The sequence below is a fragment of the Balearica regulorum genome, chromosome 31 (genome assembly GCF_011004875.1).
Source record: "Balearica regulorum gibbericeps isolate bBalReg1 chromosome 31, bBalReg1.pri, whole genome shotgun sequence".
Classification (NCBI taxonomy): Eukaryota; Metazoa; Chordata; class Aves; order Gruiformes; family Gruidae; genus Balearica; species Balearica regulorum.
In genome coordinates this window covers 792,363-863,768 of record NC_046214.1, presented here as the reverse complement: position 1 = coordinate 863,768, position 71,406 = coordinate 792,363, and the positions used below count along the sequence as shown (strand labels likewise).

The 71,406-nt window shown below is 52.5% G+C and overlaps 1 protein-coding gene and 1 pseudogene across 1 annotated transcript; both read right to left on the bottom strand.

Moving 5' to 3' along the window:
* Positions 1-14,482: 14,482 nt before the first annotated feature.
* LOC142598832 (scavenger receptor cysteine-rich type 1 protein M130-like) lies at positions 14,483-45,566 on the bottom strand (annotated as a pseudogene).
* A 13,994-nt stretch (positions 45,567-59,560) lies between these two features.
* On the bottom strand, positions 59,561-60,496 carry LOC104631843 (olfactory receptor 14A16-like). The gene has a single exon (XM_010312438.2). The coding sequence runs from the start codon at positions 60,494-60,496 to the stop codon at positions 59,561-59,563; it is 936 nt and encodes a 311-aa protein (XP_010310740.2).
* Between the last annotated feature and the right edge of the window lie 10,910 nt (positions 60,497-71,406).

Here is a 71,406-nt window from a genome sequence, read left to right as displayed (position 1 = left end):
AGCGTCGCAGGTTTTGTCGCAGCAGGTCCCGGAAGATGCACGAGGAGAAGAGGAAGAAGGAGAAAAGCCCCACCGCTTACCGGAGCACGTGCGCTCCTTTATATAGGGTCCCACACTCATGTGCAGATCATGGCTGTGTACGTGCTGTTCGTGCGGCACGTGTGGTATGTGTTGCCTCCTCAGGAAGCCTTTTCGCGCCCTGCCTCTTGCACATGCGCATGGCAGCACCCGTCGTGCGGTACATGCTACCTCCTCAGGAAGCCTTTTCATGTCCTGGCTCTCGCGCACACGCATGGTGGCACTCGTCCGCAGACCGCGACATGGCGGGGGTGGCAGTACCCTCCGAGGCAGGACGTCAGTGCAGGGAAATGGTAGTGCAACGGCAATGTCGAGACAAACTACATACAGTAGCGGTCCGCTACAAGGGAGGAGAGAGATCCAGGCCCATTGACCCATCCAAATAGTTGGAGTTCTTGTCCTCAAAAAAAGAGGATTCTAAATGCCAGATTTATACTTTTGGTGAGATGGGACTAAATCAAGTATTGTGTGCCGATGGGCCCTTGACAAGGCTTGTTGCACAGTTGATCGGGGCTGGGGAGGGAGTAGCGGAGAACAAAGTCGTTCAGTACAGAGGAGCGGTGGTCTGTTTAGCTTTACTGAAATAACATCAGGCTGTGAAGGCTCCCCCTCACCCCAGGGGTCACTCCGTTGGGTGACGAGTAGACCATCAGGCGCTGCATCTGTTAAGATGAACAAATTGCTTGTCTCCTGCCCCTGTTTGGGTCCAGTGCTTATCAGTACAACATAAGCAAATTGTTCAAACTGTGCTCTCGCCAAATTTGGACCCCCCTGGGCCCTTTCTGCGGGCTCTTAATGACCCTGTATTCGGCACCAACAAGCCTGGACAAGTCCGCCATCCCACAACGATGAACCCGGACCATCACGAGAGCAGGGGAAGAGGCAGAAACAGAGGTAATCACCTGATCCCTGTCCCTGAGGGAGCTGTGAGATATGTGAAAAGATTTCAGCCATCATCCAGGTGAGCACATCATTACCTGGCTGCTCTGATGCTGGGATAATGGGGCCAGTAGCCTGGAATTAGAAGATAGGGAGGCCAAGCAGCTGGGATCCCTGTCTAGGGAAGGGGGCATCAAGAAGGTGATTGGGAAAAAGACACAATCCCTCAGCCTCTGGAGGTGACTTCTTTCAAGCATGAGGGAAAGGTATCCCTTCAGTGAAGATGTTACATGTCACCCAGGCAAGTGGACCACCATGGAGAGACGTATCCAGTACTTGAGGGAATTAGCTGTGCAGGAGATGGTTTATTATGACCCAGTCATTGTGCAGTTACCCACAGATCCTGATGACATCCAATGTACATAACAAATGTGGCAGAAGTTTGTACGGAGTGCACCATCATCATATGCCAACTCATTGTCAGTAATGGACTGGAAAGGTGAAGAGGCACCAACAGCGGATGAAGTGGCTGGCTGACTCCGGCAATATGAAGAAAGTCTCTCTTCCTCCCTTGTCTTGGCTGTGGAGAAACTGTCCCGGGAGTTCCAGCAATTCAGAGAGGATATGTCCTAGTCCCCACCTGTACAGACCAGTATCTCAGCTACTAGGAGTAAACGTTCCTCTGCTCCAGAGAGAGGATATAGAGGGTACACACCATGAGGGACCCTGTGGTTTTACCTGCGTGACCACAGAAGGGACATGAGGAAGTGGGATGGAAAACCTCGCTCGATCGTACAGGCACAAGTATAAGAGCTGCAAGGCTCATAAAAGGGGATAAAAGGAAAAATGCTGCTCCAGTTTCCAGCGGGCAGTCTCCCAGACCGAGTGGAAGGCTTGCCCGTACATACGATCCTCTTGAAGGGACCTCTAAGTCCTTTTTGCAAGAAGTGAGTAGCAAATACAATGAACAGGATTAGAGGGGCCGTGGATCCGATGGCCTGGCATGTAAGAACCACAACAGTAGAAGGTTCTAGTGGACACCAGTGCACAGTGTACTTTAATGCCATCGAACCATGAAGGAGCAGAACCAGGGATCCAAACAGTTGACTGCACTGGAGGCTGAAGGGAGTCTTACTGGGAATGACTGAGAAATGCACACCATTGTGATTGGCCCAGAGGCTCCATGCATCCTCGGCATAGGCTAACTCCAGAGATGGTATTTCAAGGACCCAAAAGGGTACAGATGGGCTTTTGGCATAGCTGCCTTGGAGACAGAGGAAATTGAACAGCTGTCTACTCTGCCCGGTCTCTGAGAGCACACTTCTGTTGTGGGTTTGCTCAGGGTCGAACAAGAAAAGGTGCCGATCACTACCACAATGGTGCACCGGTGGCAATGTTGCACCAACCGAGACTCCCTGATTCCCATCCATAAGCTGATTTGTCAACTGGAGAGTCAGGGAGTGATCAGCAGGACCCACTCACCCTGTAACAGTCCCATATGGCCAGTGTGGAAGTCCAATGGAGAGTGGAGGCTGACGGTAGACTATCGTGGCCTGAATGAAGTCACACCGCCGATGAGTGCTGCTGTGCCAGATATGCTGGAACTTCAATCTGAACTGGAGTCAAAGGCAGCCAAGTGGTTCACCAAAACTGATATTGCTAATGCATTTTTCTTGATCCCTTTCGCGGCAGAGTGCAGGGCACAGTTTGCCTTCACTTGGAGGGGTGTCCAGGACAAATGGAACAGACCACCGTGGGGATAGACACACATCCTCACCATTTGCCATGGACTGGTCCAGGCTGCACTGGAACATGGCTAAGTCCCGGAGCACCTGCAAGACATTGATGACATCATTGTATGGGGCAACTCAGCAGAAGAAGTTTCCGAGAAAGGGAAGGAAACATTCCAACTCTTGCTGAAAACTGGTTTTGCCATAAAATGAAGTGAGGTCAAAGGACCTACACAGGAGATACAGTTTTTAGGAATAAAATGGCAAGATGGGCGTCATCAGATTCCAATGGATGTGATGAACAAAATAGCAGCCATGTCTCCACCAACCAACAAAAAGGAAACACAAGCTTTCTTTGGCATTGTGAGTTTCTGGCAAATGCATATTCCAAATTAGATTCTAATTGTCAGCCCTCTTTGTCAAGTGAACAGGAAGAAGAACGATTTCAAATGGGGCCCTGAGCAATGGCAAGCGTTTGAACAAATTAAACAGGAAGTTGTCCATGCAGTAGCCATTGGCATAGTACAGGCACGACCAGATGTCAGAAATGTGCTCTATACCACATCCGGGGCGAATGGCCCCATCTGGAGTGTTTGGGAGAAAGCACCAGGGGAGACTCGAGGTCTGGAGTCAGGGATACAGAGGATCCCAGGCCCGCTACACTCCAACTGAAAAGGAGATATTGGCAGCCTACGAAGGGGTCCGAGCTGCTTCAGAAGTGGTTGGTAGTGAAGCACAGCTCCTCCTGGCACCCTGACTGCTGGTGCTGGGCTGGATGTTCAAAGAGAGGGTCCCCTCTACACATCATGCAACTACTGCTGCGTGGAGTAAGTGGGTCACACTGATCACACAGCGGGCTTGAAGAGGAAACCCCAATCACCCAGGAATTCTGGAAGTGGTCACAGACTGGACAGAAGGATAAGATTTCAGAATGTCACCAGAGGAGGAAGTGACACATGCTGAAGAGGCCCCACAGTGTAATAAACTAACAGAAAATGAGAGGCCATATGCCCTGTTCACTGATGGGTCCTCTCGCATTGTGGGAAAACATTGGAGGTTGTGGGCTGGTGTGAGGTGTTTTACATGATGAGTTGTAGAAGCCTTTGAAGGAGATGTTACATTGAGTCAGTTTGTATACAAACAGCCCAACCCTCATTTCTCCTTTCTCCGCTGACCCTGGTTTGGCTTGCTTTGTACCCTCCTTTGGTGTTTTGCAGACTCTCTTCATGGCAATTCCTACCTGGGTCTCTAGAGATCTGCAACTCCTCATGCTGTTCTCTTGTGAGACTACACCACCATCAGGTTGAGCCATCCGCACACAAACATTAACCACTGACCAAATGGAGCTTCAGTCCAGAGGGACCTGGAGAAACTCCAGGATTTGGAGAAACTCCAGGATTTGGCCACAAGAGACCTTGTGACGTTGACAAGGAGAATTGGCCAGTCTGGCCTCAGGGAGAAGAACCAACGTGTACATCAGGGCCAGCTGGGACCAGCTGTGCTAAGGAGTGACTCTGAGGAGAAGGGCCTGGCAACTGCGAGGGACACCGTAGGAGCCAGGGGTTTCTGCTCCCTGTGAAGAAGGCCAGTTGCATACGGGGCTGCGTTAGGATGAGCATGGTCACCCAGAGCAGGGGAGTTCTTATGGCCCTTGACACCGCACTGGTAGGGACCCCCACACATGGCTTTGTCCCAGTTCTCGGCTCCCTCTTTTGCTGGAGCTGGGAGGAGCTGGAGAGTGGCCAGAGGAGATGTGGCCAGGTGGAGTTTGGGGCCTGAAGCAGATGGGCTGTGTGGAGGGGCTGAGAGACCTGGGCTTCTTTGGCCCCTTTGCCCAGTGGTGGAGAGGCTGAGGGCAGTCTAGGAGTAGCCTGAGACTGCTTGAAAGGTGGTTTCCGAGATGGTGGAGCTTTTCTGAAAACCGGGAAACATCATGAGAAAGAAAAGATGGCACCAAGTGCAGGTTGGGAGGTTGAGATGGGACACGAGGAGAAAGAAATGTCCCTGCAAGGGCAGTTCTGTGGTACAAGAGGCCACCCAGCAAGAGTCTGGATTAGTCAGAGCTTTGCATTTCACTGAACAGTCTGTGAGGATGGAGAGATGTCAGTAGGGGTAGGAAGATGCTCAGGTGAGACCCAAGTTGGTAAGCAGGCTGGGTGTCAAGAGCCTGCAGGGAAAGAGGTGGAGGTGTGGGACACCATAGGACATCCTGTGGTGGAGGCATCTGGGGGCAGTGGCAAGGCTGAAAGCCCCCAACACAGCCAAGGTCGTGGTCTGCTGGGCTGTGGCTGTTCTCTCTGCAGGTGATGCCTGTGAGGAGACATCTTACCATTAGAGCACCAGGACTTCATCACCCCCTTGTCACAACCTGTGAGCCTGAGAAAGATTGTGTGGTAGTCCTGCTCTAGGCATTGCACATCCCCACATCCCACTGGCCCAGGAAGAGCCCTGAGTCACGTGTGAGGGACAGGGTCTCCCGTCCCAGGGCTTGGGGGTCAGGGCTTGGCACTTTGACTTGATAAAACACATCCAGGTCTCCTCAGCATCAGAGCCACCTTGCCATTGCCTTTGCCTCCCTGTCATCACTGCCTCCACTTGCCTGCTCTAACCAGCCCCAGAGTTGCTTTGTCAGTCATGGCCCTCAGGGGGACCCAGTAATGCTCCAAGAAACTGTGGAGGTTGCATCGGACTTTCACTTCTTGAGAGGCTTCATCAGCTTCCCCTCAGGTCTGAGCTTCATGGACTCATCCCCAAACCCACCAGAGGGGTCATTAACATGCCGCCTTGGGCTCGTCCTCTGCTGCTGAGCTGCTCCAGGTTCCTGGGGTGGAGGGAGCTCATGGCAAGTGGGCTGTGCTGCAGAGAGATATGTCTGCCCAGGAGCAGCTCCTCTGCAGAGCCCAGCAGGGCTGAGGGCTCTGCCTGCAGGCACCGAGGGGAGAACAGCGAGGCAGAGAGAGCTGAAAGGCAGTTGGAAATGGGAGGATTGCTGAGAGCTCATGGAAGGAGAAGTCTTCAGAGCCCTTGACACGGTGAGTCTCTGGGTGCAGGGCAGTGCCGATGGGGTTCCTGGAGGCACCTCCTCAAGCTGGCAGAGCCCACAGCTGATGGGATCTGCCGGGTGGACTCCCTGTGCAGAGGCAAGTTTGACTGGCTGTGAATGCAGGTATGCAGCCAGGGGTGCCCAGTTGTGTCCTTCAGAGCAGGGTCCCTGCAGCCCAGGGGCTGTGTGCCGGGGCAGGGACTCTGCCGCCTGCCAGGGTCAGCACTCAGCCTGCCCGGGGAGCTCCCCAGGGCACTGCAGGGAGAAGTTGTGCCTGGATGGAGCAACACCCTGGAAGGGCAGGGTCCTTCTGCTGTTGAGAGGGTGCTGTGTGGGTCAGGGCTGTTCACAGCTCCAGATCACCCCTGGGACATTTCCCAGGGCACATTTCAAGAAGCACATCAAGACAGGGGCTACCTGGGAATAAAGGTGCTTCCCAGGGTTGGTGCTTTCCATTCCCTGCTGTGATGGTAGGTGGAAATGGTAATGGAGCTGTCAGGTTTGCACAGGAGACAGACATTCTGACAGCATTAGAGTGATGAATAATTTTTTAAGACACCTGATAAAGTCACTTCACCCTTTCCTCTGCCTACAGAAAGCATTCACATCACCTTTGTGGTCTCTTCAGGGTTGATCTGCTCTTCTCCTTAAGACCTGCCAACACAGAGGTGCCCCTGCGCAGTGCCCTGCTGCCAGGAGGGGTCTGCAGGGCAGAGCTGAGCACACAGAGGGTGGCATGGGCTCTGTGAGCAGGGACAGGGAGGAGAGGTGTGGACAGAGCAACAGCTCCAGGCAGGGACAGCTCCAGGCAGCAGGGACATGGGCAGGGAGTGGGAGGAAACTGCAGACAAGCCCTGGGCTAGGCTGCCTTCAGCCTGCTCTCTTTTGGTCCCTCACTCTAGATGTCTGCTGGGCATTGTCTGCTGAGCAATGAGCTGACTCTGCCTTTAGGACATCCCATCTTCAGGACATCAGAGCATCTGCTTTGCCTGTGCTGCTGGGCTTGGGAGCTGCCCCAGAAGAGCATGGCTGTGCTGTAGGATCCCAGGGAATGCTGAGCTTTGCCTTGGAGGTCAGTTCTCTCCTCTCAGTGGCCTTTGCTTCTCTCTGAGAGGGGCTGTGTCCTTCTCTCTCAATCACAACTCCACCTCTGGGCTGGGAAAGTGAACAGTTTGCAGATCTGCCCTTTGAAACAGGACTCCTCTGCTCTCAGAAGAGTTCAGTTTGGGGGCTTTTTTAATGGGTAATTTATATCTGAAGTCATCTTCAAGGCAGCACAAACAAAAGTGCAGGGCAGCTGGGTGACAGTCTAATGAACACTGCATCTCTCCTGACTCTGCACTGAGCTACAAAGACCTGAGCCCTTTTGTCTGTTCTGTCGCAAGACTCTTCCCATTTTCCATCCTAAAATGAGTATTTCTACTCCTGAGAGGAAAAGTCCTTAGATGCAATGTAGGAAAATATAAACCACAGGCATAATTCTTCTAAATGTGCTAAGCATGTCTTTTGTAGTTGCACTCTTCTGAGTCATGAGAGCAGAGAATGAACTCGTCCATTAAAGGCGTATTACATCTGACATCAGTTGTGAATATTGGAGCTGTCACAAACCAGCTCCATGTACCCACTGCAGCTGAGCACAGCTGACTCCTTGGCTCCTCACAACACACTCAGCCAGCACAAACAAGAGAAAGGAAATGCCTTTCGATGGGGGGGTGTGTATTCTATGAAAAGTGCAGTGGCTTTGCTCAAAGGATTCTCTTGTAATTTTTCCCTGTCCTTTCCTTTTTTCAGCCCGCCTCAGTGCCAAGAAACAGCAAATGTCCAACAGCAGGTCCATCACCGAGTTCCTCCTCCTGGCATTCACAAACACACAGGAGATGAAGCACTTGCACTTCTGGCTCTTCCTGGGCATCTACCTGGCTGCTCTCCTGGGCAACGGCCTCATCATCACTGCCATCGCCTGTGACCACCACCTCCACACCCCCATGTACTTCTTCCTCCTCAACCTCTCCCTCCTCAACCTGGGCTCCATCTCCACCACTGTGCCCAAATCCATGGCCAATTTCCTCTTGGGAACCAGGGCCATCTTCTACCAAGGCTGTGCTTCTCAGGTCTTTTACTTTTTATTTCTAATGTCAGCAGAGTTTTCCCTTCTCACTGCCATGTCCTATGACTGCTACGTTGCCATCTGCCAGCCCTTGCACTATGGGACCCTGCTGGGCAGCAGAGCTTGTGTCCACATGGCAGCAGCTGCCTGGGGCAGTGGCTTTCTCCATGCTGTGCTGCACACAGCCAATACATTTTCTATACCACTCTGCCATGGCAATGACCTGGAGCAGTTCTTCTATGAACTTCCCCAGATCCTCAAGCTCTCCTGCTCAGATGCCTACCTCAGGCAAGTTGGCCTTCTTATATTAAGTTGTTTTTTAGTTTTTGGCTGTTTTGTTTTCATTGTGCTGTCCTATATGCAGATCTTCAGGGCCGTGCTGAGGATCCCCTCTGAGCAGGGACAGCACAAAGCCTTTTCCACGTGCCTCCCTCACCTGGCCGTGGTCTCCCTGTTTATCAGCACGGGCATATTTGCTCACCTAAAGCCCCCCTCCATCTCCTCCCCATCCCTGGACCTGGTGGTGGCAGTTCTGTACTCGGTGGTGCCTCCAGCAGTGAACCCCCTCATCTACAGCATCAGGAACCAGGAAATCAAAGATGCCCTGTGGAAACTACTTGACCACGATCTACTTCAGATGAATAAGGTGCCCATTATCCCACTAGGGCTCCCTCTGTATCTCAGGAAAAGCCAAGAATAACTTTTCTTCATATGGTCTGTATTTTTCCTTTTTTTTTTTTTTGGTGGGTTTTTTTGGTGGGGTTTTTTTGGTGGATTTTTTTTTCTTTATACCCCTGATAGTAGTATACTTAGCCTCCTACCTTTTTTTTACTTGACCCAAATACGTCATTGTAAATATCCATCCAGGCTCCCTCTTTACATAAACTCCATAGAGAAACCAGTGGGAAGTTAATTCTCTCAGCTCCCATCTGTGCACATCTCCTCTGGAGCTGGGGGAGCAGCCCCAGCATGCAGGAGGGCTCAGGAGCCAAATGCCCAGCTGCCCCATGGAGTAGCAGCCTGGGTTGCCCTTGGGGCTGCCCCTCGCTGCCTCAGTGGGCACTCCCTCTCTGCTGCCTTCACGTCGGGGCTGCTGCTGCCCTGGAGCCATGGCCAAGGCCAGCAGCAGGACACGGCCTGTACAGGGCCGCTCTCTCCTCACTTCCACACTGTCCTGATGTGTCCTGGCATTGCTGTTACCCCAAAGGTCTCGTGTAACTTGTGACAGTCCTGCTGTCTCTACAGTGGCATCCCTGTGGCTGAAGGCAGGAGCAGGCCATGTGGAGCAGCGTGCCAGAGCTGGCCTCTCTGCTAGCACCACCATAACCAGAAGGGCTCCTCAGGGCAGGGCCAGAAGGCTGGACACCCCTTCCAAAGCTGCTGTCAGGAATACACCCAAGAAGCTGCTCCCTCAAAAAGACTTTTGCCTTTGGGGGTTCTTGATGGCTTCAGGGGCACAAGCTCAGAGTCTCAGGGGGATCTGTTAGAGAGCAAGGGCTGGATGAAGACCTTCCTTCTTGGTTGCACATGTCCACTCAGACAGTAACTGGTCTTTGGCTTATCTACCTGGCGCTGCCCCACTTGTGGTGGGGCTGATGGCAGATGTCAGTCCGGAGAGGAATGGAGACCTGCTAGGAGAAGTGAGGGGATCTCCAGGGACAGTGTGTGGCAGAGGTGGCACCTCTGGCCACTCTGAGGTGGCAGAGAGTGGCACCTCATAAAATGAGTGACAATCCAAGGAAGAGTGTCCCAGAGGAGAAGGCAAACCTGAGAAGACCATAGGCTAATGAGGGCTCTGCAATGGCAGGAGAGGCTGTGAGGAGCCAGAAGGCAAAGGGACATAAGTCTAGACAGTGGTTCATCACACCATCATGGAAACCCTGTGGGCTGGACCTAGTGCAGCCCTCCTCTGCCCTTTGTGCCACTGGAGACACACCATGGTCCTACCAAGCACTGTCATTGTGCTTAGAGGGCTCAAGGAGAAGGAGAGCAGGTATTGAGAGGAACCTCATGAAACCCCCCAAGGACAAGCGCCAGGTTCTGCCCCTGCAGGGGACTCACGCTGGCAATGGCACAGGCTGGGGGCTGCCTGGCTGGGGAGCAGCTCTGTGGGAAAGGTCTTGGTGGGCAGGGAGCTGGACAGGAGGCAGCCGTGTGCCCTGGCAGCAAGGGAGGACAGCAGTGCCCTGGGCTGTAGGACCAGCAGCATCGCCAGGACATGGAAGGTAGGGACTTCCCCTCTCTCTGTGGAACGTTCTAGTCCACATCCAGAGCACTGTGTCCACTTTTGGGAACCCCAAGAACAGAAAGGTGTTGCCCAGCTGGAGTGGGTTTAGTGAAGGGCCTTGAGGTGGTCGGGGGCTGGATCACTCTCTCTGTGAGGATAGGCTGATGAAGTTGGGCTCCTTCAGCCTGGAGAAGGGATGGCTGACGGACACCTCACAGCAAGGGGAGCCTCACCTTTTCCACCATGAGGCTAGCCAAGCATTGGAACAAGCATTGGTCACCCTGAGAGATTGTGAAGTCCTTCATCCTTGCAGGTTTTCTAGACCCAGATGGACCAAGTCCTGAGAAACCAGGTCTGACCATATACCTAATCCTGCTTTGGTTAGAGGGTTTTTCTATAGACCTCTCAACGTTTACTCTGAAGCTCAATGAATTTATCATCCTCAAATCTCTTGTCCAATATCTTATCAGCAGATGAGAGAACAGATGTTTTTAGGGTACTGCGGAGTAATTACTGGAGGTGGCTTATTGAGACCAAAGCAGTGCTGAGGAGACTTCCAGGGTGAATATGCAAAGAATCCGTTCCATAAGCAACATGGCCTGCAACCTTAGATTCTGGCAAGCACCAGGGGAGCTTGGTGTGCTGCCAACTCTCACAAAAACAGCACGGAGGGTGGAGGGGTGTGGAGATACCGTGGCCAGGCTCTGTGATAACACCGCAGGGATGGGAACTGATAAACTGCATAGTTGTTACCCTGAGCCAGCCCCGAACCAGCAGTATTCCATTTTCTGTCAAAATTCACAGAATCATAGAATGTTTTGGGTTGGAAGGGACCTTAAAGATCATCTAGTTCCAACACCCCTGCTGCGGGCAGGGACACCCTCCACTAGACCATGGTGCCCAAAGCCTCATCCAACCTGGCCTTAAACACTTCCAGGGATGGGGCATCCACAACCTCTCTGGGCAACCTGTTCCAGTGCCTCACCACTCTAACAGTAAAGAATTTCTTTCTAACATCTAATCTAAATCGACCCTCCTTCAGCTTAAACACATTACCCCTTGTCCTGGCACTACACTCCCTGATAAACACTCCCTCACCATCTTTCCTGTAGGCCCCCTTCAGGTACTGGTAAGGCACAATTAGATCTCCCCGGAGCTGCCTTTTCTCCAGGCTGAACAATCCCAACTCTCCCAGCCTGTCCTCACAGGAGAGGTGCTCCAGCCCATTGATCAGCTTCATGGCCCTCCTCTGGACTCTCTCCAACAGCTCGATGTCTCTCTTGTACTGGGGCCTTTTGGTTGAACTTTGTTCATTATAATCTCATTAGAATACCAAAACACACCTGCACCCCAAAGGCTACCTGCCTCCAAGGTGCGACCACCCCTCACTGAACATGCGCTCTGCATTTCTTTAAGTCTATAACTTTAAAAGCAAAGTGAGAAGGTTTTACACCAATCATAACAAAGGTAGGTATGACTAGAGCCATTCAAGCTCCACCTGAAAGTAAGGAAATAGTATAAAAATGGCTTAAGAGAAGGGGATGTTAGGGAAGATACCATCTCAGACAAATTGGGAGGACGTCACTGACTTCTGGGATCAGTCAACGGGCTGAACCTCTCTTCCCCCACATATGGATGTCTATTGGGTGAGATTTGAACACTCGGCAATACCGAGTGCTTCCCCGGGAAACTTAGAAGATCTCTATAGAGTTGTTTCATAATTTAATATATTTGCAGGCAACTATATTATTAATATTCTTGATACTTGCACGTGCTTTGCAGACAATGTATTTATCACCAGCAATCCAAAAGAGCTTGTACTTCTGTTGCAGCACCATTCCTTAATCTAGCCGTGAGAGTTCTCATTGGACGTGACCAAAGTCCTTACATACAGCCGTGCTAGTCCATTGACCATGACTAGCCTGAGGATGCCTTGCACTACTGATGCATCCATAATCGTGATAGTTCAATACATTGAACGTGAAAGGACCTATAGTGTAAAACTGGGTATCACTCAGGATCTAAGCCCAGCTGCCCCTCGCCCCTCTGATACCTAAGGACAAGCTGGAACTCAAGGGGGTTTATTTTATGCCAAACCTCTTTGCCCTTTTTAATGCAACAGAGTTTGGTGACTCCATCCAGCCCATGCCGGTGGGATGAGGGAGACACAGGCCTGTCCAAAGCCATGAACAGGCAGCAAAGGCCAGGAGATGATGCCTCAGCTGTTCCCCCACCAAAACCACCTGCAACCCAAATGGGACATGAGACATGGCCTTCCACTGCAGGGTGCTCAGTGCCCCCCAGGAATGGTGCGCCCAAATTTAGAGAAGTAAAAGTGAAGCAAAGAAGAAGGGCGGTGGGGTGGGGATATCTTCTGAACACAGGCTGTTTGGTGCCAGTATGGACACTGACCTGCGGACTCAAGCCGCCCCAGGTGGGGACCAGGGAGAAGAGCCCAGTGTCTGCCCCATGCCACCTCCCTGCCAGCTCTGCCCTCCCCCAGGGGTAACATTTCTCCCTTACTCTGGCACCTGGCAGAGCTTTGCCTCCTCCTCCTCCTCCTCAGGGAGATGAGCCACAGAGCCTGGGGGTGTGTGAGGGGGCAGCACACCTGAGCAGAAAGAGCCCGTTTCAGGGTGTTTGGGGGCCTGAACAGTCTGGCCCTGTGGGCTGGGTCTGTTCTCTGCAGCAATGTGGGATCATCACTGTACCCCAGATCTGTGCTTGCTCCTGCAGCAGCTCCCCAGGACCTACACAAGGGGCCTGATGGTGAGACCCCAACCCTCTGCACTGCTGCCCCACACTGGGCAGAGCACTGCTGTGGAAAGCCCTCAGGAGAGGAGAGTTATCAGGGCGAGACCCCCCAAGTTCATCATCATGGGTGACACACATGGACACTGCAAACACAGCCTCCATCCCCTGGAATCTCCAACTGAGGGAGGCTCCAACTCTGCATCTCCACAGGGCCAGGGACTGCGAGCAGGAAAGCCCTAGGAACAGGACAGAGGAGTCCGTGAGCCTGAACTTCCTCCATGCCCCCCCAAGGTTACCCCAGGGGTGCAGAAGCTTCAGCAAGGAATGGGGCAACACTGCTGTGGGAGAGGCTCTTGGTGACAGCTGCCTCCTCCCCTCTTCCACTCTAGAGCCAGATCCTGCTGTTTGCAGTGCTACCCACCTGTGGCTGCTCCCCTGCAATGGACACCCAACACACCTTCTGGTCTGCAGCAGAGAAGCCCATCAGGGAAGAGATTTGGAAAGAACCAGTGGGACCAGGGAGGGCAGTTTGAGCTCCATGTTCCTGCCCAAGTGTCAAACCCTTCTCCTTTCCTGGTTCTCGTGTGAGTCATTTCTCTGCCCATGGGAGCTGGGGCAGGTGAAAGCCCTAGCCCAGGGAGAGGGACCCTGGCTCAGCTCCCAGCACTGCCGGCTTTAGGGGAGGGACACAAAATACCCTCTGCCATGGAAATGTGCCCAAATTAGCAGCCTCCCAGACAGGACCTTCTCCAGAGCAGGGGCTGGATGATGGCTTTTGGCAGCAGCCCATGTCTCCTGGGGATCCCTTCTCCCTCCCCTGGACTCTCCCTCCTCTGCCTCCCACAGCACTGAGGGAAAGGTCCCCCCATTGCTCCTGCTCTCATCCCCCCTGCACCTGCACACAGGTACTGCCCCCACACAAACTCTCCCTGACACCCCTGGGAGGCAGCAGGAGGGCAGGGCTGGGGGCTGGAGCACAGCAGGACGAGGGGCTCCCAGGGCTGCTGTGGGGCCTTACAGTCCCTGCCCAAGAAGGAGGCAGCTCTGGGGAGCTACCAGCTCCAAGGTCTGTGAGGGCCCAAGGGAGCAGGAACAGCTCATGGAGCCTGGGTACCTGGCAGAGCCAGGGAAGTGGCAATCCCAGCCCCGTGTGCCCCAGCAAGTGGCTCTGCACCCTGTGCCAGGACAGTGGGGAGTGGACGTGAGACCCCCTGGGGCTAGATGGGGTGTTCAGGGCACTGCAGCCACCTTAGGGCTCGTTTCTGTGAGACCAGAGCCCAGGGTTCACCCCAACACAGCAGCTCTGTCATGCCCTCTATGCCACGGGACCAGTGTGGCCCAGGCAGGGCCTGGGGGAAAGAGCAGCTGGGGAACCACAGGGTGAGGAGATGGGCGCTCCCTCTGGGGTGCATCACGGGACCTTGCAGAGAGCCATTTTTGCTGGAAGCTCTGGCTGGCAGGATGGAAATGTCTCTGTCAGCAGGAATATTCCCCAGGGAACATGGGCTCTCGCAGCTCCACAGCCTGACCCTGAACCCACTGTCCCCAAGACATGCCCCTTCCTCACCACCATGTCCTTGTGCTCTGCTCCCCCTGATCAGCCTCAGGGAGACACCCCAACACCTGGGCAGGCAAGCACCAGCTCTGGGTCATACCCCCAAAGGCTTTTAATAAGAACAAATGTGGAGGCAGGGGGTAAACACAGGAGAATAAAACCAGAGGCAATGCCCGGCTGTTTCTGCTGCCTGTGGGAAAAGGCAGACGGTTCCCTGGTGCTCACGGCTCTCCCAGCTGCACAGACCTCTCCTCCCTCCTGGCTGCACCCAGCTGCACAGCAGGGATGGGCTGTCCTGGCCCGGGGCCCAGGGACTGTTGTGCACTGAGCTTTGGTGTCACAGCCTTGGTGTCCTCAGGGGGATGTGCCAGAGACACCTCCTCAGCATCGTCATAGCCTGTGCTCTCCAGGGACAGGGACCAGGCATCTCCCTCAGCTCCAGGGGCCCCAGCACTTCTCTGGGAGCGCAGCTTTGGCCCTGCAGGCAGCAAGGCAGCCCATTGCACTTTAGTCCCATGAGGTGCTCCTCCTGGTCTGTACATCACCTCCCCCCCTTCTCCTCACCACTCCTGAGATGGTCAGCTCCCTCTCCCACCCCCGGTCCCCCCAAGGAAAACTCCCAGGGCAGGTTCCCCCATCCCAGGATTTTGGGATCTCAGTATGGCAGCGACTCATCCTGCACCAGGGATGGCACCCCAGGAACCGGCAGCGCTATCTTTCCCTCTCACCTCCAGGTGCATCCCTGGGCCCTGCTCCCTCCTCTGGGGCCCTGGGCATTTCCCAGTCTCCCTGACCAGAGGCAGGATCCTCCCCAGGGTCAGAAACCTCCCTGGCATCATCATAGCCATCAGCTGGATCACCTCTGGGCACCACAGGCATGTCTGAAAGGAGAGGAGAGCTGGTGACAGTGAGAAGACATGTGCTGCAGAGCAGAGGATGGGAAGATACGCAGGGACATGGGGCTCAGACACTGGTTTTGGCAGCACCACAGGAGAACCCCACCCGTGTCTTCTCCAGCTCTAATGGTGACACCATTGTCCATCCCAAGTCTGCAGGGAGGAGAGATCCACCCCTTCCGGCCCCCGTTACCTGGGGCTGACCCCAGACCATCCTCCTCCTCACTGTCCCCGGTCTGGGGCTGCACCTTGGTCAGGGACCCCTCTGAATAGGAGCCTGGAGAGAGGCGATGCAAGTGTTATGGGAGTGCACTCTGCTGACCCAGCTTGGGCTCAGTGCTGCTGGGGACAGGGGACCCACTGAGCCAGGGCTGCGTGGGGAGGAGGGCTCAGGACTCAGCCTGCTCCCCTGGACAAACCCCCTCTCACAGGGGCTCCCAGACCTGCCCCGGGACAGCCCCTTCCCTCACCCCTCCGGTGCCAGGTGGGATGCAGGGACAGGCAGAGAGGGGCTGTCCCTGGCTGGGATGGGCAGAGCTGGTGCAGAGGAAGCTCCTCTCCCACGCCCACCACCTGGCTGCTGTCCCCACACACCCCACAGCCCCACAGCTGCAGGGACCATGGGCCAGGGGGCTGCAGGGGGTCAGCCTTGGCTGGGGGCCAGGGCAAAGAGCCCTGCAGATGTGCGCCCCCCATGCGGGATCCACACCCACCTGAGCTCCTGAACCTCGCCTGCTTCTCCCACGCTGGGCTGTAACCGATCTCCTCGTACAGGGCCTCAGGGAAGGGCTCCCAAGCTCTCTCGGAGCCTGCGGACAGAGGCAGGGCTGGCTCAGGGATGGGCAGAGAGGGGACGGCATCGTGCTCTGCTCCAGCAGCCCTCTTCCCCTGGGCCAGCCCAGGGCTGGCCCCACAGCACAGCCTCACTGCACTGTCCTGTCACTGCTGACACTTGCTTAGGAAGAGCAATGTCCCCATGGAGATGGTCGGGGCAGCAACACCCTCACACCATCCCCTCAGAGATAGCCCTCATGCCCCTCTGGGCCCTGGGCCAGGTCCCTGGTGCTGAGCTTGGAGCAGCTCCTGCCTTTCCTCTGCCCCTGGAGCTGCCCCCTCCCTGCCCCATGGATCCATAGCACAGTCCCTGCCCTGCTAGGGGGTAGGTATGGGTTGGAGGGAGGAACAGCCTGGGGGCCTGACACCACAGGGATGGACCCTGCTGTCCCATGCTTCTCCCAGCATCTCCCCTGCCCCACAGCCCCCTCCAGAGCTGCCCAGAGCACTGCCAGTGGCACAGCCTCACCTGTCTCCCCTCTGCTCCCATCTCCCCCAGCACAGCTTGGGTATTTCTCCCCTTGCCCCACCCCTAACTCCCCCCATTTCTGGACTCTCTCTGCCCCTTGCTGCTGGTGGCCCATGGTCAGGCAGTCAATGGGGCAGCACATGGGGATGCAGGCCGCACACACTCTTGTCCCCCCAGCTCTGCCTGTACCCCTCACTGACACACCACTGCACCCCTGGCCTTGCCAGGAGGCATCTTCCCCTGGGACCGTGGGGGAAGGACCCACCTCTGCGCCCAGCCCTAGCGCTCCACACTTGCCCAGCCAGGAGGGCCAGGAGCAGGCAGAGAAGGGCTCCCAGGATGATGCAGATGATGATGGGCAATGAGACTCTCCCGCTGCCCGTTGGATGGCCCTGGGTGGGATCTGCACGGGCAGGAACACAGAAATAGCAGCAGCAGGCCTGGGAGAGGTGGGGGGCTGGGACAGCCCAGTCCTGACCCCCCTTACACCGGGGGTAAGGGACCCCAGGGGGTGGGTGATGGGGAAGCTCTTATCCTACCGGGTAATGACAGCCCTCCCGAAACCCCTCCCCCTACTGCTAACCTGGTGACACCTCTTGGGAGTTTGAATCCCCGGCAAGGAGCCCCTTCCCTCTGGCTGTGGGTCACAGCCTGGCCCTGGGAAGACCCAGCACTGATGGGGAGGACAGCTTACCTGCTCGGGGGGTTGGTGCTGCTGTCCTGGGTGCAGCTGCAGAGGAGGAGAAGGAAAGCTGGGCTGAGAGGCTGGGTGTGCAGGTACCAGGGAGCCTCCTCTCTGGCACCCTGTGTGTGTGTGTGCACGTGTGCAGACATCCCTGACACATCCCACCCAACGTGTCCCTCCTGTGGGGCTGGTCAGGGTGGCCAGGAAGGAGCCCAGGGTCATGGGCAGGACAGTGCAGGCAGCCCGGAAGATGCCCCTGGGGGCTGCAGGGCCCTGCGGGCAGAGGCTGGAGGACATCCAGCCCCACAGAAGCTGCTGCCCACTTGGCACCAGGCTCCCAGGCTCTGCACGGACAGCCTTGCTCTCAGGAGCTCTACAGCCATGCTGGGACCCAGCGGGGAAAACGCCTGCCCCAGCTCCTTGCCAATACCCACGTTAGGGGTCCCAGCCCTGCCCCTCACCCGAGCAGTTCACGGCAGCGTCCTCCTTATGCCGGCAGGCACCGCTGTCCCCAGGCCGGGCCCAGCAGTCCTGCAGAGACGGCTCTGTCCCCCGGCACTCCACCTGCTCCAGCCAGATGGGGCCCGTCCCCTCCCCAAAGGCAGCCTCGCCCAGGGCAGACACTGCGGGGCCACAGCCCAGCTGCCTGCATGCCACCTCGGCATCCTGCATGTCCCAGGAGTCGTCGCACACCGTCCCCCAGGAGCCACGGTGCCACACCTCCACTCTGCCCGAGCACCCGTTCTCGCCTCCCACGGCACGAATCTTCTCCCTGTCTGGAGAAGGCAGAGACCTCTCAGGGCACGGGACAGCAGGCAGAGCCCTGCCAGCTGAGACAGGCATGCAGAGGAGCAGCTACCTGTGCAGCTCCTGGAGTTTGGGCACGTGCCCCCCAGGGCCGGGGGCGTTTCTGGCTGTCTCCCTGGAGAAGGAAATGCAGTGGTGAAGGGGCTGCTGCAGGGGGGTTGCGTGGCACAGAGCGGGGCAGAGTTCTGCTCACGCATCCCTGTGCCACCTCGCTCACGGCAGCAGCTGAACCCCGGTCACTCAGGGGACACACACGGCACACGGTGGGGGACCCTGACTGCTCAGCCCCAAAGGGAGCCTGGTTCACAGAGCAGCAGGAGGAGGGGACACTCCTTGGAGCCCTGACAGGTCCCTTCTGAGACCTTGCCTGGAGACACCTCTGCCTCCCCCAGGCACTGCTGGGAGCTCAGCTGGCAACTGCTGGTGACTGTGTGGGCTCTGAGAGCTGAAGTCCCCTTTGTGCCACCACCAGCAGCAGCAGCAGCAGGAGGGTCTGGCATGGGAAGGAAAAGCCCCTGTGGGCTCTGTCTCTGCCTTTGACAATGCCCAGCAGGGAGCAGGAGCTGGGGATGCTGGTGCCCGGGTGGCTCAGAGTTACCGTTGCAGGTGATGTGGGTCTCATCTCGCAGGTCATCGCAGGACTGTGGGTCCCAGGGAGCGGAGGGACACTGCCAGAAGGAGCTGTTTCTCTCCCCACACTCCACGTGATCCAGCCAGGTGGGGCCAGTCAGCCTGCCAGAGGTCGGGTATGGTTCCAAGGATTTTGCATCCCCGCAGCCCAGCTCCTTGCAGGCCAGCGACACCGTTTTGGGAGTCATTGAGTTGGAGCAAACACTCCCCCATGTCCCATTATAGAAAACCTGCAGGCGCCCGGAGCAGGTGGTGCTGTTCTCTAGCCTCAGGGCCATGAACTCTGGGAGGAAAGGCACCAAGGTAGAACAGGCTGGTCTGGAGCTGTGGGAGCAGGGGTATCCCTGCAGCCCCCGTGCCCTCAGCCAGGCAAAGGCACAGCCAGCAAGTCCCACTTGCACCCATGGACAGAGAAAAGTCCCTGATGGACAGACACCCCTGCCCTCCCCACTAACCCTTGGGGACAACTGAGCTCCCCAGAGACCATTGATGGGACTGAGGGGACATGTGTGTGGGTGTCCCCAGGATGGGCTTGGGCAGGGGCTCAGAGGTAGCCAGGGACAGCCTCGAGCGTTGCCGGCTCTCCCCTTGGCCCGGCCTCCCCAGGCACTGGGCTCCCACCACAGCTCCCAGCACAGACCTGAGCAGACGACTCCTGCGTCCTCTTTGTGCCCGCAGTCGTGCTTCCCCCAGGACCCTGCCGGGCAGTCCCAGAGAGCAGCTTCGGCCCCGGAGCAGCTCACACTCTCCAGCCAGATCTGCCCGGAGCCTTCCCCAAACTGAGCAGAGCCAACCGCCTCCACCGCCCCTCCGCAGCCCAGCTGGTGGCAAACGACAGCGGCATCGGGCAGGTCCCAGCCATCATCGCAGACGGTCCCCCAGCTGCCCTGGTAGTACATCTCCACTCTCCCAGCACAGCGCCCGGACCCGTTCACCAGCCGGACCTGCCGGCTCCCTGCAGCGGGAAGAAACCCCGGCTGCTGTCAGGGGCTGGTGCCCACCCAGCTCAGAGCCTGGGGGGCCCCGGCAGTGCCACTCACCCCAGCAAACGACCCCACATCCTCTGCAATCCCTGCTGACAGCACGCTCTCGGGCAGGGATGTGTTGCAGAGGGTCAGGTTGGCCTCACGCCCTGCGCACCGCACCCCTCGCAGCCCCACGGGACCCGTCCCTCTCTCAGGCTTTGGGGGGTTGTAGGCTGTCTCTGCCCCTCCGCACCGCAGCTGCCGGCACACCACGCTGGCCTCCTGCATGTCCCACTCATCATCCAGGACTCTGCCCCACGTCCCACGCTGGAAGATCTCCACTCGCCCGTCACACCGGCTCCCTCCACCCACCAGCCGCAGGGATGCGGAGCTGGCTGAGCCTGGGGAGAGCAGCCATGCCCCAGCCCGCAGCAGCACCAGAGAGCCCAGGAACCTGAGCTGCCTCTCCAGGCTCTGGAAACCTCACAGTGCCCTGAAGTTCACCTGCCTGCCCCCAGCCCTCTCCAGTGAGCTTCAGGAGCAGGTTTCCACAGGGTTGGTTTCCCAGTCCCTGAGCCTTCCAGGGCAAGAGACTCTCTTGGCTCTTGCTGGGGCAGAACCACCCAGCACGTTCCTTCTGAGGCAGATGGGGCAGCTCCCGCAGGAGGGAGGAGCAGGTGGTGCAATGGCCTGGGGATGGGCAGCACCAGGACAAGCCTTGCCCAACCTCAGCGCTGGCACTGGCACTGCTGAGACACGGGCTACCCACATGTCTCTGCCTCTCTGCACCCTTGGGGAACGGGGACTGATCAGCAGCCAGGGCAAAGCCCAGTCCTGCTCTGCAGCTCACACCCCTGCTCTGCTGCTGCTGCTGCTGCTGCTGGGGAAACCCAGACAGCCCCTCTGGGTGTGGGATTGGGCTCTGTGGGACTCTCTGTGGGGCTGGGACAGGGCTGTCTGCAGCCAGAGGGATGGAGCTGAGCCCCACAGCCCTGTCCTGAGCCTGTCCCACAGCATGACAGCAGGGGACTCCAGGCTTGGTGGTGGCCTCAGGGCCTAAGCCCATGCTCAAGAGGGGCAGAGATGTCTGACCCTGTTCAGTCCTCATCTCTCCCATGTCAGAGCATTCAGTCTGAGCACATCAAGCTCTCCACTCCTGGTGAAGCTGGGGTTTCTCCAGGCAGAAATTCACCCTGCTGCTGCTGCCATGGGGTCCCTTGCTGTGGGTGGCCATGTCACACCCAAGGGGAAAATGGAGTCAACACAGTGTTTTCCCAGCACTCACCTGAGCAAATGACAGCAGCGACATTCTCCTGGGAGCATGGTGAGGCTCCCAGGGCAGTCACTGGGCACTCTCCCAGGTGGCCTTCAGTCCCATCACAGTGGAATGACTCTCTCCAGGTGGGGCCCGTGCCTCTCCCAAAATGCCCTCCTCCAGGAATGGACTCAGCAAACCCACAGTTGAGGTGATGACAGAGAACGTGGGCGTCCAAGAAGTCCCAACGGGAAGCACAGAGGGTGCCCCAGGTCCCCAGCACCTGGACCTCCACCCTCCCAGCACAAGCTGTGCTGCCATTCACCAGCCTGAACCCTGTGTACTCTGGGGAGAGAGGAAGATGAGAGAGGCTGCGTTGGTGCTCTGACAACATCGGTAGCTGGAGGACAGGCCAGACAGACAGCCTTCCTTTCTGCTCCTTCTGCAGTCTCTTAGGGCTGCAGAAAACCACATCACTCCTCCTGCCTTAACACCCAGCACAGCACAGGCCCCGTTCTTCTCCCTGTCCCCAGCTCACACTCAGCATTCAACACCCCACCCCGAGTCCTTACTTGTGCAGGTGAGACCGGCATCGTTGGCGTGGGTGCAGGGCTGGTCCCTGGGGGGCCCTCTTGGGCAGGAGGCGAGAAGGGATTCATTCCCCAAACACTGCAGCTCTCTGTCCCAGATGGAACCAACACCTTTTCCAAAATGAGCTGCCCCAGGCATGGACAGGGCTACGCCGCACTGCAGCTCCCCACAGACCACGTCAGCGGCTTTGGGACCAAAGTCTGAGTCACAGACAGCTTTCCACTGGTTCCCGTCATGGATCTCCACTCGTCCTGAGCAGGGACTGTCCCCTCCAACCAACTGGACAAATCCTGGAGCAACCAAAGCCCCCTGAGAGGTCCCAGAGCCCTCTGGCAGTTGCCTGACCACGCCTCGCCTCACCTCATCTCCAAGTTAGTGACAGGCGAAGAGTCCCACAACCACACCAGCAGCTGCCAGTGGGTGCTGATGGCACAAACACACCAGAGACCCCCCCCCTCACTCTTCATAAATCAGCACAGCACTCGGGGGCTGGCTTTTCTCCCAAACCCACAACCACAGGCACCACTTAGGTCAGCTGCTGCTATTCTGGATACCTTGGGCTGCTGGGAACTGTCCCAGGCCCTGCAGCACCTGGAGCTCTGAGGCCCAAGGAGATGGGCCCAGGTGCTGTTGGCTGTTGCAGCCTGCTCTGGGGCTGGGGTAGGCAGGAGAGGCTGGGCAGCAGGTCAGCACTGCCTGCACAGGGGTGTTTCCCTCTGGGCTGGCTCTCATGGGGTGACCCTGGCAGAGGAATGAGGTGGCCATGGGCCACCCTGCTCTTCTGCCCAAGGCCAATGCTCGTCCCCTCTCAGCAGACCCTCTGCTTTGGGAGACATGAGTCTGCCAGGGAACACAACCCAAAAGTCCCTGGCCACCTTGGGCCCTTCCCTGGGGCTCTGGGTGGCCACATGAGCTGCTCTCAGCGCCTCTGGCAGGGGGGAACTAGGTCCTCGGTGCTGCCAGACAGCTCCTGTGTGAACAGGAGGTGAACGATGGGAACCAACAGAGACTGCGGGGCAGGGTGGGCATTCATCTCCCAGCCCCAGGCACCCACGGAGGGTGGGCTGAGCCACATCAGGGGTCAGGCAGTGGCAGGTTCCCCCCGGGGCTTTCCTCAGGGACCAGGGAAACCAGCAATGACAGTTCCAGCTCAGCAGTGTGACCAGCCACACCGGGCCCTTCTCCAGTACCCCCTTGTTTCCCTGAGGGCACAGCCAGGTCCCTTCCCCCATCCCAGCCACAAAGGTGGCAAATGGGCTGGCCCCTTACCTGAACATGTCACTCCAGCATCCCGAAAGTGAAAACAGTATTGTCTATTCCTTCCTGTGTTTTTGCAGTCAGACAGGGCAGACTCTGTTCCACGACACTCAACACCAGACATCCAAACGGGGCCAGATCCTGGCCCAAAGTCTGGATTACCATGAGCTTTAACAGCAGACCCACAGCCAAGTTGCTTACAAACCACTGTAGCATCAGCCATGTCCCAGTCATAATGACACACGGTCCCCCAACGGCCTCGTTGTTTGACCTCCACTCTTCCAGCACAGCGTCTGCCACCATTTTCCAGCCTCACCTCTGCAGCCCCTTCAAACATCAACATGGGAATGGTCAGGAGAACACCGAGCCACAGACCACAGGTCTGGAGGTCCCTCCTGACTAGGCTGAGTCACAGGCACCAGCATGGGAGCCCTCCCCCTTCCACGCTGCCCCCAGGGCAATGTCAGGGTCCCTTTTCTCCCCACAGGCTGCAAAGGGCTGGAGGTGCCCAGCTCTGGCCCTGCTGGGCCATTCACCACCCCACAGCCTGCAGCACCTCCTCCCACCAAAACACCCCCCTGCCCATGCCCACCCGTACACTGTGCCCAGCCCTGCACAGGCGCCATCTCCTCACTAGCCCAGAAACCCCTGTACAGCCCCGTGCCCCCAGGCCCACACCTCCCTCTCCCACCCAGAGAGGCACAGGCAAAGGCAGAAATTCCATCGACTGGAGCAACATCTGCCCCCCATCTCAGCGGCACCTTCAAAGCAACCCCATTCCCAGAGGTGTCCCAATGACCCCACTGGCCCCATCTGTGGGACAAGGATGTCGGCACTTACCCCTGCACAGCTGCACCCAGAGGAGCAGCCACAGCACCTGAGGGAACAGGAGTCCCTCCATCCCCAGCCTCAGCCTCCTGCCCTGCTGGCACAGCCCTGCGGCACCCCACTCCCTCTCACGCCTCCTGGGGAGTCATGGGGACAACGATGATGGGAGGGTAATATATCTCTGTCGATGCCCACCCAGCTGCAAGAGGAACCAATTGAAGCAGCAGAACCTTTTTAGACGTTATCGGGAGCGATCTCCCCTCTGACACAGCCAAGCCCTCCAATGAACTTCTCCAGCGCCGTTCATGACCATATATGAGGGACACAGATCTCCCGCTGTGGGTGTCATTGTCGCTGCATCGGGAAATCGTCATGGGGTAATTTGCGTGTGGAGGGGAAATGGGTCTGTCACCCCTTGACCCCTGCTGTGGGCACAGGGAGCAATGAGCATCTCCTCTGCTGGGCTCACCCAAGAAGCCAAGGCGTGAGTGTCCAGGCACTGCCAAGCCATGGGAACCACGGAGCTGGGACTGCTCTGGGGTCTGTGTCAGCTTGGAAAGGAAACAGCCCCTGCCCCTGCTACAGCCCCCGCTGTGCTGGGAGCAGCAGCTGGGAAAAGTCCTCAGCCAGGGGAAGAGCTCCATGCCAGGAGTGCTGGCTTGCCTGTCCCTCCCCGGAGAGCCCCACGGCAGGTCCCTCGCAGGAGCCCGAGCTGGGACATGTCCCTGCCCTGGCAGCAGACACGCAGTCCCAAGGCTCAGACGTGTCCCTGACTCTCCGCGTGTCACCCAGGGGCCGTTATTCCCCACGGGCAGATTGGGAGCTGGAGCCTGCAGGTGCACAAACCACAGCCCACGTGGCCTGGCAGCGCTCGCCGCACTCCCCCCGCAGCACCCCGGCAGGCACTCTGTGGTTTCCTCCCGGCACCGTGCCCAGGCACATCCCTGCGGGGCCCCCGAGCCACCCCCACCACGACTGCTCCAGCCAGGGCTGCAGGGGCTGCTCCTTCAGCCTCACAGGCACGGGGCTGGGCAGCTCCCGGCCCCCGGCATGCCCCTCTGATGCACATGCCCGCTCAGCACCAAGCCCCACGGCCATGGGCTGATGTCACCTCACACCCTCCTAGTGCCATCGCTCTCTGATCAGCACTTATACTGACAGTGACCTCACATCCCTCCCACTGCCAGCGCTCTCTGCTCGGGAGTTACAGTGACCGTGACCTCACACCCTCCTACTCCTGCTGCTGTGTGCTCATGGGTCACACTGTCGCATGTGTGTGTGTGCTGTGTTGTGTACAGGATTCTGCTGACGATGGTTCTTCTAAAAACCCATGTTTGGGTGGAGTCTAAATGATTATTTTGATGACATCAGAAGCACCCACACAAGCCATATGTTTACTCTTGTTGTTGAGAAATTTTTTTACCAGACAATGAATAGCTTTGAATTTTACAAGGCTGATGAATGATTAATGTGTACGGAGAAGATATCCTAACCTTGAGAATAGAAACACTCTGGCAGGGTTGGCCAAACAGGGTTGATAAGGAAGAACAGCTTGGCCAGGTAACAGAGTTGGGAAACATTCAAGGAGAAGAAATTGTCCTCGAGACCATAAAAAGGAAGAAGTAGTGGGGGGCTAACTCCCCAAACGACGACCAATGAGCACACAAGATCCCTGCGCATGCGTAGTGCAGTTTTGCAACAACAGCATTGTGTGAGTATAGTAGATAAGCAGAGAGACAGAGACTTCTTGGAAAATGTATGAATATTTATGTCTTTAAGGTATATAAAGGGTGAACTTTTGTTTTAGGGTATGCATGATAGGCGGAGTTATCCCCCATGCATCTGGCACCATAATAAAGAATGCCTGCTTTCTAATACTAAAAATGGAGTACTAGATAGTTTATTATCCCATATTTGGTGACATTGGCCTAAAAACTACTCCATCACCAGGAAAATCACAAGCTCATGCTCAATCCATGGGCATACTCCTGGCCTATCCACCACTCAGCCAAAGGTGATGTCATAGCATCTACCACTGCCATGTGCCTGTTCCTGGCTTATCAGGTACACAGGCACCACTGACATCGCAAGGACATTCACCAGACATCTGCCAGCTCCTGGCCTATCACCTCCTCAGGCACCAGGCCTCACAAGCACCTACACTATCCATAAGCCTGCTCCTAGCCTTTCAGCTCCTCAGGCAATAGAGACCTCATGAGAACCTGCACAGCCCATGGGCCTGCTCCTGGCCTATCAAGTATTAAGGCACTAATGATCTCACCAACCCCTACACAAGCTTTTGGCTTTTGCCTGGCCTATCAGCTACTTGGGAACCAGTGACCTCACAAACACCCACACAGACATCTGCCTGCTCCTGCCCTGTCAGCTATTTGGGAAGCAGTGACCTCACAACAACCTACACAGTCCATAGGACTGCTCCAGGCCTATCGACTCCTCCACTGAAAGTGACCTCACAAGCACATATCCTCCTGTATGCCATGTACTTGTTGTTGAGGTATTCAGTCTCCAGGGACCTCACAAGCACCTATACAAGCCATGAGGCTACTCTTGGCCTATCAACTGCTCCAGCAGCTGTGACCTAAGGAGGTGTTTCTATACTTTTGGAAATGTTTATGGAAAAAACACATATATCAATATATAATAATTAATATAATCAATATAATAGAAAATAAATTATAATTAAATTATTATTATAATTAATGATATATCAAAATAGTGTATCTATTTATAAATAAATAATTTTATTAATATAATTATACACACCCTGTTATAAATATATTTCTATGTATCATATATATGGTATCTCTTTTCCTATTTGAGCACTTCCTGGTCCAAAGGACACAGGCAGCCAATTGCAAGGCTGCCTGAGAACACCTGGCTATGATGCTGTCAACAAAGGGCTGCCAGCCAATCACCATGCAGGATGAAAGGAGGCAGGCAGAAGCGGCCTCCTCCCTGGATGTAATGACAGGGCGCTTCCTTTGTGACGTGCACCTGAGGACATCAGGACGGGGCAGCCGGTCCTGCCAGCCAATCACAGGGGCTGCTTGAGAACACAGGGGGGTGACGGTGTCAAGAAATGGCTGTTAGCCAATCACAGAGCAGTAGGCCGTTCACCAAGATGGCGGCTCTCGGCCATGCAATGGCAGCACCCACTGTCCTGGAAGGGTGGCCAGAGCAAAATGGCGGCCGCGGTGTGTGTAGCGGAAGGGCCTTCCTGGTCTGATGTAACCTGGCAGGGGTGGCCGGTGCTGCCAGCCAATCCCAGCAGAGCACATGCCCAGCAGAGGAGAGGGACTTGCGGGGCAAGTGGCCCCTGCGGCTGCTGGGAGGGGGCGGGACTTCCCCTGGCAGCTGGTGGGCGGGGCAGCTGTGGCGGCGTGTCTCCCGTAGCAGTGGTGCCTGTGCTCCTGGCGTGTTCCAGGGCAGGGATCCCCCGGCGCACCAGGAAGGCACCCAGGGAGGGACAAACAGCCCAGCCAGAGCTGGGCCGCCAGAGCTGGGAGAGCCTCCAGTTCCCTCCCATCTCCAGAGCCCGTGTGGGATGGTCTCACAGAACAGACGGGTCCTTCAGCTGACAGGAAACACCGGCTCTGGTGGAGCTCTGGGGGCAGCTTGTCTGAGCTTCTCCTCCTGGGGAACCTGCAGCTGCCCCAGCACCGCCTGGAGTCACCGTCTGACACCGTCACAAAAGGACCCCTCGCTCTGGGGGTGTGGGACTGCCGGCACCTGCACCAGCAGCATCCATAGTTTACTGTCGCTCACGGCATCCAGCCAAAGCCTCTCTTCCGCTCATCTGTCTGGGGGGGTGTGGCAGGAGCGTGTCTGATCCCTTCGGAGTATCTGGTCAAGGACCTGTTTCAGTGCAACAAGGGATCCTAAAACAGTGAGCAAAGGAGGAAGCCATAGACAGGACCCTACAGGGACCCAAACCTGAGTGGCAAACGAGAAGGGAGGCAGTGATGGGAACCAAAGCTGGTCAGTCACGCTAAGGGATGAAGGCATGTGAGAGGGTGAGAGGGTTTATTCCAGCAAGGTTGTCTGATTGGGGACCTTCTCATTTGGGAAACCAAGAGAAAAAGGGGAAAGCAGGAGCAACATCTGCTGAGACACAGACTTGACAAAATAAGCACAGTCAATGACAGGAAAGGAACTTTGCCAGGCACACTAATGGATGGGCCATCAGGAAACTACAGGTGCTGCCTCCAGGAAGATCAGCTGGACTTTTCAGCTGACATGGTTGTGAATCAGAGGGACCCTGGACTGGCAGGGATGCTGGAATCAACAGAGCTATGCAAAGCCATGAGGGACATGCAGCGGAAGGGGAAGCAGGGAGGAAGAAAGAGGGGAGTAGACAGGAAATGGCATAACAGAGGCCAGTTGCATGTAAAACTAGATTTGGCAGGGCAAAGGGGATGGAGTTCTGAACAACAGAAAGGGCCAAGGGCACTGCTGGTGTCTGAGGAACCACCAGGGAAACAACTGTGAAATGTTCATAGGAGTGGGGGTGTGTTCCTCTAAAAAAGTTGTCCTGGTCAATAGCCCAGCTGAAGCACCTCTAGACCAACGGATGCAGCCTGGGTAACAAAGAGGAGGAGCCCAGCACCATTGTGCAGCTAGAAACCTCATGGCTGGTGGTTGCTACAGGCCACCTGATTTTGATGAAGTCTTCTTTCTTCAACTACAGGAAGCATCATGCTCAGAGGCTCAGATCCTACTGGGGAACTTCAGTCCCGCTGGCATCTGCTGGAAAAGCAGCACAGCAAGCTGTAAACCGCCCAGGAGTGTTGTGGAGTGCATCAAGCATAATTTCTTAATCCAGGTGATAGACAGCCCAGCCAGAGGAGAAGGGTTACTAGACCTGTTGCTTCCAAGCATGGAAGAACTCATTAGAGAGGTCAAGACTGATGGCAGCCTGGGCTGGGTCTACAACCCTGTATTATTACCATGCTTTTCAACAGATTCTTCCACTGGAGCATTCCAAGACTGTGAAGGGCTGTTTTGTCCTTCACCTCTATGTCAGCGCATGCATTTATGCAACTAGTCTCAAGCTACCCTAGCTAATGGAGAGCTAAGTATCTGCCTTTACACAGATTTAGTTTTTCCTCTTGCTTTGCAGTTATCTTCCAATTGCTTTTTTGTTTTTCCCCTCACTCTTAAGGTTTTAAGAGGAATGTTTAGGAAGAATTCCTGTTATTTCTTTCTTGGACTTGATCCAGCATAGGTGAGATTACCTTAACGTACCCTGACTCAACGCTTGGCCCTGTGCAGAGTCACATCACTGTTCTGGAGTTTCCCTGGGTGTTACAGAAGTGCAATACTGCCCCAGGACTACACAGATGAGATTTCAGCTGTTTTAAATAAAGTTCAAACTGTAGCAATTCCACTTAAATGCTTTCCTTTGTTTGTGGAGCAAGTCCTCTGTTAAAGGAGGACTGAAAGGAAAGTTACTCATACCTGAAGGCTCAGTAGAGGAGGCTCTAGTAGAGGGAGGCTGTAGTAGAGGGAGGCTCTTTGATATCAGACTTCCTGCAAACTTTGCTGTTTTCTATTTGCTTTCTTAGCCGGTTACTGTATGTGTGGCTTCGAGGTCCAGATGGAAGGGGTGAGGGATGTCTGATCAATCTCCTTCAAGAGGAGCAGCCCTGGATTGAAACTCTGTATGGTTAGTAACTTTGAGCAAGAAATTGCATTGCAGGAATTATAGACTCCTTTAGGTTTACTTGTATAGTAAAGAAACAGTGAATGTGAAGTCACCTACACTTCTGCTGTGGCAATGGATGTCCCCATAGAAACTAAGAGAGAAAGTTATAGAATACTTAATTTTTGCCTTACTGGGTAAAAAGCAAAGGGAAAACAAAAAAGTATCTTGAAATTGTTAATCTTGACTTTGGGAGGACTGGCTCTTATTAATATGGCCTTTACATAACACTTTGTGACATAAGGCGTTAGCCTAAAAATACAAGTGAAAGCTCCTAGCTGTATTTTTGGATTTCCCTCATCACACTTCTTATCAAGAGTCTGGTCCTGTGCATTCTTCCAGGAAATGAAAAGCCGTGGTTGCAGTGTGCTGTGTGTCTGTGTGCAGCTGAGGGGCTAATAACCACCCTGGGCTGGAGGTACTCTGTGCCCTGTCCCCAGAGAAAATCCAATGGCTGTAGGGGTCACCTCGGCCTGAGCCATAACCCGCTCCTCTGAAAACCAGCATCTTCCTCTCCCCCAAGACCACCTCTCCCCCAGTCTGCTTTCTGCAAGCCTAAGGTTGCAAGAATTAACATCCTCCAGCAGATCGTCCAGCTCTGGCTCTCCGTCAGGCTGTGGCTACCATGCTTGGCTGATGGATGCTTTCCACTGAGTCCTTTTGCTTAGTGGAGCATGAGAACTGCGCCTACCCCAACGGTCCTCCTCACTGCCCCACAGCTGATGCTCGGGCAGGTGTATGCTTCATCAGAGCTTGCAGACACGTACACAAGTTTATGACCATCCCGGGCACCTCAAATGCCAACAGATGTGTCAGCAGCTGACTGGCACCCTCCATCCCCATGGATCACAGTGGAAGGGGCTGGCCTGCAGTCACCTATTTTGTTCTCAGTGAGCTGAGGCAAGAGGAATCCCACCCCCTGTGGGTCTGTGGGGTGCTTGGGGGAGAGCTGAAGCCCACGCCAGTCTCCAGACTACTCACCAGAGAGGAGAGACCTGATGGACACCGCTGAATCCCTGCCCTACGTGGGGGGGAAATGATCCCTGCCTGTCACTGCTGTGGTGTCCTGCCTGGCCATGGGACAGGGAGAGGGGTTAAGGGAGGGGAATATTTCAACCTCTCATAGACCACCATGCCATGGGAGGAAAAAAACCCACTTCTGAAATCCATCTCTCCAGTGCTCAGAGAGGGTCAATCAGTGATGACTTCAGTCTGCGTCAGCCTGCGCTCCCCAGGAGAGACCCTGATGCCTCTGAGAAGCTTCAGCCCTGGAGCCCCAGGGACATCTGCAGGGAGTGTGGGAGGGCAGAGAAGTGGTGAATGAATTCCTGATATGTGCACAGCTTTTGCTTTAACTGTGAAACTGCCTTCATCTTACCCCATGAGTTCACTCACTTTTACCCTTTGGATTCTTCTTCCCCATCCTGCTGGGAGGGAGGGAGGGAGGGAGCAGCTGTGTGGGGCTGAGCTGCCTACTGGGTTACACCACCCCACCAGGACTCGTTCTTGGGACAACCTCCCCAGAACCATCTGCCAGCTCTTACCCCTACAAGTCACCCCCAGACAAAGCTCCTCACCTGGGGCTGAGCTGAACAACTGGGGTCCAGCTGTGACCGCAGGACAAGGACACTCGATAGGACAAGGGCTCTCCTGGGTCCTCTGCAGCCTTTGTGATCCCCACAGATAAAGGTAGAATGCAAAGGAGAAGCTGAGAATATGTAGACCATGCCCATGACCATGAGAGCCCTCCAGAAGAGTCCCTCTGTCTAAATGTCCAGCCTGGCTTGGTTTGGCATGAAGAGAGAGAGGAGAAACTGTCCCAGGAGCCTCCTGCCAGACCCATCTCCTCCTGCCACCTTTCCAGCCCTGGCCATTCACCATGGTCCTTGGGAGGGCTGACCTTTGCCATGTCCTGCTGGGCTCAGTGCCCGTGTCGCTAGGAGAGGCAGTCCTGCCCAACCTCTGTCCTGGCCCAGAGCCCTGCAAAGTGCAGAGCAGGGCTGACTGGGAACCAGCACCTGGGACGCAGCTCAGACTGGGCAGGGGCAGGGTGCTGGGGGAGGCTGCCAAAGCAGGAGGGCTGCTGGGGGCTGGGGCACTGAGAGCTGCTGTGGGGGATGATGCCAAGGGAGACTTTTCTCCACCACTGAACACCCCCTGCCCCAGGTGATGTGCACAGCAGGGCCGTGGGGCCATGTGTGGGGCTGCATCTGCACAGGGGAGGGAATGCCCACAGCAGACACAATGCTCCAGGGAGCTCCCACACTGCTGGCACCTCAGAATTACCCCCAGCCCCCAGCCAGGCAGGGCTCTCGCCCTTCTTACTGCGATGGTTCCATGGACATTTGCTGGCTCAGGAGAAAGCACTGACCAATCTGATTGAACTCTCAAGTTCTCCCTGCTCAGAGCAGACCACGGTGCTAGAGACCTCCCTAGGTCCCTTCCCAGCCAAACCTCTGTATGGGGAGGGGATAAGCAGTGGAGGTGAGGGTAGTGTGTTGAGACATTGCTGGCATTTTTAATCCCCGGTCAACTCTGTCCTCGGGATTACTCAGTGAATGAGTTCATCCTTAAAAGGAGGCTCTGCTCCATGGGCACCAGGAATCAAACCAGCACTGGGATATCACCAAAATGGCTTCACTAAGGGAAAAATCCTACCTCACAAATTTTGTGGCCTTTAACGATGGTGTAAGAGCATTGATGGATAAGGGAAGAGCAACAGACGTCATCTACTTGGACTTGTGCAACGCATTTGACACAATCCTGCATGGCATCCTTGTCTCTAAATGTGAGAGACATGGATTCAATGGAGGGACCACTCAGTAGATAAGGACATGGCTGGATGGTCACACTCAAGGAGTTGTGGTCAATGGCTCTGTGTCCAAGTGGAGATCAGTGACAAGTGGTGTTCCTCAGGGACCAGCACTGTTTAACATCTTTGTTGGCGACATGGACAGTGGCATTGAGTGCACCCTCAGCAAGTTTGCCGACGACACCAAGCTCTGTGGTGTGGTCAACACACTGGGGATATGGGATGCCGTCCAGAGGGACTGTGTGTTAGGCTTGAGAGGTGGGCCCCTGCGAACCTCATGAACTTCAGCAAATACAAGTGCAAGGTCCTGCACATGAGTCGGGGCAATCTCAACACAACTACAGACTGGGCGGAGAATGGATTGAGAGCAGCCTTGCGCATAAGGAGGTAGGTGTGTTGATGAAAAGCTCAACATGAGCCAGCAATGCATGCTTGCAGCCCTGAAAACCAACCGTGTTTTTGGCTGCATCAAAAGCAGCGTGACCAGCAGGTCAAGGGAGGGGATTCTCCCATTCTACTCTGCTCTTGTGAGACCCCATCTGCAGTACTGCATCAAGCTCTGCTGGCCCCAGTACAAGAAAGACATGGAGCTGTTGGAGCGAGTCCAGAGGAGGCCAGGAAGATGATCAGAGGACTGGAGCATGTCTCCTGTGAAGACATACTGAGAGAGTTGGAGTTGTTCAGCCTGGAGAAGAGAAGGCTCCGCGGAGACCTTATTGCAGCCTTCCAATACCTGAAGGAGGCCCGCAGGAAGGATTGAGAAGGACTCCTTTATCAGGGAGTGTAGTGACAGGACAAGGGGTAATGGCTTTAAACTAAAGGAGTGTACTTTTAGATTATATATTAGCAAGAAATTCTTTACTGTTAGAGTGGTCAGTCACTGGCACAGGTTGCCCAGAAAAGTTGTGGATGCCCCATCCCTGGAAGTGTTTAAGACCAGGTTGGAAGGAGCTTTAGGGAAACGTGGCCTAGTGGAAGGTGTCCCTGCCTGCAGCAGGGGGGTTGGAACAAGATGACCTTTAAGGTCCCTTCCAACCCAAACCATTCTATAATACTATGATCCTATGAAAACACTCTCCTGAACTGTATGACATGGCTAAGCTGCATCTAGTGATGTCCACCTTCCACAAGGTGTAGTCCTACAAGAAATGCTTTAGACAGAGAATAGAAATTCCCATGTTGCTTGGTAGGAAAACATTGCCATTTCATTAAAAATGAGCCATTGACTACAACACCTTGAGTGTGACCATTCAGCCATCATACTCAAATGTTTCAGCTGATAAGAATATGCTGACATCTCTTTGAATGTCTAAGACCATTGTTCACCTTTCCAGGCAGATCTCAGTTGTCTGACCAAAACCACCCACAGCCACTCGTAGGGGCCCCAGAGTAGCTGAGGGGCTTGCCTGGGACTGGCAGCTGTCAGAGAGGAGCTGTGGGAGACCAGAGCCCCTGGGGAGCTGCAGGTGGAGGCTGGGCAAGGGGTCCCAGGGCATCTACACTGGCACCGAGCTTCTGTGTCCCTGAGACTGAAGGCATTTGTGTCCTACAAGTAACCCCAGTTCTGGAAAACAAGTTCCTTTTCAAAAAGGAAAAGAAACACAAATCCTATGAAAGACCAGAATATTAAAAGAAAACAAAACTACGAGGAATTGTAAACAATGTGAAGTGTATTGACATATTTTCTTTTCTTTAGATTATTTCCTTGTCTTCTTTTATTTCAAAGGGAGGGAATATATTATTTAGCATATGTAAGGCAAGAGCATTAAAAAAATATGAAAAATTATGTCTTGCACAGACCCCCATGCCAACTCCCAAAACTTTCCCTGCCCAGGACTGTTTATGTGTTGCAGATCAGTGGAATGCACCTCACTCAAAAACCAGAAGCAGCAATACTTTTTGTTAAAGGAAAATAATATTTTGACAGAGTTCCATAAGTTGGATGGAATTTAACAAAATGCATTCAACAGTGGTTTGACAAGGTTCAGCAGGTTTGGCCCTGTGAGGTGCCCACACCTGAGCTGTCTGTCCTCATGCCCACGGGGTGTTCAGAGACACGAGTCCTTCCCTTGCAGACGCAGAGGCAGTGCATGGCAGCAGTCACAGTGTCTCGCTGGGCTCCTGTTGCCACGTCAGGAGGCTGGGAGGCACCTCAGCCCTGCACTGTGTCGCCCTGCTCTGCACTCGTCTGAGGTGCCCCAAGGCATGAGGAATGGACACGGGCACCTGGGGTCAAGGAAGCCCGTCCCAGTGCTGCATGCAGGTGGTTGCCCAGGGGACGTTACTCTCTACGTCAAGTGATCTGGGGACACTGTGTGTTCCCACACACCTTCATGGTGTCCCCAGGAACAGCTGTGGGCATTTGTGCTCACTCAGGTTCCTCCCACCACACGCACACCATGTGCATGCTTACAGCTCGTCTGTACGATGCCAACATGGCCTTGTGACCTGGTCACTCGGTGTCCCCCTTTGGAGGCACAAACAACCCCTCTGAGCTGGGGTGGGAGGCCAGTGCTGGAGATGGTGGTTGTTCTTGGCTGCTGTGTGACGATGACCCCGGGGCAGCTTTCCCGGGGTGCCCAGCACACATGGGCACAGAGCAGGTCCTGCTCTGCTGGTGCTTCATGTCTCTGCCAGGAGGCCTGGCTGTGCGAGGACACTGCTGTGTGCCCCCACCCTGCACACTCACGCACCTGAGGTGTACACTGGTGTTTCCCTCTCGCTGGCACTTCCCAGCCCAGACATCCCAGCCTCTTCCCAGCTCTCACCACTCCCCTGCCCTCTCCCCAGAGGAGCAGAGCATCCCAGTCTGTGCTGGTCCCTCAGCAGGAAATGGAGAAGATGGAGGTGAGTGACAGTGTCTCTCTGGCTGGCAGGCTGAGAAGATCTCCACTCCAGGCAGCCTGCAGCCCCCCTGCCAGTCCCGCTCCCCAGGACACCACAGAGTCCTGGCCCTGGGGCTCCTCTGGCAGCTCCCGCTGCCCCAGTGGCAGGGCAGCCTGCCCCAAGCTGGCACCCGCAGCCAAGGGTTTCTCTTTCCATGCCTGCCCTGCACACACATGGTGCCCTGCTCTTCTCCCAGGACATCCCATCTCCCCACAGAGCCTTTCCTCAAGGTGGGCACATCTGTGCTGGCCTGGCCAGCCATTCCTAACCCCTGGACTATGCTCTCCACAGCCCTTGAAGTGGTGGAGCTGTTCTGCAGAGCAAGTGGGCTGTGGGGCCTGGGGTCACAGGGGGACTCTGCAAGGGACATGCTGGTCAGGCTGTGAGGATGACATGGTTTAGCCTCAGCCGGCAGCTAAGTGCCACGTGCGACTTGCTCACCCCTCCCCTGGCGGGCTGGGGAAGAGAACAGAAAAACAACGGCAAAGCCTCGAGGGTTGGGATAAGGGCAGTTTACTGGGACAGCAAGGGAGAGGGAAAACAATCAACAACAGTGCTGATAACAGATATTCACAATGGGTGATAAGAGAGAACGATTTACCAATCCGACGACCAAACGACTGGACGCTCAGCCCGTCCCGGAGCCATGCTGAGCCTGCCCCTGCCTGACTAGCCCCCTTTTATGGTGAGCATGACGTTACATGGTATGGAATAGCCCCCGGCCAGCTTGGCTCACCTGTCCTGGCTCCTTGGGAAATTAACTCTATCCTTGCCAGAACCAGGACATTATCCACCCCTTATTCCATACCATCTACGTCATGCCCAGATTATTTTACAGATCTCATTGCCTTACTCTATGGGCTATCGCTCTAAAATTTCCCTCAAGTTCATTTAGTCCATGGTTTTGGGTTCCATCTGCCATTACAGTCTCTCAGAGCAGGAGCAATGGTGTGTGCTGCTGGATTGTTGCATGCTGCATCCGGAGTCTTCACAGCCGGTGTATCTGGTATGGTCCATGCTCACAGTCTGGATGTCAAAGATGTGGTTTTACGATGAAGTTTCTGGGCACCAGTTGAAGGCAGTTCTAGTTCCATCATCGTGGCACTTTGTTCAGTTTCAAAGTCCATCCTTCATTAGTTTTGGGTGATTCTTATGGCCATACCATTGATACAGTATATTGCTACTAACATCATGCAATTTAATTTATTGGCTATTTTCAACCAAAATCAAATCCCCTTGGGGTACACACCGGACTTCCCCATCCTTTCTCATCACCCACCAAGTGCACCTTGGTCCCTGAGCAAAAGCAACCCTGCAGATGGGCTTGCCTTTGCCTGAAGCAGGGATAACCCAAACTGTTTTACCCAACATATTTTTCATGCGCACTACAGGAACTTTATCCCCTTCTACTGGGCATGGAAATTTTGATTGGGCAGGGCCAGCTCGATTGGCAGATCCCCGAGTGTTAACTAACCAGGTGGCCTTTGCTAAATGTGTGTCCCAGTGTTTGAGGGTCCCACCACCCATTGCTCTCAGGGTAGTTTTTAGCAGTCCATTGTACCTTTCAATTTTCCCAGAGGCTCGTGCATGATAGGGGATGTGATACACCCACTCAATACCATGCTCTTTGGCCCAGGTGTCTATGAGGTTGTTCCGAAAATGAGTCCCGTTGTCTGACTCCATTCTCTCTGGGGTGCCATGTCGCCACAGGACTTGCTTTTCAAGACCCAGAAGAGTGTTCTGGGCAGTGGAACGGGGCACAGGATATGTTTCCTGCCACCCAGTGGTTGCTTCCACCATTGTAAGAACATAACGCTTGCCTTGGCGGGTTTGTGGGAGTGTGATGTAGTCGATTTGCTATGCTTCCCCATATTTATATTTCAACCATTGTCCTCCATACCACAGAGGCTTTACTCGCTTGGCTTGCTTGATTGTGGCGCACATTTCACATTGATGGATGACCTGTGAGATGGCGTCCATGCTCAAGTCCACCCCTCGATCACAGGCCCATCTATATTTCACATCTCTTCCTTGATGACCTGAGGTGTCATGGGCCCACCGAGCTAGAAATAATTCACCCTTATGCTGCCAGTCCAAATCCACCTGAGCCACTTCAATCTTGGCAGCCTGATCCACCTGCTGGTTGTTCTGATGTTCCTCAGTGGCCCGACTCTTGGGTACGTGGGCATCTCCATGACGTACCTTTACAACCAGCTTCTCTAGCCGGCCAGCAATATCTTGCCACAATGGGGGAGCCCAGATGGGTTTGCCTCTGCGTTGCCAGTTGCTCCGCTTCCACTGCTCTAACCACCCCCACAGGGCATTGGCCACCATCCATGAGTCAGTGTAGAGGTACAGCGTTGGCCACTCTTCTCTTTCAGCAATATCTAAAGCCAGCTGGATGGCTTTCACCTCCGCAAACTGGCTCGATTCACCTTCTCCTTCAGCAGCTTCCGCAACTTGCCGTGTAGGACTCCATACAGCGGCCTTCCACCTTCGATGCTTTCCCACGATGTGACAGGACCCATCAGTGAAGAGGGCATATGGTTTCTCATCTTCTGTTAGTTTATTATACGGTGGGGCTTCTTCAGCACGTGTCACCTCCTCCTCTGGTGACATCCCGAAACCTTTCCCTTCTGGCCAGTCTGTGATCACTTCCAGAATCCCTGGACGACTGGGGCTTCCTATTCTAGCCCGTTGTGTCATCAGTGCAACCCACTTACTTCATGTAGCATCAGTTGCGTGATGTGTAGAAGGAACCCTCTCTTTGAACATCCAGCCCAGCACTGGGAGTCGGGGTGCCAGGAGGATCTGTCCTTTGGTGCCAATCACCTCTGAAGCAGCTCGAACCCCTTCACAGGCTGCCAATAGCTCCTTTTCCGATGGAGTGTAGCGGGCCTCGGATCCTCTGTATCCCCGACTCCAAAACCGCAGGGGTCGACTTAGAGTCTCCCCTGGTGCTTTCTGCCAGAGACTCCAGGTAGGGCCATTCTCCCCGGCTGCGGTGTACAGCACATTTTTGACATCTGGTCCTGCCCGGACTGGCCCAAGAGCTACGGCATGAACTATTTCTTTTTTAATTTGTTCAAAGCTTGTTGCTGCTCAGGGCCCCATTTGAAATCATTCTTCTTCTGGGTTACATGGTAGAGAGGGCTTACTATCAAACTGTAATTCGGAATGTCCATTCTCTAGAAACCCACAACACCTAAGAAGGCCTGTGTCTCCTTTTTGTTGGTTGGTGGGGACATGGCTGCTATTTTGTTGATCATATCCATTGGGATTTGACGCCGCCCATCATGCCACCTTATTCCTAAAAATTGGATTTCCTGCGCAGGCCCCTTCACCTTACTTCGTTTTATGGCAAAGTCAGCCTGCAGCAGGATTTGGATTATTTTCTTCCCTTGCTCAGAAACATCCTCTGCTGAGTTGCCCCATACAATGATGTCATCAATGTCTTGCAGGTGCTCCGGGACTTAATCATGTTCCAGTGCAGCCTGGACCAGTCCATGGCAAATGGTGGGGCTGTATTTCCACCCCTGGAGCAGTCGATTCCAGGTGTACTGGATGCCCCTCCAAGTGAAGGCAAACTGTGGCCTGCACTCTGCTGCCAAAGGGATCGAGAAAAATGCATTAGCGATATCAATTGTGGCATACCATTTGGCTGCCTTTGACTCCTGTTCAGATTGAAGTTCCAGCATATCCGGCACGGCAGCACTCATCGGTGGTGTGACTTCATTCAGGCCACGATAGTCTACCATCAGCCTCCACTCTCCATTGGACTTCCACACTGGCCATATGGGACTGTTAAAGGGTGAGCGGGTTCTGCTGATCACTCCCTGACCCTCCAGTTGATGAATTAGCTTGTGGATGGGAACCAGGGAGTCTCGGTTGGTGCGGAATTGCTGCCAGTGCTCAGTTGTAGTAGCAATTGGCACCTGTTGCTCTTCAACCCTCAGCAACCCTACAACAGAAGGGTCCTCCGAGAGACCAGGCAAACTAGACAATGGTTCAATTGTCCTCCACTTCCAAGGCAGCTATTCCAAAAGCCCACCGGTAGCCTTTTGGGTCTTTGAAATACCCTTTCCGGAGGTAGTCTATGCCCAGGATGCACGGAGCCTCTGGCCCAGTCACAATGGGGTGCTTTTGCCACTCATTCCCAGTTAGACTTACTTCAGCCTCCAACAGAGTCAACTGTTGGGATCTCCCCATCACACCAGAAATAGATATCAGTTCCACCCCTTCATAGTTTGATGGCATTAGGGTACACTGTGCACCAGTGTCCACTAGGGCTTTGTACTCCTGTGGGTTCGATGTGCCAGGCCATCAGATCCACACAGTCCAATACACTCTGTTGTCCCTTTCCTCCACCTGGCTGGAGGCAGGGCCCCTCTAATCCTGCTCATCATAGTCACTACTTACCTCTTGCAAAAAGGACTTAGAAGTCCCTTCAAGAGGATCAGAAGTGCGATCAGGCCTTCCACTTGATCTGGGGGGCTGCCCGGTGGAAACTGGAGCAGCATCCTTTCTGGAAGAGTTCCTTTGTACAGCTGTCTTGCCTTGTAGCTCATGTACGCGTGCCCGCAGGGTTGAAGTAGGCTTCCCATCCCATTTCCTCATGTCTTCTCCATGGTCACGCAGATAAAACCACAGGACACCTCGTGGTGTGTATGCTCCATATCCCCTCTCTGGAGCAGAAAAACGCTTACTCCTAACGGCTGATATACGGGTCTGTGGGGGTGGGGAGTACGATATATCCTCTTTGAGTTGCCGGATGTCCTGGGACAATTTCTCCACAGCCGAGACGAGGGAGGAAGAAAGGCTCTCTTCATATAGCCAGAGTCGGCCAGCCACTTCATCCACTGTGGGTGCCTCTTCACTCTTCCAGTCAATTACCGCCAGTGAGTTGGCGTACGATGATGGTGCACTTCGTACAAATTTTCGCCACATGGGTCGGGTACACTGGACTTCATCAGGGTCTGTGGGCAACTGTGCGTTGTCTGGATCGTAATAAACCATTTCCCGCACAGCTAATTCCCTCAGATATTGGATACCTCTCTCCATGGTGGTCCACTTGCCCGCCCGACATACGACATCTTCGCTGAAAGGATACCTTTCCCTCACACTTGACAGGAGTCGCCTCCAGAGGCTAAGGGCCTGTACCTTCTTCCCAATTGCCTTGTCAATGCCCCCTTCCCTAGACAAGGATCCTAGCTGCTTGGCCTCCCTGCCCTCCAGTTCCTGGCTACTGGCCCCGTTATCCCAGCAGCGGAGCAGCCAGGTAATAATGTGCTCCCATGGAAGGCAGCTGAAATCTTTCCGCATATCTCGCAGCTCACTCAGGGACAGGAATCAAGTGATCACTTCTGGTTCTGGCTCTTCTTCTTGTTCTCGTGATGGCCCCGGTTCATCATCATCTCTCACTAAGCGAACCAATTTCCTTGTGTATTTCTTTTTGTGTATATGGGTGACTGATATTGGTATGGGTTGATCTTTTAGCTCGGCTACAGTGCCTGTCGCAGGGGCTTGGGCAGCTGCAGTGCCTGTGCGTCCACTCTCTCCCTCTGGATGGTGCTGTCTACTATCAAGCAGTGTTTGATAGATTGTGGCCAGGGCCCAGCACAGCCCAGTAAGTTGTGTCTCCTTAGAATCCCCACAGCATTTTCCTTTCAAATATTCTACCATTTTATCAGGGTCTTGCAGTTGTTCGGCAGTGAAGCTACAAACCATTGGGGGTTAAAAGGTGTCTAGATACCTGCCCATATTCTCCCACATGCCATGCCAGCCCTGACCATTCAGCCTTGGGGAAGATCCCTGGGTGGTATTCTTGAAACAATTTTTGCTAACCCTGAACAGGACTTGGAAAACATTCAGGAGACCTAGCACTAGGAATATACTGGCCTGAACATTCCAAGGGTATTCAAAATTCTCAAAAATTGTTGTGACCAACCAAAAGGGAAAAGGGGAGGTGAAAGAGTGGGAGAAGATATCCCCCCATCTTTCCCATAGATCGGGTGCAATTATTAATCAATTCTGAAAGGTATTGACCAAGGTATGGGCCTGACCAAAATGCTATGTACATGTACCAGCTCAGACTCATGACTGTCAATGATATCATAAGTCATTATCACACAATACAACAACATGAGAACACGAACCCCTCTCCCAGAGGTGATAAACAGCACCGCAGGGATTACATAAACACAGGTTTACAAACCAGAGCCATGTGACCAAACAGAACATCATTATGAGCAGCGACTGTTTCAAACATTATAAATGCTTATAACAACTTTGTTTTAACACACTTGGGTCAGACTTGTCGTTATCACAACCCCTCGAGCCCCATGTTGGGCGCCAAAAAGGACTGACGTGGTTTAGCCCCAGCCGGTAGCTAAGTGCCATGCGCCGCTCGCTCACCCCTCCCCTGGCAGGATGGGGAGGACAACGGAAAAACAAGGGCAAAGCCTCAAGGGTTGGGATAAGGACAGGTTACTGGGACAGCAAGGGGGAAGGAAACAACAACAGTGCCGATAACAGATAGTAACGATGGGTGATAACAGAGAACGATTTACAACCGACCAACCACATGCTCAGCCCGTCCCGGAGCCACACTGAACCCGCCCCTGCCCGACTAGCCCCCTTTTATGTTGAGCATGACGTCACATGGTATGAAATAGCCCTGGCCAGCTTGGGTCACCTGTCCTGGCTCTTTCTGAAATTAACTCTATCCTTGCCGGAACCAGGACACCAGCTTGGCTCCAGGTTTTAAAGTCACCTTTATCGGTTCTGCCAGTTTGGATCGTCCTGGAACTTCACTTGCACATACCAAAGGAGTTACTGCATTATCCACGACTTCTGGAATCTGTTTCTCCTTGGAGGAATCCTGTAACATAAATACTCTTGCCTCAATGGCTTTTGATTCTGGTATTAGTAATCTAATTTCTCCATATTTAAAAATTATTTGTGCATTTGCTTGCTTGTGATTTTGTTTGTGTGTTTTGTTTGGTTTTTTTTTTTCCCTCTGGGTCCAAATTAGTGTATTTTCTAGCAGTCACCTTTCAGTCTTTCCATAAAGGCTAAAGGGGACTCATTTAATTCTTGTCTCACTTCATAAAGTTTAGACCAATTAATTGCTTTTGGCATTGCATGTCTAACACCAAACAAAATCCACCTGATACCTAAACATCCCACTGGGTCCCAGTTGATTAGGGTCCCACTCAGGATTTGTGGATGGAAAATTCTGGTCCACCGTCCCTTATATAATCCCATTAGCATGGGCGCCTTCTACTTGTTTTCTGGCCGTATTTAATACCATTTTCTTTTTCAGTGTCTTCCAACAAAGTATCCAATATTACTTGCAAATCCTCCCAGTCGGGGTTTTGGGTTCTGATTATTGTTTCCACTACTTTGGCAACCCTTTCGGGATCATCCTGATAAGTGCCCACAGTTTCTTTCCATGCTCTTAAATCAGTTATTGAGCAGGGAACTTTTACCATTACCGGACCCTCATTACCAACTGCCTGTTGAAGAGGGGCCTGGAGAGAAGTTAATCCGTCTCCTCCCCATCTTCCCCTTGTCTTCCCAGCAATCGGGCTGAATCCTTCTGCCTCCCCTTCCACAGGAGGGGCAGAAGCATTATTAACCTCCAGATTTTGATCCCCTTGATCATTTCCTAGCCTTCTGCGAGGTGCAACCAATAATTCAACATCATCATCTTCAAATTCACATTTAAAACACCGTTTACCAATATCACAAGCTGAGCAACCTTTTTTCAAATTTTTATCAGGTTCCTGCCCCTTTAATGCCATTATCGCATATTACAATATTCAATCAATTGTTTCCAAGTCAAAGGATCAATTTTTCCCAGATCTTTCCAATGTTCCAAAATAAATCCCAGTGGTGTTTTTCCTGGGATTGATATCTTACTCGTGAAGTACCCATCTCCCAGGGACTTGGTGGTTGTGATTGTGCACTATCACAAGCACTTAGTCAGAGGGACTCCAACCTGTGTTAGAGCTCCCTCAGAGATTTCCCCTGCCACTGGAAATCCCAGGGATTTCTGCTGCCACCAGAAATCCCAATCTTGGAGGCTTCCCCTCCCCTCTGGGCCCTGCTCCACAGGCTTTCGCACAGCAGAGACTTTTACCTGAGATGTCTCCCTAGCCCAACTCTGCGCAGCTTTCACCGCGCCTTATGAGCAGGCCTCCCTTGCTCTTAGTGCGGGCCTGTCCCAGTGCGGGCCTGTCCCATCACGGTGATGAGAGCCACAGGGCTCCTTGAATAAGGCCTTCAACGCGTGCAAATATTCAGATCAAATAAGAATGCCTTTACCTCTCCCAGGGGTCTTGCTCAGAGCTCTTCGGTCCGGGGATCGGAGGTTCTCCCAGAGAATTACCCAGTGCCGGCTGGAGGTCCTGCTATCCCACGGATCCGTCAAGGTTCAAAAGCAGTGTCCCATCTGGGTCACCAAAAACTGTCACCGAAAGCCGGGAATAAACCTCGTAACACCAATGTAGTGTTAAAAGGCAGGCATTCTTTATTGCAGCGCTGGATGCACGGGGGATAGCTCCACCCAACGTGCATGCCAGGTGATCACCAACACACAGGTTATGTAGGATCAAAACATATATATTCATCATTTTTCTCAGAAAAGGCAGTCCTATGATAATCATTTCTTAGAATACATTTCCATATTCTCCTCCCCGTCACGCATGCTCAGTGATTTGAGTCGGTGGTCCTCAAGGGTCTCTGGTGGTCGTCAGTGGTCTTGCACCCGTTTCCGCTGGGTGACCCTCTTCTTGTGGGTATGCGCAGTACCCTTGCTGCGGATGCACCTGTCCATAACGACTTCATAAGATTAATATCTCTGAACCTATTGTTCAGTTTGGTAGGGACTGTACATGGAACACAGCAGCATTGTACCTTGCCATGGTCAGTTAGCTTCATTACGTATTACCTTGGTTACAAACTAATTATCTCAGCCTGATTCTATAGTTTCTGTTTCATGGCCCCTATCCCACTGTTACAGATGGAAAACATCAGGAGCAGGGAAAGGTGTGGCAGGGACCATACAAGAGCCAGCAGGGTCCCTAAAACAAGAAAGGCTCTCCTTAAAGAATAACAACCTTTTAATCTCCCTTAAGACCCTGAAAGGAGAGTCACTCGACGTTATCGTGAATACAGTAGCACAAATGTGACATGGTTTAGGCCCAGCCGGCAGCTGAGAGCCACGTGCCGCTTGCTCACCCCTCCCCCAGCAGGATGGGGAGGAGAACGGAAAAACAAAGGCAAAGCCTTGAGGGTTGGGATAAAGGCAGTTTACTGGGACAGCAAGGGAGAGGAAAACAATCAACAACAGTGCTGATAACAGATATTCACAATGGGTGATAACAGAGAACGATTTACCGATCCAAAGACCAACCAACCTGACGCTCAGCCTGTCCGGAACCATGCCGAAACGGCACCGCCCCCTCCCCCTGCCTGACTAGCCACCCTTTTATGGTGAGCAAGATGTCACATGGTATGGAATAGGGCCCGGCCAGCTTGGCTCACCTGTCCTGGCTCCTTGTGAAATTAACTCTATCCTTACCAGAACCAGGACAAAATGCTACCCTGAAAGTATTGTAGAAGCAGGGGGATTTTCAGCAAATATACAGTTAAAGTTGAAGGCGTTGGGAATAATATTATTTTTGCCCCTATGTGAAAAATTAAAATATACTTTCCTGGTAGTAAGTATCCACAATGGATAGGAGTGACAGTTACGGAAACTTCTGATTGCTTATTAGAATTAGGAGACATTCTGGGCCTTAGCTTAAAAGACCAAAAAGGACAAATGTGGGCTTTTGGACTCAAATCAAATCAAAGTAAATGCCTTTAAAACTTTAGGAGAACTACCCCGAACTCACGTGGTCAAACAGAAACAGTATTCGTTATCCACTGCAGCTCTTTGTGGAATTAAACCCAAAATTACCAGATTATTACCGGAGAGTATTATTGAACCAACTCAGTCTAAATGGAATTCACCCATTTGACCGGTGAGGAAGGCCAATGGAAAATGGAGATTATCAGTGGATTATAGACAATTAAATGCTAAACCAGATGCTTTGCACACTTGGGCAGAAGTGGGACAGTCAGGGAGGAGGAACCCGAGTATTGCAGTGAGCTAGTGATCACCTTGCCAGACAGCAGCCTGGATTTGCCTCCTTGGCAGTCTGAACCTTTTCCAACACATAAAGTAGTCAGGTTATGACACAGGAAGTATCTGCATCTGCACTGGTGTCTGCAATGGCATCAACATCTTCAATAGCATCAACTGGTGTCTGCAATGGCATCAACATCGTCAATGGAATCAACATCTTCAGTGGCATCACTGTCGGCAATTAAATCTGAACTTGTACTTGCATCTGCAAGGCCACCTGCAGTGGTATCTGCATCTGCAATGGCATCTCCAGTGGCACAGATTCCAGTATCATCAAAAGAAATCTGTACGGCGTCTGCGCCTGCAGTGGTGTCTGTAATGGCATCTGCATCTCCAGTGGCCCTTGCTGTGGCGTCTGCATCTTTGTGGGAGGGAAAGGGTTGCCTTTCTCAAAAAAAAGTCATATCACATCCTAGAGAGGGGAAAAATACCCCACCCACAGCCCATCCCTATCTAATCTATAGCCTACAGCTCTGAAGGTATAGACCAGCCTATACTTATATCCACTGCGTACCTAGTCGATGATCTGGGCAGAAAGACAAATCAGAATTACCTTTAATAGAGCATGGAACTGGGGGGGAAGGGGGAAGAAAGAAAAGGTGGAAAACCAGAAAAGTGTAGGCACGCAATTAGAAAAGAAAGGAGCTGAGTGATCTCGGAGGCCAGCTCAGCTATCTCGCTTTTGCTGGCAAAAAACTGTGCAGCTTGGAGGAAAAAAAGGTGACTGTGCTGCCCACAGATGTCGGAGTTCAGAGGTGAAACAGAAAAAAACCTTGAGACAGCTCCTCTTCACTGTCCTCCTACCTGTGTGCATACTCCTGGGCTCAGAAACAGTAATTTAGTTAGCCGTTGGGCATCAGAAAACCCATTCAGCGAGCTTTGATATTTTGGCATCCTGATCTTTTTAGGGAGCTCTGGGGCTCAGAAACACTAACATAAGGCACTTTGTGGTTTAGAAGCATAAATTTAGGAAGCTTTTAGCAATTTTTTTGTGATCACAAATAACCATTTAGGGAGCCTTTGGTCTTGGACACACCCATTTAGAGTGATTTTGGGCTCCAAAGCACCCATTTAGGGAGATTTTTGGCTCAGACACACCCACTTAGGGAGCGTTCAGTCTGAGAAACATCCACTTCAGGAATGTCTGGGCTGAAAAGCAGCCACTAAGGGAGCTTTTGGGGTCTAAAGCAGTGATGTAGGGAGGTTTTGGGGTCTAAACTGCTGATTTATGGGGAGACAGTGGGGTAGCCCTGTATGTTAGGGAGTGTTTTGACTGTCTAGAGCTTGATGATGGTGGTGACAAGGTTGAGTGTGTCTGGGTAAGAATCAAGGGGGAGGCCAACAAGGCAGATGTCATGGTGGGAGTCTGTTATAGGCACATTTTGGGCCCTACCTTTCAGGACTGGAACAGGTGGTGACAGTCCTGTCCTGTCCCCCTCCAGCAGCAGGAGGAGATGATCATCCCTGGATGATCCCCCACATCCCCTGGTAGCCCCATTTGCCTTTAATGATCAATAAACCCCTTCAGCAAAGCTATGCTTTGTGGGGGTGTGTGTCCCTGTCCATGTCCCCTCTCCTCTGCCAGTGTAACTGTAGGATAGGGGGCCGTAGTTTGTAACCAAGGTAATAGGTAATGAAGCTAGCTAACCATGGCAAGTGGCAAGGTGACCGTGGCAAGATACAATGCTGCTATGTTCCTTGTACAGTCCCTACCCAACCGGACAATAGGCCCGGGAATTTTAATCTTATAAAATAAGTTGCTATGGACAGGTGCAGGTGCACCTCTATGGATAGGTGCAGGTGCACCTGCAACAAGGATACTGCGCATGCCTGCATGAAGGAGGTCATCCAGCGGACACGGGTGCAAGACCACTGACGACCACCAGAGACCCTTGAGGACCACCGACTCAAATCACTGAGCATGCGTGATGGGGAGGAGAATATGGAAATGAATTCTAAGAAATGATTATCATAGGACTGCCTTTTCTGAGAAAAATGATGAATATGTATGTTTTGATCCTACATAACCTGTGTGTTGGCAATCACGTGGCATGCACGTTGCGTGGAGCTATCCCCCGTGCATCCAGCGCTGCAATAAAGAATGCCTGCCTTTTAACACTACATTGGTGTTACGAGGTTTATTCCCGGATTTCGGTGACAGTTTCTGGCGACCCAGATGGGACACTGCTTTTGAACCTTGACGGATCCGTGGGATCACAGGACCTCCAGCCGGCACCGGGGAATTCTCCGGGAGAACCTCTGATCCCCGGACCGAAGAGCTCTGAGCAAGACCCCTGGGAGAGGTAAAGGCATTCTTATTTGATTTGAATATTTGGATTTTTTTTGAATATTTGCTCTTACCATCGTGGCGGGACAGGCCCGCACCAAGAGCATAAGTTGAAGGCCTTATTCAAGGAGCCCCGTGGCTCTCCGGGACAGGCCCGCATTGGGACAGGCCCGCACCGGGACAGGCCCGCATTGGGACAGGCCCACACTAGGAGCAGGGAGGCCTGCTCGTAAGGCGCGGTGAAAGCTGCGCAGAGTTGGGCTGGGGAGACGTCTCAGGTAAAAGTCTCTGCTAGGCGAAAGCCTGTGGAGCAGGGCCCAGAGGGGAGGGGAAGCCTCCAAGGTTGAGATTTCTCTTACCACCGTGGTGGGACAGGCCCGCACCAAGAGAAATCCTTGAGGGAGTTCTAACACGGGTTGGGGCCTGTCTGACTAGTGCTTGTGATAGTGCACAATCACAACCACTGAGTCCTTGGGAGATGGGTACTTTTCCGAGTAAGAAACCAAACCCACGAAAAACACCACTGGGATGTATTTTAGAACATTGGAAAGATCTGGGAAAAATTGATCCTTTGACTTGGAAACAGTTGATTGAATATTGTAATCACTGGTGGCCACTGTATACCTTAGAGAGTGAGGAAAAGTGGCCGGAGAATGGGACATTGCAGTATAATACAATTTTGCAACTAATGTTATTTTGTAAGAGGGAAGGTAAATGGAATGAAATGGCATATGTAGATTTGTTTTTCACACTGCAAAATCATACGGAATGGCAAAGGCAATGTGAATTGGTTTCATTTAGTTCTGCGATAATGGCATTAAAGGGGCAGGAACCTGATAAAAATTTGAAAAAAGGTTGCTCAGCTTGTGATATTGGTAAACGGTGTTTTAAATGTGAATTTGAAGATGATGATGTTGAATTATTGGTTGCACCTTGCAGAAGGTTAGGAAATGATCAAGGGGATCAAAACCTGGGGGCCAATAATGCTTCTGCCCCTCCTGTGGAAGGGGAGGCAGAAGGATTCAGCCCGATTGCTGGGAGGACAAGGGGAAGAGGGGGAGGAGACGGACTAACTCCCCTCCAGGCCCCTCTTCAACAGGCAGTTGGTAATGAGGGTATGGTAATGGTAAAAGTTCCCTTCTCAATAACTGATTTAAGACCAGGGAAAGAAACTGCAGGCACTTATCGAGATGATCTTGAAAGAGTTGCCAAAGTATTTGAAACAATAATCAGAACCCAGAACCCCGATTGGGAGGATTTCAAAGTAATATTGAATACTTTGTTGGAAGACACTGAAAAGAAAATGGTACTAAATACGGCCAGAAAACAAGTGGAAGGAGCTCATGCTAATGGGATTATACAAGGGACGGTGGACCAGAATTTTCCGTCCACAAATCCTGAGTGGGACCCTAATCAACTGGGACCCAGAGGGATGTTTAGGTATCAGGTGGATTTGTTTGGTGTTAGACATGCAATGCCAAAAGCAATTAATTGGTCTAAACTTTATGAAGTGAGACAAGAATTAAATGAGTCCCCTTCAGCCTTTATGGAAAGACTGAAGGTGACTGCTAGAAAATATACTAATTTGGACCCAGAGAAGAAAAACACAAAACCACAAGCAAACAAACAAAAAACCACCATGGAAGAAGCTATACAATTGGCCTATGTATTTATGGGACAATCAGCCCTAGAAAAAAACTCCAGAAACTGGAAGGGGCTGAGTCCAGAGACTTAGGTAAAATGCTTGAAGTAGCCTGGACTGTGTATAACAACAGAGAAAAAGAAAAAGAAGTCAGACAAATGCAAAGGGATGGAAAAATTCTGGCAATCTTGACTGAGAATAATAAACATGTAAAGCAAAACTCAGCTATAAATCAGCAGAGGTTGTTGGTGCGACGGGGCGAGAAGAGAACTGGCCTTTCTTGAAACTGTTAAAATTTAAGCTGGGAAAACAGTGGGTAACACATCAATTTTTGTACATGCCCAAATGTCCGTTGCCTTTATTGGGACGAGATTTATTAAGCAAATTAGATGCACAAATAATTTTTAAAGATGGAGAAATCAGATTGCTAATACCAGAATCAAAGCCATAGAGGCGAGAGTGTTTATGTTACAGGATTCCTCCAAGGAGGAACAGATTTCAGAAGCGGTGGACAATGCAGTTACCCCCCTGGTATGGACAAGTTCCAGGACGATCCAAACTGGCAGAACCGGTAAAGGTGACTTTAAAACCTGGAGCCAAGCCGGTAAGACAAAAACAGTATCCTATTAAGTGGGAGGCTCAGAAGGGATTAGAGGAATTAATTACAAAATTTTTAGAATATGGGCTGTTAGTAGAATGTGAATCAGAATACAATACCCCTATATTGCCAGTAAGGAAATCAGGAGGTAAGGAATACCGATTGGTTCAGGATCTGAGGGCCGTAAATCAGATAGTTCAAGATATACGCCCAGTACTGGCCAATCCATACACTTTACTGCCCTCTTTGAAAGAGGAACATAAATGGTTTACTGTACTGGATTTAAAGGATGCCTTCTTTTGCATACCTCTGGATACCAAAAGTCAAAGCATATTTGCTTTTGAATGGGAAAGACCTGCTACAGGAAGGAAGACAAAATTAACGTGGACTGTACTTCCACAAGGATTTAAAAATCGCCCTACAATATTTGGAAATCAGTTGGCAAAAGAGTTAGAAATGTGGAAGAAACAGAATCAAGGAGGAGGCATATTACTACAGTATGTGGATGACATCCTGATAGCAGCAGAAAGTAAAGAAACATGTTTTGAAATGACTATCAGTTTATTGAACTTCCTGGGCCAGGGAGGATATAGAGTCTCCAGAAACAAGGCCCAGATAGGAAAAGAAGCAGTGATTTATTTGGGATTTGAGATATCTCAAGGACAGAGACAATTGGGAAACGAAAGAAAAGAAGCCATTTGTCAGATCCCCGAACCTAACAGTCCAAAGGAACTGAGAGCCTTTTTGGGAATGATTGGATGGTGCCGACTGGATTCTAAATTATGGACTGTATGTGAAACCCCTATATGAGGCCCTGAAAGAATCTAAAGACCAATACCTGACTTGGACACCTGAATGCCATAAATCATTTAAAGAACTCAAAAAGGCATTAATGATGGCCCCTGCATTGGGTTTGCCTGATCTAACCAAACCTTTTGAGCTGTTTGTGCACGAAAGGCAACATCTGGCCCTTGGAGTGCTGGTGCAACGGCTGGGATCCTGGAAGCGACCGGTGGGGTACTTCTCCAAACAACTTGACACCATGAGTAAAGGATGGCCGGGATGTTTGTGTGCCGTGGCAGCAACGGTGCTGCTGATTCAGGAAGCCCGAAAATTGACTATGGGCCAAAAGATAGTGGTATATGTACCGCATATGGTAATAACTGTCTTAGAACAAAAGGGGGGTCACTGGTTATCCCCTAGCAGAATGTTGAAATACCAGGTTGTCCTATTGGAACAAGATGATGTGGAATTAAAAACCACAGCAATCGTAAATCCAGCAATGTTCCGGTCAACAGAGAATTCTACTGAGAAATTGGAACATGACTGTCTGTTAACCATTGAACAAGTTTATTCCAGCAGACCGGACCTGAAGGACGAACCTTTGAAGGATCCTGATCTGGAGCTGTTTGCGGATGGAAGCAGTTTCGTGCAAGAAGGAAAGCGAATGGCTGGGTATGCTGTTGTCACCATCGACAAGATATTGGAGTCAGGGACACTACCTGCAAACACATCAGCACAGAAAGCAGAATTGGTGGCGCTAAAGCAGGCTTTACGGATGGCAGAAGGGAAAAGGGTAAACATATGGACGGATTCCAAACATGCATTTGGTGTGATCCACACTCATGGAGCTATCTGGAAAGAAAGAGGACTGTTATCAGCCCAAGGATCACTGATAAGGCATAAGGAGGAAGTTCTTCAACTCCTACAAGATGTGCAGAAACCAAAGGAAGTGGCCATAATGCATTGCAAAGCTCATCAATTTGGTCAGACGGCTGTCAATATAGGTAATCGGTTGGCGGATAAAACTGCAAAGGAGGCTGCTGAACAAGGTATCCTTGCACTCGTACCAGTAAACCAGATAAAAATTCCAAATTTAAAAGTAAGATGCAGCAAACTAGGTGAACAATTGCCAGAGCACTTAAAAGCATCTCAGAATATGGAAGGATGGTGGGTAACACGAGAAAATCAGGTAATAGTAACTCCACAAGTTATGTTAGAACTTGCAAAAGAGAAACATGAGCAGACACACTGGGGCATAGATGCTATGGTTACAAATTTAAGTTCAAAACTTCCAAAGGGGGGAAATGTAACCGTAGGATAGGGGGGCCATAGTTTGTAGCCAAGGTAATAGGTAATGAAGCTAGCTAATCATGGCAAGTGGCAAGGTGACCGTGGCAAGATACAATGCTGCTATGTTCCTTGTACAGTCCCTACCCAACCGGACAATAGGCCCGGGAATTTTAATCTTATAAAATAAGTTGCTATGGACAGGTGCAGGTGCACCTCTATGGATAGGTGCAGGTGCACCTGCAACAAGGATACTGCGCATGCCTGCATGAAGGAGGTCATCCAGCGGACACGGGTGCAAGACCACTGACGACCACCAGAGACCCTTGAGGACCACCGACTCAAATCACTGAGCATGCGTGATGGGGAGGAGAATATGGAAATGAATTCTAAGAAATGATTATCATAGGACTGCCTTTTCTGAGAAAAATGATGAATATGTATGTTTTGATCCTACATAACCTGTGTGTTGGCGATCACGTGGCATGCACATTGGGTGGAGCTATCCCCCGTGCATCCAGCGCTGCAATAAAGAATGCCTGCCTTTTAACACTACATTGGTGTTACGAGGTTTATTCCCGGATTTCGGTGACACCAGTGCCCCGGGTCCTCTCTGGCTGCACCACCGCCACGAGCAGAGTGGCTGAGGGAGCCCGGACGCCTGGGGTGTCTCTGTAAAGGAGATCCCCTTCCCACCCACCACGCGGCCCCCGATCAGGGCAGATTAGGGCAAACTGGAGTGTCCCCCCAGGAGGCTGGGAGAGGCAAGGGGCAGATGGTGACAGCCCTTGGAGTACGCGGTGCTTTGGAGGCACAGTGGGAAACAGGTTCTTACCGGGGCTCCAGTGAGCACCATCCCCCACATTGCACAACGGGATGTCGGGGCAGGAGAGGAGCACGGACAGGCAGCCCGGAGCCCTGGGTCCCCTGCCCCGCTCTGGGAGGGGTGGTGGTTCCCTGCCCCATGGACTCAGCCCTCCTGGCTTCACAGGAGATTTCAGAGCCCCACGCTGGGCCCATGTGCCTTCCTGGACCCCCAGCCCCACACCCTTGTTGGGGGCACCCCCCATCACAGACCAGGAAGGCAGGTCATGGGCTCCCAACACTGGACGGACCTCTACCTGTCCCTCGCCATGTGTGGCCCAGCTTTGTCGGACTTTGTGTTCGTTATCTCTCGGCTGTGGTTTTGTACTCTCCAGGCAGGCATTTGTCCTGGTTCTGGCAAGGATAGAGTTAATTTCCCAAGGAGCCAGGACAGGTGAGCCAAGCTGGCGGGGGGCTATTCCATACCATGTGACATCATGCTCACCATAAAAGGGGGCTAGTCGGGCAGGGGCGGGTTCGGCGTGTCGGCGTGGCTCCGGGACAGGTCGAGCGTCCGGTCGGTCGGTCATCGGATCAGTAAAATCGTTCTCTGTTATCACCCATTGCTACTATCTGTTATCAGCACTGTTGTTGATTGTTTCCCTCTCCCTTGCTGTCCCAGTAAACTGCCTTTATCCCAACCCTCAAGGCTTTGCCATTGTTTTTCCGTTCTCCTCCCCATCCGGCCGGGGGAGGGGTGAGCGAGCGGCGCATGGCACTTAGCTACCGGCTGGGGCTAAACCACGTCAGTCCTTTTTGGCGCCCAACATGGGGCTCGAGGGGTTGTGATAACGACAAGTCTGACCCAAGTGTGTTAAAACAAAGTTGTTATAAGCATTTATAATGTTACTGAAACAGTCACTGGTCATAATGATGTTCTGTTTGGTCACATGGCTCTGTTTTGTAAACCCGTGTTTACTCTATGTAATCCCTGCGGTGCTGTTTATCACCTCTGGGAGAGGGGTTCGTGTTCTCATGTTGTTGTATTGTGTGATAATGACGTATGATAAGATATCATTGACAGTCATGGGTCTGAGCTGGTATGTGTATGTAGCATTTAGGTCAGGCCCATACCTCGGTCAATATCTTTCAGAATTGATTAATAATTGGACCCAATCTATGGGGAAGACAGGGGGGGATACCTTCTCCCACACTTTCACCTCCTCTTTTCCCTTTTGGTTGGTTACAACAATTTTTGAGTATTTTGAATACCGCACCAACAGAGACTCCCTGGTTCCCATCCACAAACTAATTCATAAACTGGAGGGTCAGGGAGTGATCAGCAGAACCCACTCACCCTTTAACAGTCCCATATGGCCAGTGCGGAAGTCCAATGGCGAGTGGAGGCTGACGGTAGACTATCGTGGCCTGAATGAAGTGACACCGCCCATGAGTGCTGCCGTGCCGGATATGCTGGAACTTCAATATGAACTGGAGTCAAAGGCAGCCAAATGGTATGCCACAATTGATATCGCTAATGCATTTTTCTCGATCCCTTTAGCAGCAGAGTGCAGGCCACAGTTTGCCTTCACTTGGAGCGGCGTCCAGTACACCTGGAATCGACTGCTCCAGGGGTGGAAACACAGCCCCACCATCTGCCATGGACTGATCCAGACTGCACTGGAAAAGGGTGAAGCCCCAGAGCACCTGCAAGACATTGATGACATCATTGTATGGGGCAACTCAGCAGAGGAAGTTTCTGAGCAAGGGAAGAAAATAATCCAAATCCTGCTGCAGGCTGACTTTGCCATAAAACGAAGTAAGGTGAAGGGGCCTGCGCAGGAAATCCAATTTTTAGGAATAAGGTGGCATGATGGGCGGCATCAGATCCCAATGGATATGATCAACAAAATAGCAGCCATGTCCCCACCAACCAACAAAAAGGAGACACAGGCCTTCTTAGGTGTTGTGGGTTTCTGGCGAATGCACATTCCGAATTACAGTTTGATAGTAAGCCCTCTCTACCATGTAACCCAGAAGAAGAATGATTTCAAATGGGGCCCTGAGCAACGACAAGCTTTTGAACAAATTAAACAAGAAATAGTTCATGCCATAGCTCTTGGGCCAGTCCGGGCAGGACCAGATGTCAAAAATGTGCTGTACACCGCAGCCGGGGAGAATGGCCCTACCTGGAGTCTCTGGCAGAAAGCACCAGGGGAGACTCGAGGTCGACCCCTGGGGTTTTGGAGCCGGGGATATAGAGGATCCGAGGCCCGCTACACTCCAACGGAAAAGGAGATATTGGCAGCCTACGAAGGCGTTCGAGGTGCTTCAGAGGTGATTGGCACAGAAGCACAGCTCCTCTTGGCACCCCGACTCCCAGTGCTGGGTTGGATGTTCAAAGACAGGGCTCCTTCTACACATCACGCAACCGATGCTACATGAAGTAAGTGGGTTGCGCTGATCACACAACGGGCTAGAATAGGAAGCCCCAGTCGTCCAGGAATTCTGGAAGTGATCACAGACTGGCCAGAAGGGAAAGGTTTCGGGATGTCACCAGAGGAGGAGGTGACACGTGCTGAAGAAGCCCCACCGTATAATAAACTAACAGAAGATGAGAAACCATATGCCCTCTTCACTGATGGGTCCTGTCACATCGTGGGAAAGCATCGAAGGTGGAAGGCCGCTGTATGGAGTCCTACACGGCGAGTTGCGGAAGCTGCTGAAGGAGAAGGTGAATCGAACCAGTTTGCAGAGGTGAAAGCCATCCAGCTGGCTTTAGATATTGCTGAAAGAGAAAAGTGGCCAACGCTGTACCTCTACACTGACTCATGGATGGTGGCCAATGCCCTGTGGGGGTGGTTAGAGCAGTGGAAACGGAGCAACTGGTAACGCAGAGGCAAACCCATCTGGGCTCCCCCATTGTGGCAAGATATTGCTGGCCGGCTAGAGAAGCTGGTTGTAAAGGTACGTCATGGAGATGCCCACGTACCCAAGAGTCGGGCCACTGAGGAACATCAGAACAACCAGCAGGTGGATCAGGCTGCCAAGATTGAAGTGGCTCAGGTGGATTTGGACTGGCAGCATAAGGGTGAATTATTTACAGCTCGGTGAGCCCATGACACCTCAGGTCATCAAGGAAGAGATGCGACATATAGATGGGCCCGTGATCGAGGGGTGGACTTGAGCATGGACGCCATCTCACAGGTTATCCATCAATGTGAAATGTGCGCTGCAATCAAGCAAGCCAAGCGGGTAAAGCCTCTGTGGTATGGAGGACAATGGTTGAAATATAAATATGGGGAAGCATGGCAAATCGACTACATCACACTCCCACAAACCCGCCAAGTCAAGCGTTATGTTCTTACAATGGTGGAAGCAACTACTGGATGGCTGGAAACATATCCTGTGCCCCATGTCACTGCCCGGAGCACTCTTCTGGGTCTTGAAAAGCAAGTCCTGTGGTGACATGGCACCCCAGAGAGAATGGAGTCAGACAACGGGACTCATTTTCGGAACAACCTCATAGACACCTGGGCCAAAGAGCATGGTATTGAGTGGGTGTATCACATCCCCAATCATGCACCAGCCTCTGGGAAAGTTGAAAGGTGCAATGGGCTGTTAAAGACTACCCTGAGAGCAATGGGTGGTGGGACCCTCAAACACTGGGACACACATTTAGCAAAGGCCACCTGGTTAGTTAACACTCGGGGATCTGCCAATCGAGCTGGCCCTGCCCAATCAAAATTTCCATGCCCAGTAGAAGGGGATAAAGTTCCTGTAGTGCGCATGAAGAATACGTTGGGTAAAACAGTTTGGGTTATCCCTGCTTCAGGCAAAGGCAAGCCCATCTGCAGGGTTGCTTTTGCTCAGGGACCAGGGTGCACTTGGTGGGTGATGAGAAAAGATGGGGAAGTCCGGTGTGTACCCCAAGGAAATTTGATTCTGGGTGAAAATAGCCAATAAATTAAATTGCATGATGTTAATAGCAATATACTGTATCAATGGTATGGCCATAAGAATCACCCAAAACTAATGAAGGATGGACTTTGAAACTGAACAAAGTGCCACGATGATGGAACTAGAACTGCCTTCAACTGGTGCCCAGAAACTTTATCGAAAAATCACATCTTTGGCATCCAGACTGTGAGCATGGACCATACCAGAGACGCCAGCTGTGAAGACTCCGGATGCAGCGAGCAACAATCCAGTAGCACGCACCATTGCTCCTGCCCTGAGAGACTGTAATGGCAGATGGAACCCAAAGCCATGGACTAAATGAACTTGATGGACATTTTAGAGCGATAGCCCATAGAGTAAGGCAATGAGATCTGTAAAATAATCTGGGCATGACGTAGATGGTATGGAATAAGGGGTGGATAATGTCCTGGTTCTGGCAAGGATAGAGTTAATTTCCCAAGGAGCCAGGACAGGTGAGCCAAGCTAGCCAGGGGCTATTCCATACCATGTGACATCATGCTCACCATAAAAGGGGGCTAGTCGGGCAGGGGCGGGTTCGGCGTGTCGGCGTGGCTCCGGGACGGGTCGAGCGTCCGGTCGGTCGGTCATCGGATCGGTAAATCGTTCTCTGTTATCACCCATTGTTACTATCTGTTATCAGCACTGTTGTTGACTGTTTTCCCTCTCCCTTGCTGTCCTAGTAAACTGCCCTTAACCCAACCCTCGAGGCTTTGCTGTTGTTTTTCCTTTCTCCTCCCCAGCCTGTCAGGGGAGGGGTGAGCGAGCAGCGCTTAGCACTTAGCTACCGGCTGGGGCTAAACCACGTCAACCAGTGTCCACTAGATCCTTCTACTCTTGTGGGTCTGACGTGCCAGGCCATCGGATCCACACAGTCCAATAAACCCAGTTGTCTGTCTCCTCCACCTGGCTGGAGGCATGGCCCCTCTAATCCTGCTCATTGTATTTGCTACTCACTTCTTGCAAAAAGGACTTAGATATCCCTTCAAGAGGATCGTACGTACGGGCAAGCCTTCCACTCGGTCTGGGAGACTGCCCGCTGGAAACTGGAGCCACATTTTTCCTTTTATCCCCTTTTATGAGCCTTGCAGCTCTTATACTTGTGCCTGTAGGATCAAGCGAGATTTTCCATCCCACTTCCTCATGTCCCCTCCGTGGTCACGCAGGTAAAACCACAGGGTCCCTCATGGTGTGTTCCCTCTATATCCTCTCTCTGGAGCAGAGGAACGTTTACTCCTAGTAGCTGAGATACTGGTCTGTACAGGTAGAGACTAGGTTATATCCTCTCTGAATTGCTGGAACTCCCGGGACAGTTTCTCCACAGCCAAGACAAGGGAGGAAGAGAGACTTTCTTCATATTGCCGGAGTCAGCCAGCCACTTCATCCGCTGTTGGTGCCTCTTCACCTTTCCAGTCCATTACTGCCAATGAGTTGGCATACAAAGATGGCACTCTCCCTACAGACTTTTGCCACATGGGTTGGATACATTGGACATAAGCAGGTTCTGTGGGTAACTGCGCGATGCCTGGGTGATAATAAACCATTTTCTGCACAGCTAATTCCCTCAAGTACTGGATACATCTCTCCATGGTGGTCTACTTGACATAAAACATTTTCACTGAAGGAATGCCTTTCCCTCATGCTTGAAAGAAGTCACCTCCAGAGGCTGAGGGCTTATGCCCCTTTTCCAATTGCCGTCTGGATGCCTCCTTCCCTAGACAGGGATCCCAGCTGCTTGGCCTTCCTTCCCTCCAATTCCAGGCTACTGGTCCCATTATCCCAGCATCAGAGCAGCCAGGTAATGATGGGCTCGCCTGGGTGGTGGCTGAAGTCTTTTCACATATCTCACAGCTCCCTCAGGGACAGGGATCGGGTGATTAACTCTGGTTCTGCCTCTTCCTCCTGTTCTCGTGATGGTCCTGGTTCATCGTCATCCCTAACTTAATGAACTGATTTTTTTGTGAATTTCTTCTTGTGTATGGGGGTCACTGATACCGGTGCAGGTTGATTTTTTGGTTCTGCTACAGTGCCTGTTGCCAGGGTTAGGTTACCACAGATGTAATTCACATCAAGTGCAGGGCTGCCTCACAGGCACCCCAAACAGCCATGATCACTGCCTTGATATCTTTCACTCCCATTTATCCTCTTCTCCCCCTCTCACATCCTTCTGTTTTAACATCCTTATACACTCAGATCAGCCTACCCTGCTATCCCTTTCCCCATGCGCCATACTCTTAATATTTTGTATCCTCTTCCAATGTTTCTAAGCTGTTGCTGTGGTACTTTCTACCTTGGGCAGCAATTCCTTTCAATGTATACACCATTTATTGTCTGTAGTGCCCTTCAATTCCTGATGTTGTTACCCTGTTAGAGCCACCCCAAGGGAGGATGAGCCATCGCTCACTTGCTTTTAACAGATGGAAAAGTGAATCTTCAGTCCAAGGGAGGTGAAAGACTTGAGGGTTTGGCCAGCAGAAACCTCCTGAAGGTAAACAAAGTGAAGGGGGTGATGTCTACACAGGGGAAGAATAACTTCATTTATTGGGTGTAGGTAGCGGCAGTGCTGCAGGGGTCATCTCTGTGAGAAGAAGCAAGGGGCTAACCCATGCTCTGCACAGCTGGTTCTAGATGCATCAGCAATGGACCCACTGTTGGTAAAAGCTGAGCAGATACTCCCTGCAGCCTTTTGGGTTGCAGTTCCTCAAAGATATTCTTGAGTCCAGCTTTGGAAGTAAATGCCAAGCCTCAGGCTGTGAACTGACAAACTCCTGTTTCATTAGAGAGATGACTCACAGGAGCCCAGCCGTAACGTGGTGACAGAAACATTTAGAGAGGACCTCTGGGTCAGACAGACAGCGTTTGTGTCCCTGGAGAAGTGGGATGACTGCAGTCTTTCGTGTATGACCAAGATTATCAATGACAGAACACCCAAAGCATACCACCTGTCTGGGGTCGATTGGAGATCACGTGTGCATTTCACTGCTTCTGAAATACCACCAGTAGGATTAGTTGCTTCAATGCGCCTTTGAGCTCCTTGTTCCTCATGCTGTAGATAAGGGGGTTCATTGCTGGAGACATGACTGAATACAGAACAGTAACCACCAGATCCAGAGCTGGGGAGGAGATGGAGGGAGGCTTCAGGTAGGCCAGCATTAAAGTGCTGATAAACAAGGAGATGACAGCCAGGTGAGGGAGGCACGTGGAAAAAGCTTTGTGCCGTCCCTGCTCAGAGGGGATCCTCAGCACAGCCCTGAAGATCTCCACATAGGACAGCATGATGAAAATAAAACAAGCGAAGATAAAAAATGCAGTAACCACAATTAGCCCAATTTCCCTGAGGTCGGCATCTGAGCAGGAGAGCTTGAGGAGCGGGGGAATTTCACAGAAGAACTGGTCCATACCATTGCCATGGCAGAGTGGAAGTGAAAATGTGTTAGCAGTGTGCAGCACAGCATTGAGAAACCCACTGCCCCAGGCAGCTGCTGCCATGTGGACACAAGCTCTGCTGCCCAGCAGGGTCCCATAGTGCAGGGGTTGGCAGATGGCAGCATAGCGGTCATAAGCCATGACGGTGAGAAGGGAATATTCTGCTCCAATCAAAAAGACAAGCAGAAAGACTTGTGCAGCACATCCCCCATAGGAGATGGCCCTGGTGCCCCAGAGTGAGTTGGCCACGGCTTTAGGGACAGTGGTGGAGATGGATCCCAGGTCGAGGAGGGAGAGGTTGAGGAGGAAGAAGTACATGGGGCTGTGGAGGTGGTGGTCGCAGGCGATGGCAGTGATGATGAGGCCATTGCCCAGGAGGGCAGCCAGGTAGATGCCCAGGAAGAGCCAGAAGTGCAAGAGCTGCAGCTCCCGTGTGTCTGCAAATGCCAGGAGGAGGAACTCAGTGATGGAGCTGCTGTTGGACATTTTCTCCCTATGGACTCAGCGGCCTGTGCAAAGACGAAAAAACAGTGACAAGTGAGGACAGACTTGTCTGAGAAAAACCGAGAACATTTCTCTCAGACTCTTCTCCCACCACACACCCACCCATTTTCCTGCTTGGCAGGACCTTCATGCAGCTCCCTGGATGGAGCTCTGGTTTGTGCTAGCTGAGTGTGCTGTGGGGAGCAGGGCCTCTGCCCATGGGCTCCCGAGGTGTTGGTCATGCTCTAGTTCAGGGTCTGCCTGGGAGCAGTGGGGATCTGGGGGCCAGATCTGATCATCAGAATTTCTCAGACAAAATCCCTTTAAACATTGAAGAGCTTGTCATCAACTGCACCCTGTGTTGGGTTTGCGTGGCAAGGTTTTGGTAGCGGGTGGGGGCTATAGGGGTGGCTCCTGTGAGGAGCTGCTAGAAGCTTCCCCTGTGTCTGACAGAGCCGATGCCAGCCAGCTCCAATATGGGCCCGCCCCTGGCCAAGGCCAAGCCAATCAGCGCCTCCATGATAACATATTTAAGAAGGGAAAAAACCACAGTGGGGGGAAGATTTTGCAGCCGGAGAGAGAAGTGGGAAGATGTAACACCAAGGTCAGTGCAGAAGGAGGGGGGAGGAGGTGCTCCAGGCACTGGAGCAGAGATCCCCCTGCAGCCTGTAGTGAAGACCATGGGGAAGCAGGCTGTTCCCTTGCAGCCCGTGGAGGGAGGATGAGGGGGTGTAGAGATTCCACCTGCAGCCCATGGAGGACCCCACGCTGGAGCAGGTGGAGGCACCCGAAGGAGGCTGTGGCCTGTGGGAAGCCCAGGCTGAAGCAAGTCCCTGGCCGGACTGGTAGACCCGTGGAGAGGGGAGCCCATGCCAGGGCAGGTTTGCTGGCAGGACTTGTGACCCTGTGGGGGATCCACGCTGGAACAGTTTTCTCCTGAAGGTCTGCACCCCATGGAAGAGACTACGCCGGAGCAGTTTGTGAAGGACTGTAGCCCGTGGGAGAGACTCCATTTTGGAGCAGGGGAACATTGAGAGGAGTCCTCCCCCTGAGGACAAAGAAGTGGCAGAAACAATGTGCGCTGCACTGACTGCAACCCCCATTTCCCCCCCCCCCCCCCGCCCTGTGCCGCTGAGGGGGGAGGAGGTTGAAGCTGGGAGTGAAGTTGAGCCTGGGAAGATGGGAGGGGTGGGGGGAGATGTTTTAAAAGTTGATGTTATTTTTGCATTGCTCTACTCTGTTTTCTTTAGTAATAAATTAGATGAATCCCTTTTCTAAGTTCAGTCTGTTTTGCTCGTGACGATAATTAGTGAGTGATCTCTCCCTGTCCTTATCTCGACCCAAGCCTTTTGTTATACTTCTCCTGCCCATCGTGCTGGGGGATGGGTGAGTGAGCGGCCACGTGGTACCTTGCTGCCGGCTGGGCCTAAACCATGACACACCCCCAGTACTAAAGGACGGTGGTTGCAGAAAGGGGTTTAGGCTTTTGTTTGTTGCTGGTTTTGGACAGCCCTTCCCCATCTCTCCTGTCCTCCCTTGGGGGTCTTCTGTGAAGTCAAAAATCCCGAGCATCTCTGCTGCACTCAGGCTGAGCAGCTGCTAGTCCTGAGAGGCAAAAGGATTTGCTGTGGCTTAGTGCACAAGGATGATTTTCTTTGTGTTTTTTTCTTTTCACCTTCACATCTGGTGAGTACTAGTCTTAGGGGGAGAAAACCTCTTTTATATCACTGAAAGTGTGTAGTCTTAGGACAAAACAGGCAAAAGATCGCAGTTCTCTGTGGCTCAGGGCAGAGTCAGGAGAGTTGCAGCGTCCATAAGTCTTATTCTCAGATCTCCTGTGCTTTCACTTCTGCTACCTTGAGGATGACTGTGCATAAAAATTACTTTTTAAAGAAAAGAAACAGGACTCTAATGAAAGCAGGGAAGTGCTGTTTCAAAGGGTAGATATGCAAACTTCTTTTTCCAGCACAGAGGTGAAGCTGTGACAGAGAAGGCAGGACATGACCTCTCTCAGAAGCAAAGGAATCTGAGGGGAGATGGGCAACCCACAAGGGACAGCTCAGCACTCCCTGGGATCCTACAGGAGAGTCGTGTCATTCTGCACCATGCAAACCCAGTGGGATGGACAAAGCAGACAGTCAGGTCTCCTGAAAATGGAATGTCTTAAACAGAGAGTCAGCTCATTGCTCAGCAGAGAATAACCCACAGAAAACTACAATGAATGGGAAAAAGAGAGCAGGCTGAAGGCAGCCTAGCCCAGGGCTTGTCTGCAGTTTCCTCCCACTCCCTGCCCATGTCTCTGCTGCCTGGAGCTGTCCCTGCCAGGAGCTGCTGCTCTGTCCACACCTCTCCTCCCTGTCCCTGCTCACAGAGCCCATGCCACCCTCTGTGTGCTCAGCTCTGCCCTGCAGACCCCTCCTGGCAGCAGGGCACTGCCCAAGGGGATCCTAATGCTGAAGAGTCTTAAAGAGAAGTGCACGTAAACCCAGAAGAGACCACAAAGGTGATGTGAATGCTTTCTGTAGTCAGACGAAAGGGCAAAGTGACTTTTTCAGGTTCCTTGAAAACCATATTCATCACACACTAATTCTGTAGGGGTTTGACTCCTGTGCAAACCTGACAGCTCAATTACCATTTCCACCATCACAGCAGGAAATGGAAAGCACCAACCCTGGAAAGCACTTTAATGCCAGGTAGCCCCTGCCTTGATATCTTTTTTTAAAAAGTCATCTGTGAAATGTTCCAGGGTTGATCTGGAGCTGTGAGCAGCCTGGATGCACACAGCATCCACTCGACAGCAGAATGACCCTGTCCTGACGTACTTGGGGTTGCTCCGTCCACCCACAGCTTCTCCCTGCAGTGCCCTGGGGAGATCCCTGGGCAGGCTGAGTGCTGATCCTGGCAGGCAGAAGAGTCCCTGCACCAGCACACCATCCCATTGAGTAAAGAGACTCTGAAGTACAGTCCTGGACACCTACAGCTGTACACTGTAGCTTCACAGCTATTCAAAATTGCCTAAAAATAGCCCCCTCCTTACAGATCCCATAAGCGGTGGGCTTTGTCGGCTTTAGGAGATGCCTCCAGGAACCACATATGCATTGCCCTGCACCCAGAGACTCACCGTGTCAGGGGCTGCAAAGCTTTCTCTTCTTTTCAGCTCTCAGTCAGCCTCCTAGTCCTGACCACCTTTAAGCTCTTCCATCTGCCTTGCTCATCTCCCTGAGATACCCTGGGAGTGCCCTTCACCTTGCTGTGCTCTGCAGAGGAGCTGCTCCTGGGCAGAGCTGTCGCTCTGCAGCACAGCCCACTTGCCATGAGCTCCCTCCATCCCAGGAGCCTGGAGCAGCTCAGCAGCAGAGGACCAGCCCAGGGCAGCATGTTAATGACCTCTCTGGTGGGTTTGGTGCCAACTCCATGAACCTCAGACCCTGAGAAGAAGCTGATGAAACATCTCAAGAAGTCACAGTCCGATGCAACCTCCACAGTTTCTTGGAGCATTACTGGGTCCCCCTGAGGGCCATCACTGACAAAGCAACTCTGGGGCTGCTTAGAGCAGGGAAGTGGAGGCAGTGATGACAGGGAGGCAAAGGCAATGGCAAGGTGGCTCTGATGCTGAGTAGACCTGGATGTGTTTTATTAAGTCAAAGGGCCAAGCTGTGACCCCCAGCCCCTGGGAGGGGACACCCTGTTCCTCAAACGTGTCTCAGGGCTCTTCCTGGGGCAGGGTTTTGTGGGGATGTGGGAGAAAGACCTCAGCTCTGTTGGGGGCTTTCAACTTCATCAGCTTCCTTGACCATCTCCACCACAGGTTGTCCTATGGTGTCCTATGCCTGCACCTGTTTCCCTGAAGGCTGTGGACATCCACTGTGCTTGCCAACTTTGCTCTCACTTGAGCATCTTCCTACCCTTACTGTTATCTCTCCATCCTCATGGGCTGTTTGTTGAAATACAAAGCTTTGGCTAATCCAGACTCTTTCTGGGTGGCCTGTTGTAGCACAGCACTGCACTTGGAGTTATGTTTCATGTAACTCAACATGACATGAAATCCTCATGCCCAGTCTCAACTTCCAAAGCTTCACTTTGTGCCATTATTTCTTTCTCATGTTGTTTCCCAGTGTTAGGAAAACCTCCACCATCTCTGAAACCACACTAATCTCGATAGTCTGAGTGGCCATGCTTGTCCTAATGCAGACCTTTATGCAGGTGGTCTTCTTGTTCATGGCGAGCATGAGGAGTTGCAGTTCTCTACAGATCTAGGTAGGAATTACCATGAAGACAATCTCCAAAACACCAAATTTGATTTCAAAATCAGCCACACCACGATCAGCAGATGTATTGAGTTGTCATGGCAAGGTTTTTATAGCAGTGGGGAGCTTCTGTGAGAAGACTGCAGAAGCTTCCCCTATGTCTGGCAAAGCCAATGCCAGCCGGCTCTAAGATGAACCCACTACTTGCCAAGGCCGAGGCAATCAACAATTGTGGTAGCTTCTCTTTGATGTCTTCTTTAAGAAGGGGGAAGGAAAAAACCCCAAAACCACCAGGAGCAAATGCAGTCAGAAAGAGGGGAGTGAGAAGATGTGAGAGGACCATCTTTGCAGACACCCGGGTCAGTGAAGAAGGACGAGGAAGAGGTGGTCCAGGCACTGGAGCAGATATCATCCTGCAGCCCGTGGAGAAGACCATGGTGAGGCAGGCTGTCCCCCAGCAGCCCATGGAGGAAGGATGATGGTGGAGCAGATATTCCACCCATAGCCCATGGAGGACCCCACGCTGGAGCAGGTGGAGACACCTGGAGGAGGCTGTGACCCTGTGGGAAGCTCTCATTGTAGCAGGGTCCTGGCAGGACCTGTGGGCCTGTGGAGAGAGAGGAGCTCACGCTGGAGCTGATTTGCTGGCAGGACTTGTGACCCTGTGGGGGACCCATGCTAGAGCAGTTCATGAAGAACTGCAGCCCCTGAGAAGGACTCATGTTGGAGAAGTTCGTGGAGGACTGTCTCCCATGAGAGGGACCCCATGCTGGAGTAGAAGAGTGTGAGGAGTCGTCCTCCTGAGAGGAAGGACTGGGAGAGACAGTGTGTAATTAAGTGCTTGGGAGGGGAAGGAGGTACAGAGAATTGGGATTGAAGTGAAGCCTAAAAAGAAGGGAGAGGTTGGGGAAAGGTGTTTGAAGATTTCTTCTTATTTCATATTACACTACCCTGATTTGATTCATGGTGAATTGAATGTATTTCATAGTATCATAGAACGTTTTTTATGGGAAGGCACCTTAAAGATCATGTAGTTCCGAACCCCCTGCTGTGGGCAGAGATACTCTCTGCTAGCCCAGGTTGCCCAAAGCCCCATCCAACATGGTTTTGAACACTTCCAGGAATGGGGCATCCACAGCTTCTCTGACCAACCTGTTCTCACCACTCTCACGGGGAAGAATTTCTTCATAATATCTAATCTAAATCTTCCCTCCTTCATCTTAAAGCCATTTCTTCTTGTCCTATCATTCCATGCCCTTTTAACATTCCCTCTCCAGATTTCCTATGGGCCCCTTTTAGGTACAGGAAGGCTGCAATTTGGTCTCCCCGGAGTCTTCTCTTCTCCAGGAAGAACAAGCCCAACTCTCTCAGCCTTTCTTCACAGGAGAGGTGTTGCAATCCTTTGATCATCTTCATGGCCTCCTCTAGACTCGCTCAAACTGGCCCATATCTTTCTTGTACCGAGGACGGCAGAGCTGGATACACTACTGACAAGAGCAGAGTAGAGGGGGAGAATGCCCTCCCTCGACCTCCTGGTCACACTTCTTTTGATGCAGCCCAGGACGCGTTTGGCTTTCTGGGCTGCAGGCGCTCATTGCCAGCTCATATTGAGATTTTCATCAAACACCCCCAAGTGCTTCTCCTCAGGGCAGCTCTCAATACATTCTTCGCCCAGCCTGTAGTTGTGCTTGGGATTGCGCCGACCCATGTGCAAGACCTTGCACTTGGCCTTGTTGAACTTCATGAGGTTCACAGGGGCGAACCTCTCCAGCCTGTCAAGGTCCCTCTGGATGGCATCCCTTTCCTCCAGCATGTCAACCACACCACACAGCTTGGCGTTGTCGGCAAACTTGCTGAGGGTGCACTCGATCCCACTGTCCATGTCGCTGACAAAGATGTTAAACAGTTCCGGTCCAAATACTGACCCCTGAAGAACGCCACTCATCACTGGTCTACACTCGGACATAAAGGCGTTGAGCACAAGTTTTTGAGTGCGACCATCCAGCCAATTCCTTATCCACCGAGTGGTCCCTCCATCGAATCCATGTCTCTCCAATTTAGAGACAAGGATGTCATGCGGGACAGTGTCAAATGCCTTGTACAAATCCAGGTAGATGACGTCAGCTGCCCTTCCCTTATCCACCGACACTGTAACCCCGTTGTAGAAGGCCACCAAATTTGTCAGGCAGGATTTGCCCTTAGTGAAGCCATGTTGGCTGTCACCAATCACCTCCTTGTGTTCCATGTGCCTGAGCACAGTTCCCACGAAGATCTGCTCCATGATCTTGCGGGGCAGAGAGGTGAGACTGATCAGTCCGTAGTTCCCCCAGTTCTTCCATTTTTCCTGTTTTAGAAATGGGGGTTATGTTTCCCCTTTTCCAGTCAGTGGGAACTTCAGTGGACTGACGTGACTTCTCAGATATGATGGAGAGTGGCTTAGCAAATTTCCCCAAGTCGTTTGTTTTGCCCATGATGGTAGTAGGTGAGTGACCTCCCTGTCCTTATCTCAACCCATGAGCCTTTCATTATATTTTCTCCTCCTTGTCAAGATGAGGAGGGAAAGTGATAGAGTGGCTTGATGGGCACCTGGCATCCAGCCAAGGTTGACCCACCACAACATAGCTCACAAGACCATCTTGGGTAAAGAAGGAGCTCATGAAGAATCTCCATAGGTAATGGAAGCCTACAGGAGGTGGATGCAGAGACTCACTTCAAAGGAGGAATTCGGAAACAGGAATGGCTTTAGGAAACCCACAGCTTCCCTAGACATGACCCTTGCAAGGGAGTCCAAGGGTGCCATAATGAGCTGCTACGACTTCAGTAGCAGCTGAAGAATAAGCACAGATCATACGGAGCCACTTCTCAATTCAGAGAGAGTAGAAACACAGAGCTCTGACATACTCTGTGTCCTCTTGGTCTCAGCATTGCCCAGCAAGTTCTTCAAGGGCCTTGTGCCTCGAGACAGAGCCCAGGGACAACAGACCACAGTGTTTGGGGGATCGAGTCAGGGGTTTCTTGAGCAAACTCAGCCCTTGAGAGTCGAGGGCATCAGAGGAGCTGCCTCCAAGGGTGATGAGAGAGCAGGCCAATGTCACAGTGACATCACTCATCATCATCATCATCTCTGAAAGGTCAAAGGAGATGAGGGGAACTTCCTGACGACTGGCAAAAAGCAAATGTTGTCAGCATCTTTGAAAAACTCCCAAAAGATGAGCTGGGCACCTAAAGGCTCTTTAGGCTCACTTTGGTGGAGGAGTGTGTCCCTTCGCATGTCCTCTTGGATGGCAAGTTAGGACATTGCATTCTGCCTGGGTGATTCAGCTGATGGATAAAGAAATGATTGGCTGGTTGGGCTTGGAGGGACATGGTGAACTGGAAACTAATTAAAAGAAAATTAAAAAAAATAAAAGAAATCATATAGCAAATGAAACATTTCATTGCGCTCTACATATTTTAAAATTCCTCATGCAATTTTCCTCCCTCTTGATTTCTTTAAAAATATATCTCTTGTACTTGGGCAGGAAGGCTAGTCTGGTTTGAGTTTTTTTCTTTTTTTTTTTTCTAAAAACCATTTTGGAAATCACATTGGAAATGGCATTACAGGAGCACAGATGCCTGGAGCCCCCCTCCATCTGCAGTTTCAGTTGGAAGGCCCCAATCTCCCACAGCCCTGTGTGATCACTACCAGTCCCAGGTGAGTGCATCAGGCACACTGGGGCATCCCGAAGGGGCACTGGAGGCTTCTGGTCAGGAACGGAGCTTTGCCTGCAAAGACAAGGAGCTTTTCTAAGCATTTACAGAGTATGGGAACATTTTAATCAGCTGAAATGATTGAAGACGTTGTAATAGACAGAATGTTTTCCCGTGTTGCCATCATGGAACTGCCTGGGAAGTGTATTGCTCTCAGGAGAAGAAACCTTGATCTCCCCAGCACTTGCTTTGACCACTGCTCTGTCCAGTACAGACTGTATTGAACCTCACTAATCTTTTAGATATTTCCACACATCCTCATTAAACTGACCATTTCCCAAGTCATCTTCTCAGCAGACTGCCTGCACAAAAACCTAGTCCTTACAGGACGAAGGCCTCATGGCCTCCTTGTCTCCACTCAAGAGCCTGGGAGGTGTCCTACCATCCTCCTGCAATTCAAATTGCACGTCCCCACAAAACCCTGCCCCAGGAAGAGCCCTGAGACACGTGTGAGGGACAGGGTCTCCCCTCCCAGGGGCTGGGGGCCAGGGCTCGACCCTTTGGCTTGATCAATCACACCCAGGTTTACTCAGCATCAGAGCCACCTTGCCATTGCCTTTGCCTCCACTTTCCTGCTCTAACCAGCCCCAGAGTTGCTTTGTCAGTGATGGCCCTCAGGGGGACCCAGTAATGCTCCAAGAAACTGTGGAGTTTGCATCGGACTTTCACTTCTTGAGAGGTTTCATCAGCTTCCTCTCAGGTCTGAGCTTCATGGACTCATCCCCAAACCCAACAGAGGGGTCATTAACATGCCTCCTTGGGCCGGGCCTCTGCTGCTGCTCTCCTGGGACAGAGGGAGCTCATGGCAAGTGGGCTGTGCTGCAGAGAGACAGCTCTGCCCAGGAGCAGCTCCTCTGCAGAGCCCAGCAGGGCTGAGGGCTCTGCCTGCAGGCACCGAGGGGAGAACAGCGAGGCAGAGAGAGCTGAAAGGCAGTTGGAAATGGGAGGATGGCTGAGAGCTCATGGAAGGAGAAATCTTCAGAGCCCTTGACACGGTGAGTCTCTGGGTGCAGGGCAATGCCGATGGGGTTCCTGGAGGCATCTCCTCAAGCTGGCAGAGCCCACAGCTGATGGGATCTGCCAGGTGGACTCCCTGTGCAGAGGCAAGTTTGACTGGCTGTGAATGCAGGTGTGCAGCCAGGGGTGCCCAGTTGTGTCCTTCAGAGCAGGGTCCCTGCAGCCCAGGGGCTGTGTGCCAGGGCAGGGACTCTGCCACCTGCCAGGGTCACGTTTTTCAAGGCACCCTTTCCTCTGCCTACAGAAAGCATCAACATCACCTTTGTGGTCTCTTCAGGGTTGATCTGCTCTTCTCCTTAAGACCTGCCAACACAGAGGTGCCCCTGGGCAGTGCCCTGCTGCCAGGAGGGGTCTGCAGGGCAGAGCTGAGCACACAGAGGGTGGCATGGGCTCTGTGAGCAGGGACAGGGAGGAGAGGTGTGGACAGAGCAACAGCTCCTGGCAGGGACAGCTCCAGGCAGCAGAGACATGGGCAGGGAGTGGGAGGAAACTGCAGACAAGCCCTGGGCTAGGCTGCCTTCAGCCTGCTCTCTTTTGGTCCCTCACTCTAGATGTCTGCTGGGCCTTGCCCACTGAGGAATGACCTGACTTTCTGTTTAGAACATCCCATTGCTGGGAGACCTGACTGTCTTCTTTGTCCATTCCAATATTTCTGTGTACTGTCCCCCATCCTGTAAGATACCAGGGCATGCTGAGCCATCCCTCGTGAGTTGCCAGTCTCCTCTCAGATTCCTTTGCTTCTCTCTGAGAGGGGTCGTGCCCTCCGCTCTCGATCACAACTCTACCTCTGTGCTGGAAAATAATAGTTTGCCAATCTGCCCTTTTAAATAGGACTTTCATCATAGTCCACTGGCTTTATTTTTAAAAAGTAATTTGGTGCACACTCATCCTCAAGATAGCAGAAGCAAAAGCACAGGGCAGCTGGGAACAAGACTGATGCACAGTGCAGCTCTCCTGACTCTGCCTTGAAAGAGAGGAGCCCTTTTGCCTGCCTTGTCCTAAGAGTTCACACATTCAGTTCTAAAAGAGGATTTCTACACCTAAAGCTAGTACTCACCAGATGTGATCGTGGAAAAAGAAAAGAACGCAGAGAAAATCATCATAAAGACATACTCAGCCTCTCTTCTGCAGCCCACACTCTCTGGAGTGATGAGTGCAGATATTGGACATTTAAATGAAGGGTGAATTGCGTCTGACCTCCCTTGTGACCATCGGGGTGTCAAGAACCAGCTCCCATGTACTCACTGCAGAAGGGCAGAGCTGAGTCCTTGGCAGCACATGGGCAGAGGTCCTGCTCCTCAAAGTAAATTCAGCCAGCAGAAATCAAAGAAATCCCTTGGAATTGGGAGAGTCTGTTGTAATTTTCCTGTGTCTTTTCCTTCTTAGGCCAGTGCCCCCATGTTCAAAAACCTGCAAATGTCCAACAGCAGCTCCGTCACTGAGTTCCTCCTCCTGGCATTCGCAGACACATGGGAGCTGCAGCTCTTGCACTTCTGGTTCTACCTGGGCATCTACCTGGCTGCTCTCCTGGGCAATGGCCTCATCATCACTGCCATAGCCTGCCACCACCACCTCCACACCCCCATGTACTTCTTCCTCCTCAACCTCTCCATCCTTGAACTCGGTGGCATCTCCAACACTGTGCCCAAAGCCATGGCCAATTCACTCTGGGACACCAGGGCCATCTCCTATGCAGGATGTGCTTCTCAGATCCTCTTTCTTTCTGATGTCAACAGAATTTTATCTTCTCACTGTCATGTCCTATGATTGCTATGTTGCCATCTGCCAACCCCTGCACTACAGGACCCTGCTGGGCAGCAGAGCTTGTGTCCACATGGCAGCAGCTGCCTGGGGCAGTGGCTTTCTCCATGCTGTGCTGCACACGGCCAATACATTTTC

Bases quoted from the DNA above. Each gene is read 5' to 3' on its own strand.
- LOC104631843 (XM_010312438.2), bottom strand. From the start codon at position 60,496: ATGTCCAACAGCAGCTCCATCACTGAGTTCCTCCTCCTGGCATTTGCA.